The sequence below is a fragment of the Panthera onca genome, chromosome D1 (genome assembly GCF_046562875.1).
Source record: "Panthera onca isolate mPanOnc1 chromosome D1, mPanOnc1 haplotype 2, whole genome shotgun sequence".
Taxonomy (NCBI): domain Eukaryota; kingdom Metazoa; phylum Chordata; class Mammalia; order Carnivora; family Felidae; genus Panthera; species Panthera onca.
In genome coordinates, this window is record NC_138348.1 from 96,583,549 (window position 1) to 96,655,637 (window position 72,089).

Sequence of the window (72,089 nt, forward strand, 5' to 3'; positions counted from 1 at the left end):
TTTGACCTTGGGTTATTTAAGGCCCAGAATAAGATTGTCAAAATGTATTGCTCAATGACATGAGTCATACACACACACACACACACACACACACACACACACACACATATATATATATCTTTGCAACAGAAGCAAAAATATATTACTCAATGACATCATATAAAATATATATATCATCATGCATATATACATATATATTTGCAACAGAAGCAAAATGTATTACTCAATGACATCAGTCATATATATATATATATATATATATATATATGTATGTATATATTTGCAACAGAAGCAAAAATAAACAAATAGGACTGCATCAAACTAAAAACATTTTGCACAGTGAAGAAAACCATCAGTGAAAGGCAACCTACAGAATGGGTGAAGATACTTGCAAACAATATATCCAATGAGGGGTTGATACCTAAAACATAAAGAACTCATACAACTTAATAACAAAAAAAAATCCTAATTAAAATGACTTAACTAAAAAAATGGGCAGGGGATCTGAATAGACATTCTTCCTAAGAAGACATACAGATGGCCAACAGGCACATGAAAAAATGCTCACCATCGTTCATCATCAGGGAAATGCAAATCAAAACCCACAATGAGATACCACCCACATCTGTCAGAATGATTAATATCAAAAAGACAAGAAATAACAAGTGTTGGTGAAGATGTGGGAAAAAAAGGAGCCTTCATGTACTGTTGACGGGAATGCAAATTGGTGCATCCACTGTGGAAAACAGGATGGAGGTGCCTCAAAAAATTAAAAATAGAACTACCCATGATCCAGCAATTCCACTTCTGGGTATTTATCCAAAGAAAATGAAAACACTAATTTGAAAAGATATATGCACCCTTATGTTTATTGCAGCGCTGTTCATAATAGCCAAGATATGGAAGCAACCGAACTGTCCACTGATAGATGAATGGATAAAGAAGATGTGGTATCTTTGTGTATACACACACACACACACACACACACACACACACACAGGAATATTACTCAGCCATTAAAAAAGAAATCTCGCCATTTGTGCTAATATCGGTGGACCTAGAGTATATTATGCTAAGTGAATTAAGTCAGACCAGAGAAAGACACATACTGCATGATTTCATTTATATGTGTAATCTAAAAAAAAAAAATGAACAGAAACACACTCGTAGATACAGAGACAAACTGGTGGTTGTCAGAGGGGAAGCGAGTAGAGGGATGGCTAAAATAGGTGAAGGGGATTAAGAGGTAAAAAACTCCAGTTATAAAATAAGTCTCAGGGATGTAATGTACAGCGTAATTAATATAGGCACTAATATTGTAATAACTTTGTATGGTGACAGATCGTAACTAGACCAATCATGTTGGACATTATGTATAAAAATATCAAGCCACTCCTAATATAATATTGTATTCAAAGCAATTATAATTCACTAAAAAGGTCTTACTAAATACAGTTTGATTTAAGGCTCATCTCCATTTGAGTCATTGAGACAGTGTTTTCTTACCATTTAAAAGAAACGAGGATGCCCTCACTTTGGGCCCTTCATATATACAGAGCCAATATCTTACACAACATGGGCATAAAAACTTGTCCCTTTCCTTTCCTTATAAAACTGTGAAAGGCAAAGATCACATCTCAGACTCTTAATAGCAGTTGGATTGAGAATCCACTGTGTGTCAGGTACTGGAATAATGCTGCAGAGTCCTTGGCATACCAATTCTCATTTTACTCATGATGAAAATGAGGCCAATTAGAAATTCAGTAACCTTCCCCAGTCTCCAAACTTAGCAAGTGGCAAGGGGCAAGATCCGAAGCCAGATCTGTCCGATGCCAAAACTCATATGCTTAACCCTCTAACAAATAAACAGTCCAGCTTTGCCCAGGTATCTCAGTCTGCATCACACAGAAGCAGCAACAAGCATCCTAGGACACAAGCTGAAGAAAAAGAAAGCTGTCTACGTTACCTTTCCTTGGATTATATCATCACAACATATACAAAACATCCCCAAAATGCACCCGGCAAAGGCAAGCCTGACGTTTCTGAGTAAATAAATGTATGAAGGACAAGAAAATGAGATACGAGGGGTAGGTAGGCTGATTGGGAAGGCTTTCAAAAGGTGAATGTAGTTCACTAGATTTTAACGAGAGGAGAAAGAGGGACGGAGGAAGGAAGCAAGAGGAGGGTGGCTTCTGTGGTGGTCACTTTTGGCCCCTCCAACACCATTAGCTGTACGGCTTTTTGGTCATGGCCTGAAATAGAGCCAGGAAGGATGAGAAGGATGGTCAGGGTATTGCATGTCTTAGTATAGCCAACACTGGCTGCGAGATTCTTGGGGAAGCAGGGTAATGACCTTCAGGAAAAGAGTAAGTCTTCTTTCTTCTTTGCTGTCATGAATGAGTTGCTCCAATGTGACAAAGGGACACGGGGCCGATGTCAGTAGTGGCTGGCATTTTCATTAGAGTAGGACCCATGTGAGTATGGCTTCCAGGACTGCGCCACCAAAGCCAAAGTCATTAGAGTTTATATTTAGAATGAGGTGAAGGAGCTTCTGTGCCCTTGTGGGTTAACTGTGGCTTTCACGTTAATCTTCCAAGCTTGCTGTAGAGAACAATTAATATGAGGGACTTTGTGCAGAGCAGACTTCCAAAGAGCTAAGATCTGAAGGACTATCATAATGATTACTCGGAGAACGTTCCCGCCTACGGACCTGGCTTGAAAATAGGGAAAATTGTAGCTTGAGTTCTAACAAAGGGAACTTTGGTCCCTGTTGCTGAGTAGTCCTCCTGACGCTTTACGGGTCCTTTCTGGAAGACAGGTGCTTCCTCCTCTCAAAAAATGATACCGTGGAAAAGATCTCAGCTTCAGCTAGGAGGATTAACTCTTTATGGTTTGGAACATTGGATTCTGCATGATCTTAAGACAAGGAAACAACCAGTTTGTGCTACCTCCCTGTGCTCTCCTTCCCTCCCTCCCCCAGGGTGGGCTCCATGTGAATAAAAGTGTGATTCATTTATTCTGTCTAATTTCTTCAAACTTCATTGACTCTGTTTGTGTATATCCTTATTGGACCATGCTGTGATATTTAGTGTGCACTTGAGGTGGATATCAAAGAAAGCACTTGCTTATTGCCAGCATTTAACACAAGCATCTAATCAAGTTCAGGTTACCGGGTTAATTATCATCCCGTTCCATAAAGTTTAATATAATTCCACTGCAATTAGTGATTATGTATTCATCCAACTGTTCAGAGGAGAAAAAAAAAAAAAAACATTAAATCTGGATGTGTAAGGTAAATTGTTTTAATTCAGCTAACCATTAGATTTGTTCATAAAATGTTTGTTAGGGTAAGATGTACAACTTGAGTTTGAATTAATATCTTTAGTGAGCCCACCATCAACTGCTTAAGGACAGAATTTTCATGAGTCTCTTATCTTCATACTCTGTCTTGAGCGTGAATTACATTTATCTAAATCTGTTTTTTTTTAATTTTTAAAAATGTTTATTTATTTTTGAGAGAGAGAGAGAGACAGAGTGCAAGCGGGGGGGAAGGGCAGAGAGAGGGGGAGACACAGAATCCAAAGCAGGGTCCAGGTTCCAAGCTGTCAGCACAGGGCCTGATGCAGGGAAGCCACAAACCATGAGATCATGACCTGAGCCAAAGTCAGACGCTTAACCGACTGAGCCACCCAGGCGCCCCTATAGAAATCTGTTTTTAAAAATACAACATTTTAAGAATTTTCTCTTCACGTCAAGTTCACGAAAGCTTTTTAGACACTTCCTCTTAACGAGGATTTTATTTTATTTATTTGTTTATTTTTTAATGTACATCCAAGTTAGTTAGCATGTAGTTCAACAATGATTTCAGGAGTAGATTCCAATGATTCATCCTTTATGTATAACACCCAGTGCTCATCCCAACAAGTGTCCTCCTTAATGCTCCTCACCCATTTAGCCCATTCCCCCACCCAAAACCCCTCCAGCGACCCTCAGTTTGTTCTCTGTATTTAACAGTCTCTTATGTTTTCCCCCTCTTTGTTATTATATCATTTTTGCTCCCCTTCCCTTATGTTCCTCTGTTTTGTATCTTAAATTCCATATATGAATTAAGTCATATGATATTTGTCTTTCTCTGACTGACTAGTTTCGCTTAGCATAATACCCTCTAGTTCCATCCATGTAGTTGCAAATGGCAAGATTTCATTCTTTTTGTTTGCCGAGTAATACTCCGTTGTATATATATACTGCATCTTCTTTATCCACTCATTTGTCAATGGACATTTGGGCTCTTTCCATGCTTTGGCTATTGTTGATAGTGCTGCTATAAACATGGGGGCGCATGTGCCCCTTCGAAACAGCACACCTGTATCCCTTGGATAAATACCTAGTAGTGAAATTGCTGGACTGTAGGGTAGTTCTGTTTTTAACTTTTTGAGGAACCTCCATACTGTTTTCCAAAGTGACTGCACCAGCTTGCATTCCCACCAGCAGTGCAAAAGGGATCCTCTTTCTCCACATCCTCGCCAACAGCTATTGTTGCCTGAGTTGTTCATGTTAGCCATTCTGACTGGTGGTATCTCACTGTGGTTTTGATTTGTATTTCCCTGATGATGAGTGATGTGGAGCATTTTTTTCATGTGTCTGTTAGCCATCTGGATGTCTTCTTTGGAATAGAATCTATTCATGTCTCCACTGGATTATTTGTTTTTTGGGTGTTGGGTTTGATTAAGTTCTTCATAGATTTTGGATACTAACCCTTTATCTGATATGTCATTGGCAAATATCTGCTCCCATTCCGTCGGTCGCCTTTTAGTTTTGCTGATGGTTTCCTTTTCTGTGCAGAAGCTTTTTATCTTGATAAGGTCCCAATAGTTCATTTTTGCTTTTGTTTCCCTTGTCTCCAGAGACGTGTTGAATAGGAAGTTGCTGTGGCCAAGGTCAAAGAGGTTTTTGCCTGCTTTCTCCTCTAGGATGTTGAATGCTTCCTGTCTTATGTTTAGGTCTTCATCCACTTTGAGTTTCTTTTTGTGTATGGTGTAAGAAAGTGGTCTAGGTTCATTCTTCTGCATGTCGCTGTCCAGTTTTCCCAGCACCACTTGCTGAAAAGACTGTCTTTATTCCATTGGATATTCTTTCCTGCTTTGTCAAAGATTAGCTGGCCATACATTTGTGGGTCCATTTCTGGGTTCTCTCTTCTGTTCTCTAATGATCAACAAGAATTTTAAAACTTCTTAATGGCTATGTTGAAAAAGGTCCCCCTTAGACCCTTTCTCCCTCACAGAGAAAATGAGAGTCACCGGACAGGAACAATCTCAAATATTTGCCGCTAAACTCACAAATGTCTCAATCTCCACACCCAGTTTCTCCTCCTTCCCTCCCTGGACAGCAGAAGCACATTCCTCCTTCTTTCCAAAGTCGCTGCTCTTCCTGTATCCTGAATCTCAGCCTCTCCAGCCTCCAGTGACTTCCTCACAGACTTTCTTCAACTCCCTCCGCTCAATCTGTCACTTCCTTCAGTACTTAAATATCCTCCAATTTTCTCGTATTTATAAAACATCTCCCACCTTGACCTAATGCCCCACCATCCACCCCTGGCTCCATCTTTGCTCTGCATTTGCTGCTGGACTTCTTGAAGAGCCATCTATCTTCATGTCTTCACTAACCAGTCACTGCACACCCGCCCCAGGCTAGCTCTGCTCCTCTCACCCTACTGACATGGCTTGAGCCAAGCTCACCCTAGACCTCCCTGTGTTAAATACACTAGAAGCTCCTCAGTCCTGAGTTTGCTTGGCTACTTGGCCACATGTGTTACCGCTGACAGTTGCTTCCATTTTGAAGCAGTCTCTTATCTTGGTTCCTGCAAAGCAACATTCTCCTGGTTAACCTCATTGTGTGGGCTCCTTCCAAGTTTCTTTACTGGTTTCTCTTCTTCTGCTTGACCTTCCAATATTATTTGGGTTTCTGTCCTTGGCCCTTTTTTCACTCAACACATACTCCCTGGGCCACCTCTCTCAGGGCTCTTATTAACACCTAACTTAATGTTAGATGCTAACTTCCAAATCTATATCCCCTGCCACCCATCCATTCACACAGCAGGCAGTGTGGTATTCCTCAGACACAGGTCTCAACCTGTTACTTCCCTGAATACATTCTTCAGTATCTTCCCGTCGCTCTTGGGATAAAACCGAACATCCTCACCTTGCATACCAGTCTTTCTAGGATTCCATATTCCCACTGTGCTAGACCTCCTTCCTGGTCTTTGATGGCCCATGTTCTTCCAACTCTCGACTTCCTTCCGTCCAGTTCTTTCTACCTGGAACCTTCTTCTTCTACTGGCCCTTCCACGTGTCACCTTCAGATCTGTGATTAATGGTCCATCATTTTTGGAGACCTTTCCTTCCCCCCCACCTCCAACCCCAGGCTGAGTTAGGTCCTACTGCCTTGGGACCCTATAGCACTTCTGTATCTTTCCTATGAAAATATTCACTATTTTTTATTTATTGATATTTCCCATTTAACTGTTCACAGCTCTATCCCACCTCCTATCTAATGTCCAATATACACTAGATTCTCACAACTGCTAGTTGAATGAACAAATTTACCTAAATGATAATAACAACGTTATCTGAACATTCATATGCGAGGATTTTCCCATTCCTTCCAGAAGGTGGTCCCTGTGCATTTTCCCATTTGCTAATCAACTGCTAATTCCAAACCAACCTGCTCATTTGAAAATAACTAGGCTCTTTTATAAACTTGTGGAGGAAAAGGTTGCAACACAAAAAGACAGCCGTGTCCTCTCCTGTTGTAGAAAACTGGGCGCGAGTTTAACTGAAAAGGCGTCTAACATCTGATTTAAATAACTCACGGTTTTTATTCCCTTTAGGCTTGCTGGCTAATTTGCACACATACTCTGCAACCTGCTTTGAGTAGTATGATTAGTGGTTGACCATGAAAACATTGTCCTTTAAAGAGTTAAAAATTGCTATACCCCTAAATGTGGCTTTATTAACTCTTAGGCCTAGGTTTTTCCAAAGAAGGGGGAAACACTGTGATTTCTTTCTTTCTTTCTTCCTTCCTTCCTTCCTTCCTTCCTTCCGTTTATTTATTTATTTTGTGGGGGAGACCAGAGAGAGAGGCAGAGAGAATCCCAAGCAGGCTCTGTGTTGTCAGCACAGAGCCCGACGAGGGGCTGGAACCCACGAACCATGAGATCATGACCTGAGCCGAAATCGAGTCGGACTCTTAACCAACTGAGTCACCTTGGTGCCCTAACGCTGTGATTTCTAATGGAAAAACAGGATTAAATATGCAGACAGTAGAGCTTCACAGAAAAAATTTCAGGAGCATACTAGTTGCATAAAATTGAAAAAAAAAAAAAATCTTTTCATACACCTCCTTCTGGGCGAGACACACATTATTGACATAAGCATCTTCCCAGGGCCAGCGGGCATGTTCATCTGTCTAAATCTTGCCCTGCTGATTTTTAGTCCTGCCATTGTGTAGATATATTTGCTGGTGTTTTCTCTCTCTCTATCAGGACCCAAAATACCGGGAAGTAACCTAAGACAACCACGATGCTTTGTGAGAGCCCGCAGATGACATTTACTAAACCATCAGAATGTGGAAAATCACTCCGATAGCCTGCCGCACCAAGAGCGCTATGCTGCCCCACGGGGAGGGGATGTGGGCACAGGCACATACAGGATTTTATTTGGTTTGCGTATTTTGTTGTTGTTGCGCCTAAAATAAACGGCCAGGCCCGGAACGGTGGAGATTTAAACTCAGCCAAAAGGAACCTAGCAGGGAGAATGGATGCATCAGCGCCAGGCTGGTTGAGGGGCGAGATTTTCTAAAGACAAGGGAGGGAGCAGATGACCTTTCCAGAGCCCTCCGGTCTGCAGGTTTTATGATTCTGTGCACGTCCTCTGTCTAGACAAGAAGTGTGGATGCGCTGGCTTTTATTGCTAGCACGTGGGGAAAAGTGTAACTGCTCCACCTACAGTCTGATCCTGGAAACTACTCAGCCTCAGCAGGGAAAAACAGAACAAAACAAACAAAATTGGGGAGAGGAAAAAAAAAAAACCCCACTGGAAAGAATGTAATGTCAGTCTATAACAAAGAACACCCCCCCCCCCGCCCATTACATGTGCTTTTACTTTAGCCTTTCAAAGCGATTGTAATTTTAACGCCTGTGTGTTGTCCCGTTATCAGTCTTCATTCGTATATTTAAACGTCTAATATGTAAGACGGTGGCACGGGAGAAGGAAGAGATAGGAAATTTGGCTCTTTCTTTGACGAGGGGGGGGAACAGAAGCCTGGAGGGGTAAGTCAGCTGCCCCAAGTCAAGACCCAAGCGTCTGACTGCCAAAAAGTCAGGTCGTGCAGATTTATTTCCACACTTTTGAGACTGACGCAACATTGCAGCACTTTGATTAAACGTTATACCTCAAACCCTTTCTCCTTCGACTCACAGGTCCTGGTACTCACTCCTCTAGACTCCAGGCAACCTGGGCGCACCTTCTGGCCTTCCCACTCTCCTTACCTCTGTGTGTAACTTCTAGACTTCCTCATAGTTCCGTAACTTTCCAGATCTTACCAGGCCCAGGTCACAGCAGCCTCATTGTTCTTTCTCAAACACCCCAAAGACCTGCCCTGAATGCTTCTTTCACAGATGCCCACGCGGCTCGCTCTCTTTTCATGCGGGCGGGTCTCTGCTCTGCTTATGAAGCAGCACCGTGGGAGTTCATTTTTTAAAATTTTTTTCTAACGTTTATTTATTTTTGAGAGAGAGACAGAGAGTGAGCAGAGGAGGGGCAGAGAGAGAGAGAGAGAGAGAGAAAGGGAGACACAGAATCCCAAGCAGGCTCCAGGCTCTGAGCTGTCAGCACTGAGCCTGACATGGGGCTTGAACCCACGGACCGTGAGATCGGGACCTGAGTCGAAGTTGGACACTTGACCGACTGAACCACCCAGGCGCCCCCCCCCCCTTCATTTTTTAAAAAACATTAATTAAATGTACTTTAAAACTTTTATTTATTCTCAAGGGTAGTGCATATACCGAACGTCGCATGAAGCCCAAAGCCTCCCTCAGCCTGCGAGGGGTCCAGCTCCTGCGCCAGACTGTCACTGAGAGGGAGTCGTCCTTGTTTGACAGCCACCTAGTGGCTTCAGGTGTGAATTACTGAACAGACGGAGGAAGAGGAAGCGAGGAAACATTTCCCTATCACTTTGAGCCCTCGTTCTGGGTGCTAACTAAAGTCTAAGATTGAGTCTAACATAAGCCTTTCTCTGTCCATAGGCACCGAATTTCTAATGACTACTCAAGGAGCTGGAAGCTTGGCTTCTCAAAGGGAGTGGGAACGTCCCACGCCAGCTCTTAATCCAAAAGTCTGATAAACAGATTCCTCAATTTCCTACAGGGTGGTACTTCGAACAGTAGGATCTGCAAGGATTACCCACAACTACCCACTAAGTGATTTTACGCTCATCGAGAGAGACTACTTTTTCTGCAACGCCGGCCCCTCAAAAAAGTTTACAGTGGGAGCTGCCCTACGTGATATCATTAGCATAGTTGCTTTAGAGGGAATTTGAACACCTGCTTTAGTTTGTTTTTCTCTTAACCTTCTCCACAAGAGTTACCATCCGGCCTACAAACTCACAATGTGACGCTGACTAATTCCGCGTATCTCTTTGGACTTGTTCCTTCTATAAATAAAGGGTTGAACTCATGATCCTTAGTGTCCTCCACAGGTCTGACATTTTGCAATTGCATAAAAGGTTCTAGAAGAAGGGTTACGATGTTAATCATTCACCCCTGTGAATGAATTAATCACAGGGCTTTAACCTAGAGAAAGACGGTGATAGGAGCGAGAGTTGAAGGGAAGTAAAAGGGCTTTGGTTAGCTGGTGTAGAATGAATAATAACAATTACTGAGTGCTAACCATGAGGCCCTTTGATCTAGGTACTCTGTAAGGGTTAAGTCAGTTTATCTTTACATTACAGCAGTGTTATCCTAGTGCATAACCAAAGGTTGTGAATCGAAACAGAACTACGTTTGAAATTGTTTTTAACGTTTATTCATTTTTTTAGAGACAGAGAGAGACAGAGTATGAGCGGGGAAGGGGCAGAGAGAGAGGGAGACACAGAATCTGAAGCAGGCTCCAGGCTCTGAGCTGTCAGCACAGAGCCTGATGTGGGGCTTGAACTCACGAACTGCGAGATCATGACCTGAGCCGAAGTTGGACGCTCAACTGACTGAGTCACCCAGGTGCCCCTAAACAGACCTACGTTTAAATCCTGAGTTCAAATCCTGACTTCCCCATAAGTTTGCTCTGTGATTTTGCACAGATTCACCTTCCCAGTCTCAAATTTCTTCATATGTAAAGTATAGAATGTGCCTCATAGGTTTTTGGGAAAGATTAAATAAGATAATGCATGTAATGGGCTCTGCACAAGGTATTACACAAAATATTATTTGGGGCGCCTGGGTGGCTCTCCACTGGGAGATCTTGGAAGGCAAGAGATTTATTTTACACAGGTGGGTGCAGAGGAGATCATTCTCCAGAGGTCTGAGCCCAGAGCGTCAGCAGTGGGGACAATTTATAGTCTTTTGGAGTGTGGCAAGTCTTTTGGGTAGGAAGAAAAACCCGGAAGGGGGGTCTTCGGGCAGGAACCGGAATCCCCCATCAGTCCTGTCAGCCATCTTATAACAGATTTTTCCCTATCAATAGAAGAAACTATATAAGCTCAGAACCAGTATCTGAATGCATATTACCTTTATGCCATATATCTTTCTGCTAAATAGTGCTGTCACAATACTTTGCCTACTACACAATTTTCTCTTCTACTGCCTGAGGAGGCTCAGTAGAATTTATGGGCTCAAGGTCCCTAGTTGCATCAAATCTGCCTATCTACCTGTGATATTGTGATTTATAATAAAAATATATATATTTGGTCTTCATCCAGTTTCTGGCACACACAGCTCCTAAAACTCTTGGAATTTCTTAAGTGAGGAGAGTAATAAAAGTGTCATTTGTTATGTTAATGGGCTAACTTTTGGACCACACTGAAGGATGGGGACTGATTGCCAGGAGAGACAACCATGAGGGATAGAATTTTCAGTCCTCTTATTTCCTGGGAGGGGTGAGGGACTGGAGGTTGAATCAATCACGAATGGCCAATGACTTCATCAATCATGCCTCTGTAATGAAGCCTCCATAAAAAAAAAAGGGGGGGGGGGAGGGTTTCAGAGTGTATAGGTTTGGGAACTGGAACCTTTCTGCGCGTGGCACCAGGCCAAGCCCTGGACTCCACAAGGAGGGAAGCTCCTTTGTTCAGGACCCCACCCTATGTCAGTCTCCACCCGGCTGCTGATTCGTATCCTTTAATATCCTCTGTAATAAGCCAGTAATCTAGTGAGTAAACAGGTTCCCTGAGTTCTGTGAGCCACTCCAGCAAATTATTCAAACTCAAGGAGGCGGTTGTGAAAACCTCTGGGTTATAGCCTGTGGGTCAGAAGCAAGTACAGGTAACAACTGGCCTCTGAAGTGGCCAGTCTTGTGGGACTGAGCCCTCACCCTGTGAAATCTGATGGGATCTCTGAGTAGAGTCAGAGTGGAGTTGAAAGGCAGTTCACCCAGCTGGGGTCAGAGAATTGCTTGGTGGTATGAATCCCTCCCTCCCCAACACACACACACACACACACACTGGAGTTGGGGTGCAGAATTCCTTTAATACCTTTATCTCATTTTCAGAGTCCTATTCGTTCCCCATCAATGCCATACCTTTAACATATAAAAGTCAATAAGATCAGGAATTTAATTTGCTGCCAGCACAATGAAACTTTGACGTGGCTTTCAGAAATTTGGCTCTACAACTGCAGAGGTAAGAGTTTATTTTAGAGCAATCATATTCTCATTTAGGGCAATTCTCATTTAGGGCATTTGGGCTCCTTAGTTGGGTGCTGAACTGGGAATTTAAAGTCATAAACTCATCACCTTTGTCTAAGTTTCTCAGCACACTTAGAAGCTCTGCATAAGCTCCTTACACTCCGTTTCCACTAGAATGTTCTACGCCTCAAACACTTGTTCCTCCCACGCCTTGTCTTCCACACGCACTTGATTACGGGTGTCTCCAAGTGATTATTTAAGTAACTGTTTTGCTATTGCAAGATCACGGACTTCCAACGTCCCCTTTAATTTTGGAAACAGGGTCACTAATGACTTTAAAGCTTAACTGAATCAGAGAACCGCTTGCAGATAACACAAGACCAGTTCAGAGAACTGATTGTTTTTTAAATTTTTTAATTGAAATACACAATGTTATGCTAGTTTCAGGTATCCAAACATAGTGACTTGAAAAGTCTGCAGAGATCTGATTCTTTAAAAAAAAAATTGTGTTTAATGTTTATTTATTTATTTATTAAAAAAAAAAATTTTTTTTTTTAACGTTTATTTATTTTTTGGGACAGAGAGAGACAGAGCATGAATGGGGGAGGGGTAGAGAGAGAGGAAGACACAGAATCGGAAGCAGGCTCCAGGCTCTGAGCCATCAGCCCAGAGCCCGACGCGCGGCTCGAACTCACGGACCGCGAGATCATGACCTGAGCCGAAGTCGGACGCCCAACTGACTGAGCCACCCAGGTGCCCCAATGTTTATTTATTTTTGAGAGAGAGAGAGACACAGAGTGTTAGCGGGGGAGGGGCAGAGAGAGAGGGAGACACAGAATCTGAGACAGGCTCCAGGCTCCGAGCTGTCAGCACAGAGCCTGACTCAGGGCTCCAACCCATGAACTGTGAGATCATGACCTGAACTGAAGTCGGATGCTCAACCGACTGAGCCCCCCCAGGTGCCCCAACAGAGGTCTGATTCTTAAGATTCTGACCCCTGGGATCACTTTCAGTGGCAGGTTCTTTATCAGCGTTCCATCAGAGAAGCGAGGATTTGACCACAGCTAACTGTGAAGGCTGCTTACAGTTCATAGGAGGTGATCGTTTCTGGCTGGTGTTGGGATCTGAAGTCTGTGGAGGAGGAAGTCAGGAAGGAAAGGCAAATGTGAGGTGGGCACGAGGGGGCGACGAGGACGGACTAGCACTTGGGAGACTGTGCAACTCAGGACGGTGGACCGGTGCCTTTGTCAACCCCTCACCACCCCTTTGAGATGGAGGGCGGCAGAGGCTTAAACACACATCAGGCCCAGAACTGGGAGAAGCCGAAGGGGAGCAGAGCGGAGTCACGGCTGCCGCAGGCCCGGATGCTGCGTTGGGCCGACCAGGCGAGCCAACTGCGAAGTTACAACATGACTGAATCGGCAACAGTGATTCCCAGACCGCCTCATCTTTCCAAGCGTGAAAAGTAACGTGGTTGCCGCTCCATTTCCACCTTCTAAATCTGACACAAAACGACTTGGGCAGCCGTGCTAACCCACAAGCGTGTAGGAGAGTAATTTCGGGAAACACCATTCTGGCTCTGCTAAGCTGACCCAGTACAAGGCCATCGTACCACTGGTCACAGAAGAGATCGCTCTGAAAAATAGAAAATACTTGCAACTCAATAGCAATGAAGACACAGCATATCACAATGTGTGGCATGCAGTCACCGCAGACCTTACAGGAAATTCGGTGGCTTTAAATGCTTATATTTATAAAGGAAAAAAAAAAAAAATCACTGATCTGAGCTTCTGTCTTGAGAAGTTAAAGAGAAGACATAGAAAGGGAGAAAGGGAGAGAGACAGAGAGATCAATGTAACCCCAAAAAAATAAAAGGAAAAAGAGGCAGAAAGTAACAAAACCGAAGACAAGCAATGGAGAAAAATCAACAGGGCGAAAAGTAGATTTTTAAAAAAGATCAACTAAATGTATATTCGCTCAGCTCTACTGATCAAGGAAGAAAACAAATGATCAGTATCAGGAATTTTAAAAAGGAACATCAAAAAAAAGATCTTCTAAACTCAAAAAAAAAAAAAAAAAAAAGGAAACATCACTACAGATCCTGTAAGCGTTGAATGTGTAAGAGGGAGGGGCGCTTGGGTGGCTCAGGCCACGATCTCTTGGGTCATGAGTTCAAGCCCCGAATCGGGCTCTCTACTGTCCTTGTGTAGCCTGCTTCAGATCCTAAGTCTTCCACTCTCTGCCCCGCCCCCTGCTCAAAAATAAATAAACATTAAAAAAAATAAAAGTGTAATAGGGGAATGTTACAACTTTATGGCAAAAAATCTGAAAACTTAAAACGAAATAAACAAATTTCTTAAAAACCAGTGTATCAAAACTGACAAATGGAGAAATAAAAATATGAAAAGTCTTCTATCTATTACGAATCTGAATGCATTATCAAAAATCTTCCCACAAAAAGAAGTCCGAGCTTGCTTTGAGATAGGCAAAGACTTCTTAAATGGGACATAAGATGCAATAATTATCAAAGATGTAAATTGATAAATTGGTCTTAATCAAAATTAAATAACTTTCCTGTTTTTGACTTTAAAAATACAATTAAGGAAATGAAAAGGCAAGCTACAGATGGGAGTAAACATTTGTAACACATATATCTGACAAAGGATTTGTGCCAATACATAAAAATTATTATAAATCAATAATAGAAAAACAACTTGATCTAAAATGTGGCCAAACGACTTGAACAGATACTTCAGAAGTGTAAAACAGCCAAAAAGCATGAGAAAAAAACGTGTTTAACATAATTAGTCATAGGAAAATACAAATCAAGTACAATGAGACACTACTCCACACCACTAGCATGGCTAAAAATAAGGACTGACAATACTGTTTGTGAGGATGTGGAGGAAATGGAATTCTCATCATTTGTAGTCAGAATGTAAAATGGTACAATCACTTTGGAGAAGAGTTTGATCGTTTCTTGTAAAATTAAACACATATCTACCCTGGTACTGAGGCATTATATGAACAGGTATTTACCAGAAAGAAACGGAAACATAGATCCATACAAAGACTTGTACATTTGTTTGTAGCGGCTTTATTCATAATAACCTCACCTAGAAATAGACCAGAAATCCATCAGTAGACACACAGATAAACAAATTGTAATATACCGCAATGGAACAGAGATAAAAAGGAACAAACTACAGACTATGCAATGGCCTGAATTTCAAAACATGTAAGCTAAAAAAACTAGACACAAGAGTACATACTGATTCAATCTGTAAGAAATTCTAGAACAAGCAAAATTCATCTCCAGTAACAGAAAGTGGATTGGTGGTTACCTAAGGGATGTGGAGAGATTGTGAAGGAAGATCAATTTTTTTCTGGTAAAGAAAATGTTCTGTATCTTTTTTTTTTTTAATTTTAATATTTTTAAAGTTTATTTGAGAGAGAGAAAGAGAACAAGTGGGGGAGGGGCAGAGAGAAAGAGAGACAGGGTCCACGGCATCAGCGCACAGCCTGATGCAGGGCTTGAACTCACAAACCCGTGAGATCATGACTTGAGCTGAGATCAAGAGTGGGACGCTTAACTGACTACACCACCCAGGCACCCTGAAAATGTTCTAGATCTTAACTGGGTGCTGCTTGGATGGTGTACGTATTTGTAAAAGCTCATTGAACCATACAATGAGTACTTTTTACTGTATTTAAATGATACCTCCATTAAGTTAATTAAAAGAAAAAAATCTTGATGAAGCACCGGACAAAACTCACCACAGCAAGTGCTCTCAAATATCGGAATGTGTGCTAAGTGTCCAGGTTCCTATTTGTTTGTTTGGTAGAACATGTCAGGAGGCCACATTTTCATACAAGGAAATGGCTTAGTGTGTAAAATTATAATTTTAAAATAGATAAAATGATATAAGGAGTGGATGAAAGTCTATAGTACAAATATTTTATTTTTTTGAAGTTTATTTATTTATTTATTTATTTTAGTGGCGGGGGGAAGGGCAGAGAGACAGAGACATAGAATTCCAAGTAGGCTCTGTACTGTAAGCTCAGAGCCTGACCCCACGAACGGTGAGATCATGACCTGAGCTGAAACCAAGAGTCAGACGCTTAACTGACTGAGTCACCCAGGTGCCCCAGCAATGCATTTTGAAAATAAAATTATTTAGCAACAAATAATTTAGATATCTTACAATTGTTACAAAGAAAATTTACAGTATATGTGTTAACTTTGGCTTTTCTTACGATTTTCCTCTGTGCTCCCTATTTCTTGTTCACCCCATGTCTTTCACCCTCCCATGTTAAGGCCAAAGCACCCAGGGGCGTTTTTTTTCTCCCAGTAGTTGATTTCCATTGAGGGGCTATCCTAGGTGTAATGACAATAATCATTGAACCTAGAAAGCAGAGACTCACAATTTACATGAATTATAGCCTCTGTTGACATTTAATTGAGTGTTTCTAACCCGTTTAATCTTATTAGGTAGGCAGTATTTTCATCAGTTTGCAGATAGAGAAACCAAGGTCATGCAATTTGCAAGGGGCAGAGCCAGGACTCAAAACTATTTAACTCTAAAGCAATTAGTGTCTGTAATTCCTCTGAGGTGAATTATACTCCAGCTGAAGTTATAGATTGTCCTCCCAGGTTCGTCATTTCTTGGTGTAATCAACCAATAATTTTGAAGATCTTTTTTTTTTTTTTTTTGTATCCAGAACACTGTTATGTAGTAACTCCTCGCGGACGCATTCAACTCCCTGATCGGTTCTCTTACTACTGATTCCTATATGGTCAGAATCCAGGGTACTGGCAAGTTTTGTTCCTTCATTCCTAGGGAACTTTGAGTGGAAAGAAAAAAAAAAAAAAAAAAAAAAGGACAGTCCGTCCTTGATTAGGACCCATCTGAATCCTCTTTACTTTCCCTTTGGCTCCTCCCAGGCACTCAGCAAAGGTCAGCTAATGAATAAGACCTGAATTGTTGGCTAAAAAGACAGTGCTTAAGAATCTACAGCATTCGGGTGCCTGGGTGGCTCAGTGGGTTAAGCGGCCGACTTCGGCTCAGGTCATGATTTCGCGGTCTGTGAGTTCGAGCCCCGCGTTGGGCTCTGTGCTGACAGCTCAGAGCCTGGAGCCTGTTTCAGGTTCTGTGTCTCCCTCTCTCTGACCCTTCCCTGTTCATGCTCTGTCTCTCTCGGTCTCAAAAATAAACGCTAAAAAAAAAAAAAAAAAATCTACAGCATAAATATTTGCAGCATCTGGTGCAGTGTGTGACCCCTGGTAGGGGTTCCTTAAATGTTTATTGAAGGGAATTCCGGGCATTTCCACCACTTCATTAATTCATTCAGCAAAGTATTTATCAAACCTCAACCATATTTTGGAGGGGGAGACGGGGGCTGTTGGCACAAAGCCTGACACAGGGCTCAAATTCACAGACCGTGAGATCATGACCGGAGCCGAAGTCAGATGTTTGACTGAGCCACCCAGGTGCCCCTAACCTCAACCATGTCTTTCAAGGGCACATAGTTTAATACAGTAATGATTCACACCCGGTCTCTACTTTGAAGGATTCTGGGGTCTAGAATAAATTGGGTGCACTTAACAACGATACAGGACAGAAAGCAGTAACTGCTGATAGAAGACTGCCAGTCAAGGTTTTTGACACTGAAGAAGTTGGGAAGACAAGGAAAGGAAGTTCTTTATCCCTTAAGTTGGTTTGTTTCTTTGGGTAGCTTTTTTCATGCTCTCTTGGCAATCCCATGGCCTTAAACTTTTTCTTCTCTGAATTAATCTCAAATCTTTGTTCTGATTGGTCTTCCTACTTTCCTTCTTCCTCCCAGACATCATCCCTATTTAAATAATCTGCTAGCACTGCAGACCCCATGTATCAAAACCTGAACTCATAATTCTTTGCCAGATCTGTCCCTGACTTCTTTTAAGATGGGAAGAGAAAGAAACATGGGACAGAGAAATGAGAAGTAGGAAATTCACAGCACAGAGAGACAGAGAGACAAAGAAACAGAGACACCAAAGAACAGGGACAGCACCTAATAAAAGTCTCTGGGTTTTTGAAATGTGTTCTTGTACCACCTCCATCCATTTCCCAATTTCTATCATAAAAGTGGAAAATGTTGACTGTCCCTTTCGGCTCTTTAACTACAAAAGGTTTCAAAGTCAAGGGGGAAAACCTTTCACTTGATGGAGACTGGCCAATGCAGTAGTAGTGTAGAAAGTAATGGCAGACTACTAAACATCATTCTGCTTAATAAGATTAGAATTTTTTTAAAAAGGTGGAAAAAAAGAAAAAAAAAAAAGATGGGAGAGTACAGACCAGCTTGATTATTACTAACGTTTTTGGGAAGCTTTCCTCTCCCTACAAATTCTGTCCTTTCTTTTCTATTAGCGACACAGTAGTAAGAACCTAGAGGAAACTAACACACAGTTAATTAAGGGCATAAAGACATCCAGTGGATGGATAACTTAAAATACTCTGGGGGCTCATTCATCACTTCAATGCCTTTTACTGGGACCCCCGAAAAGAATAAATTATGTGCGCATGGCAAACGGCTAGCTGTTCCAGAAAGCAGTTGCCCCATCCTTCCAGGCACAATTGGACACATTTTCCAGAATCTCTTTCAGTGTGATTGGCCATACAACTAAGTTCTGTCCAAAGGAACATGGCAAGGGATATGCATGACTTTTAGGCCTGGCCCACAAACATTTTCCATGGGTACCTTTCCCACTTCCTCTGTGGGCTTCTTCAACAAGCAAGACTGTAAACTAGAGATAGGTAGCCCCAAGATGGAAGGAGCCTGGGTCTCAGAATGACTGGGGAGAGCTGCCCACTGACCAGAAACATCCACACTGGGCTTTACATGAGAGAAATAACCTTGGAAAAGTCATACAACTGCATTCCAATTTCCTCATGTCAAGGACTTGTAATAGTGCCTGATCAGGAGTGAAACTCAATAAACGCTAGCTGTCATCCACAAGAGTCCAAAACTTTTGGGATGCAGCAAAAGCGATCCTAAGAGGGAACTATACAGCGATACAGGCCTACCCTCAGAAGCAAAAAAAAAAATCTCAAATAAACCACCTACCCTTACACGTAAAGAAGCTAGAAAAAGAACAACAAAGTCTAACACCAGCAGAATGAAGAAAATAATAAAGATTAGAGCAGAAATAAATGATATAGAAACTAAAAAAAACGACAGAACAGATCAGTGAAACCAGGGGCACGTTCTGAGAAAAAAGTTAGTAAAATTGATAAACGTGTAGCCAGACTTACCCAAAAGAAAAGAGGGAGGACCCAAATCAATAAAATCACCAATGAGAGAAGAGAACTAACAACCAACACCACAGAAATACAAACTATTACAAGAAAATATTATGAAAAACGATATGCCAACAAATTGGACAACCTGGAAGAAACGGGTAAATTCCTAGAGACAGATAAACTACCAAAACTGAAACAGAAATAGAAAACTTGAATATTAGCCGTCATTATCAGAGGAAACAAAGTTTACTTAATTTCCTAATTCTGGGGGGTCCAAGTGGAGCACTGGAGCCAGGGGGGGTTAGTGAACATCACTTGTCTGCATTTGTCAGTTACAAAACACCGGCTGGAACGCTAGTGTGTTTAAGTAGTAGGACGCTGTCAACAGTAACTCAGAAAAAAATACTTTCTTCAGGACACCAAGCATGAAGTTTTACGACGGGTCTCTTGCTAAAACACTCACGTCTAGTAAGAATGTGAATATAAAAAGAATGTGCTACCCCCTTCTTTCTCTCTTGACGTGGAGCATTTGGGAACATTTAAAAGTTTCAACAATCCACATCATGTCTGTGGTTTCAAGTTGACACAAAATTTGTACAAAGAATACTTTGTGCGGTTACAATATTTAACTGATACAGTTTAATAATAGTGATAATCAACTTTTATTGATTTTACATAAATAGCTTATAGAATGCCTTTCCAAATCATGTTTTCCAACATATTTGTTACAACACATAACATTTCTTTACGAAAGTATTTGTTAAATCTTCTTGCACAGAATGTGGGGGAAAGTGAAGGGAGAGGAGAGGAAATAAGATTTCAAAGCTAATCTTCAGTGATAGGCCTACATTTTTGGCAATTACTTCCTTTCATAGGAAATTACAGGATTGTAACTTTGAAACATATCAAAAGTGCAGTGCATCCTTTTAATTAAAAAAGCAGTAATGTCAAATATATTACTTGGGCATCAAATTTCCCTTTCTAAATATACTCAGGTTCACATAATACTTATTAAACAACGGTTTAAAACAATAACCATCAAAATCTTAAAATAGTCCCAGGTTTGGATTAAATCATGGTAGCACGAATATTTTCTTAAAAATTCTAGTTTATGTTTTCATCAGTAAAATGCAATTATTTGACAATGTCTACAGAGAAGCTTCCTACATGTAGGAAGATGATAATCTTCTTATACCTGCTATTAATTAGGTCATTTACTTGGCTGCTAATGTTTTATCAGGGTTTTTTTTCACACTGATGTGTCCACTTGAACAAACACTATGGGTAGTCATTACCATACCAACACCGAAGACTTAACCATTCCTGAAATATAGAACCCTATTCCTATTAGTATTTCTTTGTTATGATGCTTAGTGTTGGTATTATCAAGCATAACATATTTTTCTTAATCAGTATGGGTGGATTAAGGCAGAAGGACATAACCTAGTCCCCTCGATAATTTATTCTCTATCCTTACAAAAACCATTGAGGCTATACAAATTATAGATATGCTGGCTAGAAAGACATAACTTGCCCTTTAGACCAACACTTAGTATTGTAAGCACGAGGTTGAAAATCTTGGTGTTCACAGACAGCATCTTTCCTTGACCTACCATCATGATGAGCAGAACCCACAACGCGGACTTTCAAATACCATTTACTTGCTATGTCTCTTGGTTGTATGTATGTAGATTATTTTTCCTTAACTAAAAATATTTTGTCGTATTCAGTAACAGGGCAAAAATCTACTACTCAGTCTTTGTAAGCTCTCCACTGAATAATTTTTCATTTTTACAACCGTTTTCTGCGTGGCTGTTCCACTTTTCTTCTGTCATCTTCTTCACGTAACTAAGTGGTCCCTTCCCTTCAAAGGAGGAAGGATTTTTGAATGAGCCTCCAATTCTATCCCACAAGGTGAAATACTGTCCATAGTTATAGTCAAAGAACATGTGGTGGTCTGTATGATGGGCTGAGCCATTAATAAATGGCCTTAAAATGTGGGGCACACGGAAATCACCATCATGAATGGAAATCGTCCAGATATTGACCAGGATGTACAAGCCTAAGTAAACCACCTTGTGTAGTGGAAAGATAAAAGGGTATATATGGTAAGGTAGACTCTGAAGGAAGCCATCCACAGGGTGAAAAGCATGACTTGCAAATGGAGTAGGAATCTTCCAGAGATGATGAGGTTTGTGTATGCGCTACAGAAGGAAAGAACACAGTTAATAACCACTGGCACTTTTCACCCGAGCTTTCCACGCCCATGTCATGAGCATGTCATTTCCAACGACCTAACTAAAAAATCTCTATAAATTCAGCAAAATCACTCATGTTATAAAATGCCCTCCTTTACCTGAAACAGTAACATTTTAACATAGCCCCTCCAGACCCATAAAGAACACAAGCAAAATGAACCTGGTATCTGTCATGCTGTGGCTACTTAGGTATTTAGTAAGTTACAGGAAATTCTGGGAAACAGAAAACAGAATTCGTAACCATACACTGCTGAAATGGATGTGGTTTTTCTCTTTCCCCTGAATATCACTCTACCTTATACACAAGTCTATGGTGAAGGCCTCTGTGAATCCAGTAGATCAGCATGTCAGTGAAAAAGAGGAAGGACAGTATACTAATGATGAGCCGAAACCAGCCTAGAAGAGATAACGCGATAGATCAGAACCAAGATCCGGCTTCCAGGATCAGAATTTACTTTGTACTTGTCCATCTCAGTGGACCAAATGTGATCCTAGACCTAACACTATCAACTGTTTTGGCTAATTCAATACATTATAAATTAATCTTCCTAATCTCTCTGGTATCTGCTCATTTCCTCATTTGCCTCGCATAAAACCTTAAAGTGCCCCCACCTCAAATATTAAACTATGAAGACATTTGTGAGACAGAAAAAAACATATGCTTAAGGCATCTTTCTTATTTAAATCTCTGGGCATAAATAACACTGTTTATTTTTCCTCCATCTTAATCCTCATAAAACATATCTTTACGTACTATTTTCCTGCTTAGAACTTCATTTCCCACTAAATACCTAAAACCTAGCATTTCCTCCACAACCCAACTTTTTCTGATCTTTCCTGCCTGATCCATTCCTGTACTGACCGGGCTGGTTTACTCAGTGTCCTCCAAACATCTTGAAAGTCTCACCTCTGTACCTTGACTCATTCTGTCCCATGTACCTAGAATGCACTTTCTCCTTTTATATTTACTCAGAGTCCTATCCACTTTTCAAGGCCTAGTCAATGCATCGCCCTACTGTATAATTCTTGTTCCTTCTTTTAAATATCTAACCTCTTACTTGGACAGCAGCTGTGCGGGTGCAAGCGAGCCTGAGGGCCAGTCCCAGATAGACCACTTATTTGCTGAATGACCACTTATTTGCTGAATGGGCAAGTTACTGACACTCTCTGTACATTAATTTACTCACCCATAAGAGGAACGTGATAACAGGACCTATGTCGTAGAACTGATACAGAATAAAATGGATTGATACGTGTGGAAAGCTTAGAAGTAGCTGGTACATATTAACACTCGATAAATGTTAACTGCTATTCTCGCTTTCTAATACTAGACACCAGAAATGTCTCTTCATTAAGTAATTTCAGAATTTCACAAAAATTTAGTCATTGCAGGACTGGCTACAAGAGAAAAAAAGGAATAATCTAAAGGCCTAAAAATTGGGGATCATTTAAATAAACTATGGATATGTACATAATGTGATACTGTAATTCATACACTATATAAGGTCAATATTTACTGAGTGAAAAGATGGCCATATATATATACACTACTAAGAAAAAAAAGCAAAGTCCAAACCAGTATGTGTAGTAGGCTTTCATTTTTGTAGCATAAATGATGAAGTATACATGCATAGAAAACTGGAGGATGTATGTCAAAAGAGGTAGTTTCTAGGTAGCAGGACAATGGATTTAAAATCTGTATTTTCTGATTTTCTACAATTATGTACTATTTGAGCTTTTGAGGGAGTCTGAATTCAATAATGAGAATAGTAAATGAATGCAAAGCTCTATCTCTGATCTATCCATCTTCCCCTAAGCATAATTCCATCCACAAAATTGATAGATTAGGAAATTGATTAATTGATTAATTGATAGATTAAAATTGATAGATTAGGAAATGTGCATTATGTGGCAAGACATGAATGCATAAAAACAAAGCATTAAAAACAATTAAATGGGGAGCCTGGGGGGCTCAGGTGGTTGAGCGTCCAGCTCTTGATTTTGGCTCAGATCATCATCCCGGGGTCATGGGATTGAGCCCACATCGGGCTCTGCGCTGACAGCTCAGAGCCTGGAGCCTGCTTTGGATTCTGTGTCTCCCCCTCTCTCTGCCCCTCCCCTGCTTGCACTCTGTCTCTTTTTCTCAAAATAAATAAACATTAAAAAAAATTTAACCAACATCAAAAATTTTTAACTGAAAAAAAAAAAAAACAAACCCCACAATCTGTAATTATTTTAAAAGAAGAAAAAGAGGCAGATTTGGTTCTTGAGAGAAACCACTCTGTGCCTCATGTTCATATTATTTACTTACCACTTGGAAACTCTCCTATGTCATCATATAATTTGCTGTAACCTCTCAACTCTAGCAGGAACAATGCAACAGTGGGAATACTAATCCACGGCAATGACTGCACAGTAAACGTAATCTCTCTATAGACTTGATTCTGAAAACGAAATTTCCAATACTTAAAAACCACAAAGTCTATGTTAAACAAAACCAGCATGAAATTGATGAAATTGTCTTGGAATGGATTTTTCAACCTCTTTTATGTGAAGGAGCTTACTGCTAAACTGTTTCCGTTAAAATGTTAATACGTGGGAATGCATGTGTAAGAAAGACACTTCTTTTTTAAAAAGCAAATACGCTAAGTACCTTGAATTCTTGATCTTACTCTTTTTCTCACAAAATCCGCATTCTACACGTCTATTTATAAAATGAGCCTTTCTTTCATAAATAACTTCCATCCCCAAACCTCTCTTGATTTTTTCTTTTTTTAGTCCTTGGAGGAACTGATAAATATAAATAACTGAAATAGAAAATGATTGTAAATAAATTTACAATCTCCTATCGTGTCAAAAGATATATATACATATATATATACACACACACACACATAGTGAAAACATACTTCAGTTTGCGAAAGTCAAACATTAAAGCAAATACACAAATGTGTGCATTTACTTATTCATCACTGTTAGCAAAGAAATTCTATATATCTAGCAAGACACCAGGCTTATAATTAAAAAAGAAAAAAAAAAGAAGTTGGGTTCATTTATTTGTTTCCATTAAGAGAGGGGATTAGCCCTACCAAAACTATCTAACCCATCTAATGCTGGTTGCAGAAATTCTTCTTAATGGTTATAACCAGTTTAACCTGAAAATCTCACACACAAATACGTATTATTTTTACGGTAAAAACAGTTAAAAAGTAGGTAAGAAAATCACTTACCTTTAAAAACTGTGGATGCTTCATTAATGAATGATCAAAGACAAAATAATAGCTCAGTGTTGCAAAGAAGAAATAAAGGATATAAGCGCCAAGATTTGTTACAATTAGGAGACTAATAGTTTGTCGGAAGATGTCGTCCTCGGGCCACGAGGCTGGGTAGATGTACGGCGTAAAAAAATAATAATCTGCAGCACTGAGTACAAGATCCATCTTAGTCCCTGAAGGATAAGCATGTGCAACAATTATTTACCCATGTTGATATTTTTTAATGCGAAACATTTTTAGAAAAACTATATATCAAGTTCCTGCTTAACGAATGTCCTGACGTTTGAGGACATTCTCTGCCGGTAAGGTTGTAGGGCAACAGGCACTACCCTACATTGCTATGGCCTTGCAAAGTGATACAGTTCCTGTGCAGAGCAATTTAACAATATGTTACCACAATATTCCACCACCACTGCAAATGTATTCAGCACTCACGTTTCCATCGGGTATTACCTTAGCCAATTCACCAGGGTTAGGTGTAGCTGTTTCCTGACCGGCAGAGTAATTTTCACCATACTTTCAGATATTTTTCAGTACCCTGCTCCCTAAACTTGATTCCTCTCTTCTTAATACTAACCTTCTTCTTCAGTAGTAGTATATTCCAGCTTGTTTCAAGATCCACGAAGCAATCGGTGGCATTTATTTATGTTCTTGTTGTCACATCCACTTAATCAGAACATGGTTAGGATCTTTGTTTTCTGTCCTGGGCGGTGGTTTCCTGGTTTTCGTTAGTTCTCTCTTGGTCCTCACCACCAGTGTAAAACTTTGGCAATCTGTTCTTCTAGTCTTTAAGTCCCATGGTGGTAGTGCCCACACCGTCTTCTTCAGCAGGAGGCCTCACAGACACACGACGCACAAGTTCCTGCCATATATAACTCCATGTTCTGTGCTATTACCAATGACAGGTGCTTCCATTCATTCTGTTATTCATATGGGCTTTCATTACCTCTTTTTTTTTTTTTTTTGATGTTGCCATATGCAATTAAACCCAAAGTAACAAAAACAGTCCCAGCAAATTGCAAGGGGTGGGGGCCCCTGACAGGTGCACCAACACAAAATGGGCACCTCAGTCAGTGGGAGTAAGCCCTTGCCACCAAATGAGTTTGAGTGCCCACCTTTAAAAAACAAAAAAAACTTCTGGTTTTTCAGGGCTTTTCGGACTTTGAAAGTGTGGCTAAGGGACTATGGACATATGTTTCCTTTGTGTGACTTCGCTGCTGTTTATCTAACTCACGTATAAGGATTTGGATAGATTCTAATCTTAGGCGATTTAAAACAATGCTACAACGATTAACCCTACTTTGTGTAAATTTCTACAAGCAGAAAAGCTAGGACAGAGATGAACTGCATTGGTCACTCTGGTAGACACTGCCCAATTGCTCTGCACAGGAACTGTACCACTTTGCAAGGCCACAGTGCCTATTTCCCTACAACCTTAACAGACAATATCATCAAACTTTAAGATGTTTGCTAATCTGATAGCAACAAAAATGATATCTCGGTGTATATTTACCTTTTTCTTATTATGAGTGAGGTTGAACATGACTCCACATATTTAGAATAATTTATATTTTTTTCTGTGAAGTTATGTCTTTATCCCTTGCCCATTTTCCCACTGATTGTCAGTTTCTTAAAATCAAATTCTAGAAGTCCTTATTTATTAAGAGTGTTTAGCTCCTTTTCTGTGATAGGCGTTGCAAACATTTTTTTCTCACTTTGGCATGGAAAGTTTTTTTTTTAAGTTTATTTTTATTTATTTTGAGAGAGATACAGAGAGCAAGCAGGGGAGGGTCAGAGAGAGAGGGAGAGAGAGAATCCCGAGCAGGTTCCGCATTGTTGGCACAGAGAGAGCCTGATGCGGGGCTCGAACTCACGAACTGTGAGATCGTGACCTGAGCTGAAATCAAGAGTCGGATGCTTAACTGACCAAGCCACCCCGGTGCTTAGTTTTAGTTAACTAATGCCAAATGCCAGATATTGACATACCTCCTTCATCATACACTGTTAATTCATTCAAATAACAATTAAGCATCAAGCTCTACACTAGATAATGAGCCTATAAAGATCGAAAAGATACAGTCAAAATCCATCTTTAAGATAAGGCAGTTTTAGAAATAATTACATCAATGCAAGTGCTATAACAAAGGTATACACACATCTGATTCAGGCGTTAAAGGACATTGTCAGAAAGAAAAGTTTAGAGAGAGGCATTTCAAATAAAAGTAACAACTTGCAAAGGCATGGAAAAAAGTCATGCTACATTCGTGACTCAATGGGTGTCACTGGTGGGTGCCAAACAGCGTGACGGGTGAAACAGAGGGGAAAAAAATGTTTGAGGATAAACCTTATAAAAGGAAAGTGGTGTCAGACTGTGAAGGGCTCTGCTGCCCTGCTAGGGAATCGAACTTTCCCTCATACACGACGGGGAGATACCAAAAGGTCTCTGAGCAGGGAAGAGATTATAATTAGACCCGTGCTTCATAGAAACCACTCCATTAGGAATATGAGTATTGATGAGAAAAATATAGAGCAAGAGCCAGAGCCAGAGATAGACTAATTTGGTTGCTCCTGTGATAGACTGGCCCAGCTCTAAGAACACACATATTCATCAGAGATTCAGCAAGTAAAAAACCCACAGGGCTTGGGATGCCTGGGTGGCTCAGCTGGTTAAGCATCTGACTCTTGATCTCAGCTCAGGTCTTGATCCCAGGGTCATGAGTTCAAGCCCCATGTTGGCCTCAGCACTGGGGGGTGGAGCCTGCTTAAACAAACAAAAAACAAAAAAACCCATAAGACCCACAGGGCGTGACAACCAATTAAATACTGGAATATGAAAGAGGGAGAAATGCAGGATGACTATGAGATTTAAGCTGGCTCATGTGGATGATGATGTCATCATAATCAAAAGAGGGAATTCTGGGAGAGCTGTTATATTTGGTGCCGCAGGGACAAATATATATATTTGGGACACGCAGGGCGTGTAAGGAATGATGGAGTCAGTTTGGGCCTTAAATCTAATTAGCATAGACTAATAAGCTTTAACTCTATGCTTACTCTTAGACATAAAGCAGTAGATTACATGCAAATATGAATCGGAAGTTCAACAGTGAGCTTGTACTGGTTGAAGCTGAAGCCATAAGGAGTAGAGACTGCTAAGGGAAATAATGTAGCAAAGGAAGTACACTAAGTCATACCAGGAAACATAAACATTTAAAAACAACCCAGCAACTAGATATTGTGACACCACTAAAGGTTGGTTAAGTTTCCAAACAAGAGTTTACATGTTACCTATAGAGTCCCGTAGCCCTAAGACAATACAGTAAGTACAGTGCAGCCAAAAACAATTCAAACGGTAACCCAAAATCTACTTTAATCAACCTTCAATATCAGACGTGAGTAATAACTTTCACAAGATCTCAGTCCCTAACTTCAGTTTTGCTTTTATCTGAGGACCATGCTAGTTGTGTTCATCTGTACATTCCCTGTGCATAATTGCTGCAACGACAAACCAGTGCCGGAAAGGGAGGCGGTTTAGATACTGTGAAATGAAACCTATTTTAAGTGTTTTTAGAATTTTGGCTTCAATTAATTTTATTTGTTGAATGTAGAAATTAAGTATTCCTAAATACGTTGCCATACTTTCTGACGTCTAACAAAGAAATCTTTCGAAATCAGTAACAATATAATCTCAAAATTGCAATTCAACTTGGAAGTTTACATTGAAACCCACATCTATAAAATGAGATAACGTATCTTCATTATAGAATTGTTCTTAAGGTTTAAGGACTAAGTTTCCAGTCTCTTGGCACTATCTGACACAGAGAAGTTATTCAAGAAACAGGAGCTATTATTACTGCTGTTACGGGAGCCAAAGCTGAGTCAAAATTACTTTAACCTAAGGGAGAAAGAGGTCATTTGGTTTGAAATGAAAAATAACTGATAATATCTAGTATCAATATTTACTGTACACTAGGCACTGTAAATACTAGCTCATTTAACCCTTTCAAGAAACCCCATGAGTTAGGTACTGGTATTATCTTATGGATCAAGAAGCTGGGCACAGGAAATACTAGTTAATCTGCTTGGGATCATCAAGTAACAAATGCTGGAGCTGGAACTCAAACACATGCAGTCTGGCTGCAAAGTCCAAGTTCTATTTTTTTTCTTTTTCTTTTTTTTTTTTTTTAACGTTTAGCTGTTTAGAGAGAAAGAGCAAGCGGGAGTAGGGGAGGAGCAGAGAGAATCCCAAGCAGGCTTCGCAATGGCAGTGCAGAACCTGATACAGGGCTCAAACCCACGAACTGTGAGATCATGATCTGAGCCCAAGTCAAGAGTTGGACGCTCAACTGACTGGGCCACCCAGGCACCCCACAAAGTCAAACTTCTTAAACTTGCACCAAGTTCCACTGCCTCTTCATCACTATCTCAACTCTTCAGCTCCTTAATGTTTACAATTCTCAGTGACTACAAATTCACATAATTTTGCATATGATTTTAAGGGGTTTATACCCCACTGAAGTCAGGGTCTTCACAGACCCTAAGTTAACTACCCATGACTGAAACAAAGCTGGTACTATTTTACATTTACAGAAACAAAGAAACTTTATAAAAATAAAACACAGTTTTTTAATAAAACACAATTAGGCTTAGAATATCTGAGTCTACTCTTACTTTTGCTTTATTTTAAAAGTATAGACAGTAACGGCTAACATTTGTTGAGAATCAGGTATTATTTAAAAACATTTTTTCTGTATCACTTGGCTTAATTATCACAATCCTAGGAGGTAGATAATTCTGTAACCTTCACTTTAGAGAAAGGGAAACTGAGGGCAGGAGTGTTTAAATAACTTAAGCAACAAGTAACAACTGGGATGTATAGTCTAGAGTCTGTTCTCCCAGCTTCTACATTATATTATCTCTCAAGTTATACGCATACGGATGCGGCATTCTGAGTATTCCATGCTAATTACATTACATAATGAATGGGAAAGCATTCTGTAAGTGATCAAGGATCATGTACTTATTATTTTTTAGATGCTTATCATTAGAAACCTAAATACACACGCACGCACCAACGGTGATATAAAGACAGGTAACCTGCTGGAAGGTTTTGGTTAAAAAATATCTGCCTACCGCAAGCTTTCCAGTTTGGAAACTTTACGTACTGACATTTGGAACTTTATCTATCTACACCACCTCCACATTTATTCTGCTATAACACTGGGATGCCAAGAGACAGGATTTCTTCCTTTTGCGACGCTAACTCGATACATTATTTCCCTTCCCTTTTAGTCTTTACAAACCGCGGACTGTTGTCCCTCCATCCTAATTACGCTGCAGTAACTGGGGTTTGCACTGCAATTGTCAGGAGGTCACAGCCTAATTTCTTTGCCCCTTTAAAAAACAAAAAAGGGAAAAATCCCTCCAAAACATAGGGAAGTCTGTCTCAAAGCAAAGCATTAGCGTTCACTGGACAGACTTCCCTGGGATGAGCGATCCGCAGTAGCCAACTTGTTTTCCTCACGTCCCTCGCCGTGTGTGTTGCTTTCATGTGCGGGCCTCCTCGGCGCCCCGAAACGTCCTCGGATCGGGCTACAGCCCCCAGACACCGCAGGTCTCCGGTCGCCCCTCTCCGCATCCCCGCCAGCGAGCGCCAGCGAGCGCCCCCTGCGCCCGCACTCGACGCATCACGGCCTGCGCACGCTGTCAGGATGCCCGGCTGCCTGCCAATCCCTGCCGTGGGTCACCGCTGGAGCCCCGGCGCCCGCCCGGAGCCTGACACCCCGCAGCCGGTCGTGAAAGAAAGCGTCTGGCGCGCTCCCAACTTCCCCACCTGGGACCCATCCTGCGGATTTCTCTCCCTCCACTTCCCTTCCTCTCCTCGCCCAACCCTCTCCGGAGGTATTCCGCCGCCGCCGCCGCCGCCTTCCCTGGGGACATCCCTACCTTCCGAGTTACACCGCCGCCGACGTCGCAGGTTGCCTTGGGCTAAAGTGAGCCCAGCGGCCTTCAGCCAGCGGGCCGGGCAGGGAGGGGCGTAGCCAGAACACGCTCCTAGCGGCTGGAGCCGCCAGCCAATCAGGGGCCGGCGGCATAAGCTGATATGACGGCAGATCGCGCGACTTGGCTGCGCGCGGCGCTTGGCGGTCACGTGGGCGCCGCGCACTCGGCCCTGCCCCCTTCGTCCTCCCAGTGGAAGAGAGGGCGGGACCCTGGTTCAGGTACCGCAGCGGCGGCGGGTGGAGTTTCAGGTTTTGTTTTTGTCTTTTTTTCACTGTCACTGACGTGTGTAGCTCAGATCCTGCCCGAATCAGGTTTCCTGTATTAATGGAAACATCCCTAAAACCGATGCTGTACGTTGAGGGAAATAGATATTTCCTTTGAGGTGAATGTCGGGTCGGGGAGGGGGGGGAGGCGGTGCATTTTTCGACCCAGGTGAAGGAGGCTCGATTATCCGTAAGAGGATTGCTGATATTTCTTAGCCGGGAGCCTGCCCTTTTATATAGCATTGAATGGCGGGAGTTTGGCTGAACCAGTTTAGGTAGGTGTTTTAACTGACACGAAGCTTTTCATAGAACCGATAAAGCAAATCTGTGCAGACTGAACGGGAATATGTGTGGCTTCCTAGAGCTTTGCTGTTGTCTGGGAGTGTGTCGGGGTTTTTGTTTGTTGGATTGACTTTTTTTAAAATTTTTTTTTTTTGCGAAGTTTGCTTTTCTAGACGTAAATTGCGGTGGTCACCCTTGTAAATTTCCTGCGGGCCTCAGTGTAGTGCTTCCCACAGTCCAACCAGCAGTGTCAGCATCATCAGGGAGTTTCTTGGAAATACAAATGTGGGGGAAATACAAATTTCAGACTTACTGGATCAGAATCTTCCCCGGGGCGGGGGGAGGGCGGGCAGGAATCTGTCTTAATAAACCGTAAGCGAGTCTAATGTTTGGTGGAGAACCACTGCTCTAATGAGTTTGACCAATCAAAAGAAAATCTGGCCTTCAGTTTTGCTCCCTCCAGGGGGATACATAGAAAAAAAAAAAAAATGCTGGAAAGTAGGAGATGACAAAGTTTGGGAAATCATTTCTGTTTCCTTATAGGACCGTCAGAAGTGCAACAATGTAAGGGGAGAAATTATTAAACATCGATCATAAACACCTGTTATGTGAATACTGCTTTCAATATCTGTGGCTTGTCTCCTATTTTCTTTTTTTAGCTGTAACAGTATATTAGTTGCAGGTGTGCAACATAATGCCTTGATAACAGTATGATAACATAATGGTTTGTGCAATTGCCTGCTACTTTTGTTTTGTTTTGTTTTTTTAGTTTATTTATTAAGAGAGAGTGGGGCAGGGGCAGAGAGGGGCACAGAGGATCCAAAGCAGGCTCTGCGCTGACAGCAGAGACCCGGATGTGGGGCTCCAACTCACACACCTGGGGATCATGACCTGAGCCCAAGGCAAATGCTTAACCAACCAATTGAGCCACCTGGGCGCCCCGCCTCCTACTTTCTAAATCGCATACCTTCCCCTTTGTTTCTTTTGTTATTGTTCTCATTTCATCTTTTAATTTTTGAAATTAAGATTTTTTTGGTTTTGTTTCTGGAGAACATAAACATGCAGCTTGTTAACCTTAAAAATATACAGCTAGTTATTTTGCCAGCAAACAAAAAAAAGGGGGGGTTTGTTTGAGAATAGCAGAGAATTACACTTGGGGACAAGCAAGCAATGGGAAAATCACAGGCAAATCCACAGAGCCAGTGAAAGGATTGCCAGTTTATAGAGGAAAAGGGGAACGTGGGACGGCTTTTATAAATTGGAAGTCCATCGGAATGCACTGGGAGTTGGAAGCATGGTGGTTTTCATTGGCTGAGCTGTTGCCCGGGCAGAGGAAAACCTTTCTCCTACTGGGGTAGTCAAGTAATAGCAAAAGTAAATGGACTTGCAAGGTAGGCTCTTCCTGTTGTGTCCGCAATGGACTAGGAGTGCTAGGGTGTGTAAGCACCGGCTGCTGACCTCTCAGCTTCATTTTAGTGAGATTTCCTTGTATTGATACAGATTTAAAAGGCATCGACCTAGCACAAAGTTTCCAAATTTGCAGCTGCTGTAGGCGCCTTGTGTGGTTTGTTTAGTCCAGTGTATTTTTCTCCTTCACTTAAGTAATTTCACATTAAAAAAAAAAAAAAAATGACAGACTATCGTGAAAGACTGGGAAATCTGATATTGAAATTATAAACAAATGTCAAAAATAATATCCTGAATAGTTTGAATTTTTTCATTGAATATGTACTGGATAGTAAAACAGACAGTCATAAGTGCTACGAAGAAAACAAAAGGGTGAAAGGATCAAAATTGATGAGGGCTATTCCTTTAGACAGCATGGTCAGAGTCTCTCTGTGTGGGGAACATTTGACCACAGCAGAGTTAGGGGGCCCCATTTAGTTGGAAGATTCTGAACTGAGATTCAGAGTCTGAAAGGCTTTTTTTTTTTTTTTTTTTAAGTTATTTTGAGAGAGAGAGAGAGAGCAAGAGCATGCAAGTGGGGTGGGGCAGAGAGAGAGGAGAGCTAGAGAATCCGAAGCAGGCTCCACATTGTCAGTGCAGAGCCTCGTGCAGGGCTTGAACTCATGAACTGTGAGATCATGACTTGATCCGAGATCAGAGGTAGAATGCTTAACCTACTGAGCCACCCAGGCTCCCCTAGGGTCTGAATGCTGTTGGTGAACAGTTAGGGTCACCGGCTCTCAAACATCTATTTGTATGCATTTAGTTTAAAAAAAGAAAATTTTTTTTTGAGAGAGACAGAGCGAGCAAGGGAGGAGCAGAGAGAGAAGGGAGAGAGAGAATCCCAAGCAGGCTCCACACTGTTAGCACGGAGCCCTCACGAACCATGAGATCATGACCTGAGCTGAAACCAAGAGTTGGATGCTTAACCAACTGAGCCACCCAGGTGCCCCTGTATGTATTTAGTTTTTAGAGGAAAAGGAGTATTCAAGAAAAAGGTAGATGCACAAGTGTCCAAAATCAGATATAGGAAGAGAAGATGTTTAGGCCTCAGCTTGGTGCCATGGATTAGGTTTTAACTTTTAGTATAGTACTTAATATTTTAGAGATCAGAGCTCTCTCTGAAAAGTAGATGAAATCTATGGTCTCTGTTCCCCTAAAAGTACACATTGTATATAGTAGAAGCTCTTCCTAAACACTGTCCACTTAACGTTTTTAATATTCTTTCTGAAATATGCAGCTGATCCCTGGGGAGTGTTATGCCCAGAATTCGTGATCCCCAAAGACCACTAGGGAGCCGAGTCCGATGCAAAAGCAAAAGAGCCTTTATTCGAGCTAGCTCGAGCTCAATCCCCTACCTGCACCGACGCAGCGGTGAGATACCAGGGTGAGAGCGCGAGTTTCAAAAGCACAAAGGTTTTATAGGGGTCTAGGGGCAGTTGGTAAGGTAATGGCTGTGGCCTCGGCCGATTGGCTGGGGAAGGGTCGGAGTCCTGTTACGCAGGTTGCTGGGCGTGTTTTGATCAGGAAGTTTGAACGGGTGAGCGGGAGGTTACTCAAGGGGAGGAGGCACGGTCGGAGGTTTCTGTGATTTTCCCGGAAAAGGGGTCATGTCGGGGACATAGTCACTCAAGGTGGAGGACACAGAACAAGATGGAGTCGGCCGGCGTAGGCCCGCCCTTTCAGGGAGTACTAAAGAAAGTACTACACAGCTAGTAGCCTTAACTTTGGTTCACTCCGGTGTATCTGCTTCCACCAGTTGAGAAGAATGCTTAGCAAGAGTTGGTTATGTTTGTTACCAATCTAGTTCCATCATACTCATAATTACGTAGCTAAATTACACAAATTGATAAAATTTGAGTCTGCAAAGAAAAAACTGTTTCTAAGAAAACCAAGAAGGTCGGGGTGCCTGGGTGGCTCAGTCGGTTAAGCGTCGGACTTCAGCTCAGGTCATGATCTCGCGGTTTGTGAGTTTGAGCCCCGTGTCGGAAGCCTGGAGCCTGCTTCGGATTCTGTGTCTCCGGCTCTCTCTGCCCCTCCCCCACTTGTGCTCTGTCTCTGTCTATCAAAAATAAATAAAATGTAAAAAAGAAAACCAAGAATGCTTTGGAAAGACGGGATAAAGATGAATGCTAATAAAAAATAGCTATTCATGTTATTTTCCACTTTTTGTGTTGTGTAAGGCTTTAGATTGTATTTTTTCAACATGGGTCATTTTAACTGCAAAGATAGTTCCATCAAAAGGCAAAGAAAAGATGTTCAAAATTTAATACTGTGCAATTAAGATGTAAAGACACTAATTGTATAAATGTCTGTTTTTATATCTTGTCCACAACGATCATTTCCTCTCCCTCTCATCATTAACAAATGTTTAAATAAATTGCTTAAAACTTAAAAAAAAAAAAAAAAAACTATTGAATTGGGTGTAGGCAAAGCGGTTATGAGCGACTAGAAAGACTTTTTTTTTTCCTAAGTTTTTTCACTTATTTTGAGAGAGAGTGAAACCATGGTGGGGAGGGGCAGAGAGGGAAGGAGAGAGAGAGAATCCCAAGTAGGCCCCGATGTGTGGCTCAAACTCACAAAGTGTGAGATCATGACCTGAGCCGAAACCAAGAGTCAGGTGCTCAACTGACTGAGCCACCAACAAGCCCCCTAGAAAGACTTTTTAAAGCCCCAGGTCTGGTAGGATTCTGCATTCGATTTGATTTGCAAGTCTTTGACTTGTCTCTACTTTGAACAAAATGAAACAAAGTCAAATGCAAAGCACTAGGCATATAGTTTGTGCAAGAACTCCAATCAGACGGACCATACTCAAGAGAAAGGCCTTGGAGAATGACAAGGGAATACGTATCTAGGTAAAAATAATATTCTTTTTTTTTCTAAGTTAGAATTCCAAGGTTTCGTTTTTTTTCTTTAATTTTATTTTTTAAATTTACATCCAAATTAGTTAGCATATAGTGCAGCAATGATTTCAGGAGTAGATTCCTTAGTGCCCCTTACCCATTTAGCCCATCTCCCCTTCCACAATCCCTCCCGTAACCCTCAGTTTGTTCTCCATATTTAAGAGTCTCTTCTGTTTCGTCCCCCTCCCTGTTTTTATATTTTTGTTTCCCTTCCCTTATGTTCATCTGTTTTGTCTCTTAAAGTCCTCATGAGTGAAGTCATATGATTTTTGTCTTTCTCTGACTGATACTTTCACTTAGCATAATACCCTCCAGTTCCATCCACGTAGTTGCAAATGGCAAGATTTCCTTCTTTTTGATTGCCGAGTAATACTCCATTTTGTGTGTGTGTGTGTGTGTGTGTGTGTGTGTGTGTGTGTATTTATATATACACCACATCTTCTTTATCCATTCATCCATGGATGGACATTTGGGTTCTTTCCATACTTTGGCTATTGTTGATAGTGTTTCTATAAATGTGGGAGTGCCTGTGTCCCTTCGAAACAGCACACCTGTGTCCCGTGGATAAATGCCTACTAGTGCAATTGCTGGGTCGTAGTTCTATTTTTAGTTTTTTGAGGAACCTCCATACTGTGTTCCAGAGTGGCTGCACCAGCTTGCATTCCCAAAAAATAATATTCTTAAGGCATATATATTGATAAGGATACAGGTTAGACTTCATGTGACAGACACCCAAAGTAATAGTGATTTACTCCAGAGAAAAGTTTTTCTTTTCTTTCACATAAAAGTGTTAATTAGCATGGCTGTCTGCGGCCACAAACCCCCAAATTATAATGACTCCGACACAATAGAAATTTATTTATCACTCACAGATAGTTCAAATGGATGATCCTGGCCACTGGGTAGCCCTCCTCTACAGGGTGATTCAGGGATCCAGGTTTTTCCATCTTGTAGTTCTGCTATTTTCAGAACTTTCTGTGTCTTATCTAGAGGAATGGGCAAGGCAATGGAACCTGCATAGCCACATTTTAAAAGCCTTGGTCTGAAAATTCCATACATCATCTCTCACATTCTGTTGGCTATAACTCTGTTACCTGGCCACATCTAACTGTTAGGGAGGCTGAGAAACAGCCTGGTAGAAATCGGCTGGAAGTCTGTTTGTTCAGCTAAAATCAGAGTTTCTGTAACTGTAGCAGTTAACTATTGCTTTGTAACAAATCGCCCCAAAATGTAACGGCTTAAAGTGAGAAACATTTACTTCACAGTTTCTGTGGAGCAGGAATCTGGATGCAGCTTAGTCTAGGTGTTGGCCAAGGCTCTATTTGGAGAGGAGTGCTTCTGGGCTCACTCTGTTGGCTGTCAGCAGCCTCAGAAGATCCACTTCCAAGCTTACTCACAAGGCCATTGGCAGCCATCAAGTCCTTGTTGGCTGTTGCCAGAGGAATTGATTGCTTGTCCTGTGGGCTTCTTCAGAGGGCAGCTCATCACATGCAAGCTGGAACAGAGGAGGAAGGGGAGAAAGCAAGAGAATGAGCAAGATGGAAGCCAGAATCTTTTTGTAACTTAATCTCAGAAGTGATATTCGATCACTTTTGCCATATTCTTTTGTTAGAAGCAAGTCATAGGCCCAGTCCACATTCAAGGGAGTGGATTTCACAACACGAATACCGGGAGGCAGGGACTCATAGGTTGTATTTCAGATGCTGTCATTAATTACTCTGAGAGAAGGGAAAGCAGATAACTGAGAAACAAGCAACCTATTCCAGTGTATTTATCTTTCTTTTTTATGATTCCACACTTCAGTAAGCTTTTTCAATTAACCAACCAATTCCAAATATGTTGGATAATAATAAAAACTAACACTTTAACAAGTGTCAAGCACCAATTTTAGTCCTTTATTTGTATTATCTTGTTAAAATGCTGACACCGACCCTTTGAGGTAAATGCATTTTTTTTTTGAACAATTTATAGACCAAGAAATTGAAAGCACAGAGAATTAAAAAAAAAATTTTTTTTTAACTTTCATTTATTTTTGAGAGAGAGAGAGAGAGAGAGAGAGAGAGACAGAGCATGACCAGGGGAGGGGCAGAGAGAGAGACAGACAGAATCTGAAGCAGGCTCCAGGCTCTGAGCTATCAGCATAGAGCCCGACCTGGGGCTCGAACCCATGAACTGTGAGATGACCTGATTCAAGCCGACGGCTTAACCGGCTGAGCCACCCAGGTGCCCTGAAAGCACAGAGAATTTAAATAACTTGGCCAAGGGCACACAACCTCTCCACACTCCTCACTCTGTCTCTTCAGCTCAGGCAGTCCACTGGACCCCACCATGGTTCTGTCCCTGTCCCACAGCCTAGAAACTCTCTTAGGTCAGAAAACTGGGTCGGTCACTGGGCTCATTCATTTGTTTCCTGTTTCTCAGGCAGTACTATCCTCCATTGCTTGACTTCCTCACAGATGACCTCAGTGATGCTGACCAGGAAGTCCCAGGCTGATTGGTTTAAAATTTCACTCCTGGGGGAGGCCGAGACTGCAGTTCAGTTGGGTATGAAGTCTTGGTGGGGCTTCACAAAAGTGACACTCCACTTTGGGCCTGTGGTTTCTTTTTAGCACTCCCTTAGATGGACTCCATAGCAGAGAAGAACATAGGATCATTCACAGGCACCCATGACGCACACCCATAAGTTTCCAGAAATAACAAAGGAAGAGACAGTGGGTAAAGGAGCAGCCCTGTGACATTTGAACTGTTAACGTTGAGGTGTTGTCATTCCTAACCGTGGGCTCGTGGTGCCTGAGGAAACTTGAGTTATAAATAAAAAGTATGTTCTGGAATAGAAGAGTGCACAGAGATGGTTTTGACTTTCTCTAAGGAACTCCATGCAGCTTCACAGGTCAAGCTAAGACTTGAAGGAGAAATGGGAGTTCACCAGTGTCAGGTGAGAGGTAGGACGAGAAGGGGAAGGGAATTGTTTGTGCTGTGGGTGACAGCATAAAAGACCACAGCATGTTCTGGGATGTGAACATGGCACTATAAAGCTCAAGTTGAGGGGTGCCTGGGTGGCTCAGTCATTTGAGCCTCTGGCCCTTGATTTTGGCTCAGGTCATGATTTCACGGTTCTTGGGATTGAGCCCGCTGTGCTGTCAGCACAGAGCCTGCTTGGGATTCCCTCTCTCCCGCTCTGTCTCTCTCTCAAAATAAATAAATAAACATTTAAAAAACACTCAAGTCGAGAATTGTCTTATGAACTGTGTTGTCTAAACGGAGTGTCTCTCAATCGGATGGGGCCCCAAATGTGGGGCAATGGTCAGGTGGAAGCAGGTGGTGCAAGAGGTGAAAGGATTCGCCTGGGGCAGAACAAAGGCAATAAAAGTTTATTGAAAAGTTTATTGAATATGTCCTGGGGGGCAGGACAGCAGAGAGGCTATCTGAAACAAGGTAGTGGGAGGAGGTTGTTTTTAAGGAAGGAAGGTGAGGAGGTACGGTGAAGTATGGAATTCTCCCTTTTTGGTAACTATGCCTGGTTGTAAGTATCCCATGGGTCAGTTAGGGCCTATGGATATTTTGAGGTGAGTCGCCTGATGGGCCTGTCTGTACCCAGCCTGGTGGTTGCTGCGGGCCCTTTCTACATTCTTTCGCTCAAGCCTTCTTGCCTAAAAGTGGCCTCTACATAAATGAGACCTAGAAGGATGGACCGATGATTGGGTTCTATTTGTTGGCATCCTTTGAAGCTTGGGATGAATTTCTCCATGGGCGAGTTTAGTTTGCATCTGCTGGGTTTCCTGGGAGTCCACTAATCCAAGATCACTCTAAAATTCTCACTTTGAGGTTTTTAATACTACCAAGACAATAAGAATTTGGCCTGTGGGCTGGCTTTCAGTTCTAAAGTTTTGTTGTTTTGTTAAGATTTTATTTTTAAGTAATGTGTACCTCCAACGTGGGGCTCAAACCTACAACCTTGAGATCAAGAGTCCCATGCTCCACCAACTGAACCAGCCAGACGCCCCTCAGTTCTAAGTTCTTGTCTGTGATTTCCTCCCTTTGCTCAGCACCAACATTTGAATTTATTTATTTGCTTCTGTAGTCCTCTGGAGCCAGGGGTGGAAATTTTTTAGTGAAGAAGTTTATCCAGATACCTAGGTCACCAAATAATCAGAAACAGAATGAAAACCGTCTTTTGAACTGTCACCTTATATGCTGAGAAAACTATTTCCAGATTTCTTTGCTTTATAAAATTTGGGTAAAGGAAAGAACGTGGAAATGGCTAATCCAATGACAGAGAGCTGGACTTTTTCAAATATTTTTAATCTACTTACTGCTTTACTTATCCCCAATGGACCTTGAATGCCAGAGCAAATTTAGTCTGGTCTCTAGGTTAGTGACAAGAACAATAAATTTGAAGGCTTGCGTCCAATGCCAGCATTGTTACACACAAAGTTGGTGACTTTGGGGATTCATTCCTCCCCTGTAACACACAGGACACGAATGCGTACTGTACCTATTACATTCTGGGGCTTCCGTAACAAAATGCCACAATCTGGGTGGCTTAAAACAACAGAAATTTATTGTCTGACGGCTCTGGAGGCTGAAAGTCCAAAGTCAAGGTGCCAGCAGGGACATGCTGTCTCTGAAAAATTTACGAAAGAATCCTTCCTTGCCTCTTCCTGATTTGAGGTTCTTTCCTCAGTTCCTTGGCTTGCAGTGACCTCACCTCAACCTCTGCCTCTGTCAGTTACATGGTGTTCTCCCTGTATGTATATCCAAATTTCCGTATTTCTTAGTAAGGACATCAGTTATTAAGGGTTCGCACTACTCCAGTAGGACCTCATTTTCATTAACTGATTCTTTCTGTAACGATTCTATTTCCAAATAAGATCACCTCCGGAAACACTGGGAGCTAGGACTCCAACGTTACTTTTTGTGGAATTCAACCCAACTCATAACAACTATCTTCCAGGTCACTCCCTCCTCTGTTCCTCACAACACATCATAGGTATTGTATATACCTTAAACACTTCTCGGTTTTTTTTTTGTTTTTTTTTTTTAAGGCTGCTGACCTTTTTAAAAAAAATACCGGTGTAATTAACATACAATGTTATGCTGGTTTCAGGTGTATGTAGGGGCACCTGGGTGACTCATTTGGTTAAGTGTCCAACTTCTGCTCAGGTCATGATCTCCCGGTTTGTGGGTTCAGGCCCCACCTGTGTCAGCACAGAGCCCGACAGCACTGGAGCCTGCTGCAGATTCTGTGTCTGCCTCTCTCTGCCCCTCCCCCGCTCACACTCTGTCTCTCTCAAAAATAAATAAACATTTAAAAAATTTAAAAGAAAACAAAAAAACAACAATTCTAAACATTACTCCGTGCTCATCAATGTGAGTGTACTCCTAATCCACTTTTCCTATTTCACCCATGCCCCCATGCACCTTCCTTCTGGTAACCATCTGTTTGTTCTCTATAGTTAAGACACTGTTTTTTGGTTTGTCTCTTTTTTAGTTTGTTTGTTGTTTTGTTAAATTTCACATATGAGTGAAATTATGTGGCATTTGTCTCTCTCTGACTTACTGCACTTAGCATTATGCCCTCTACATCCATCCATGTTGTTGCAAGTGACAAGATTTCATTCTTTGTTTTATGGCTGAATAATAGTCGTGTGTGTGTGTGTGTGTGTCTGTGTGTGTGTCTGGGTGTCTATGTGTACCACATCTTCTGTATCCACTCCTCTATCAGTGGATACCTGGGCTGCTTCTATAGTTTGCCTGTAGTAAATAATGCAGTAAACATAGGTACGCCTATGTCTTTTTGATTTGGTGTATTCATATTCTTTGGGTAAATACCCAGTAGTGGAATTACTGGATCGTATGGTAATTCTATTTTTCATTTTTTTGAGGAACCTCCTCCGTACGGTCTCCCAACAGTGGCTGTACCATTTTGCATTCCCACCAATAATACACGGGGGTTCCCTTTTTTCTACATCCTTGCCAATCCTTGTTGTTTCTTATGTTTTTGATTTTAACCATTCTGACAGGTGTGAGGCGACACCTCGTTGTATTTCTGATTTGTATTTCCCTGATGATGAGGGATGTCGAGCATCTTCTCATGTGTCTGTTGGCCATCTGGAGGTCTTCTTTGGAGAAGTGTCTGTTCATATCTTCTTGTTTTTTAACTAGATCATTTTTTAGTGTTGGGTTGTATCAGTTCTTTGTATATTTTGAATACTGACCCTTTATCAGCTAGCTATGTCGTTGGCAAATATCTTCTGCCATTAGTAGGTTGTCTTTTTGGTTTTTTGATTGTTTCCTTTGCTGCTCAGAAGCTTTTTATTTTGATGTAGCCCCAGTACTTTATTTCTGCTTTTATTTCCCTTGCCTCAAGAGATATATCTAGAAAGAAGTTGCTGCGGCCACTGTCAGAGAAATTACTGCCTGTGTTCTCTCCCAGGCTTTTTATGGTTTCAGACCTTATGTTTAGGTCTTTAATCCATCTTTATTTTTTTAAATTTTATAACGTTTATTTATTATTGAAAGATAGAGACAGAGCGCGAGCAGGGGAGGGGCAGGAGAGAGACACACACACACAGAATCTGAAGCAGGCTCCAGGTTCTGAGCTGTCAGCACAGAGCCCAACGTGGGGCTCGAACTCACAAACCGTGAGATCATGACCTGAGCCAAAGTCAGACGCTTAACTGACTGAGCCACCCAGGCGCCCCATCTTGAGTTTATTTTTGTGTTTGGTGTGAGAAAGTGGTCCGATTTGATTCTTTGCATGTAGCTGTCCAGTTTTGCCAACAATGTTGAGATCATGTTTTTCCCATTGTGCATTCTTGCCTCCTTTGTCAAAGATTAATTGACTATATAGTTATGGGTTCTCTATTCTTTTAATATATATGTCTGTTTTTGTGTCAGTACCATACTGTTTTGGTTACTACAGTTTTGGATTATATCTTGAAATCTGGGATTGTGATAACTTCAGTTTTGTTCTTTTTCAAGATTGCTTTGGCTATTTCGGGGTCTTTTGTGCTTCTGTATGAATTTTAGGATTATTTATTGTAATTCTGTAAAAAAATGATGTTAAGTATTTTGATAAGGATTTCATTAAGCTTATAGATTGCTTTGGGTAGTATGGACATTTTAACAATATTCTCTCAATCCATGACCATGTAATATCTTACCGTTTATTTGTGTCATGTTCAATTTCTTTGATCAGTGTTTTATAGTTTTCATAGTACAGGTCTTTCACCTTCTTGTTTAAGTTTAATTCTAGCTATTTTACTATTTTTGGTGCAGTTGTGAATGGGGTTGTTTTCTTCTTCTACGTCATCATTAATGTATAGAAATGCAACATATTGGGGCGCCTGGGTGGCGCAGTCGGTTAAGCGTCCGACTTCAGCCAGGTCACGATCTCGCGGTCCGTGAGTTCGAGCCCCGCGTCAGGCTCTGGGCTGATGGCTCGGAGCCTGGAGCCTGTTTCTCATTCTGTGTCTCCCTCTCTCTCTGCCCCTCCCCCGTTCATGCTCTGTCTCTCTCTGTCCCAAAAATAAATAAAAAACGTTGAAAAAAAAAATTAAAAAAAAAAAAAAAAAAAAAAAGAAATGCAACATATTTCTGTATATTGATTTGTATCCTGCAAACATACTGAATTCATTGATCAGTGTTAGTAGTTTTTTTGGTGGAGTCTTCAGAATTTTCTACATATGGTATCATGTCATCTGCAAAGAGTGAAATGTTTACTTTTTCCTTACAAATTTGGATGACTTTTCTTTCTTTATGTTGTCTAATTGCTGTGACTTGGACTTCCAGTACTATGTCGACTAGAAGTAGTAAGAAGTGGACATCCTTGTCTTGTTCCTGACCTTGAGGGGAAAGCTCTCAGTTTTCCCCAATTGAGTATGATGTTAGCTGTGAGTTTTTCATATATGGCCTTTATGATGTTGAGGTATGTTCCCTCTAAACCTACTTTGTTAAGTTTTGTTTTTTTTTTTTTTTTTTTTTAACCAGGAATGGATGCTGTACTTCTGATGCATTTCTGCACCTACTGAAATGATCATATGGTTTTTATCCTTTTTCTTGTTAATGTGATGTATCATGTTGATTGATATGTAAATATTGATCTATCCTTGCATCCCTGGAATAAGTCCCACTTGATTATGGTGAGTGATTTTTTTTAATGTGTTGTTGGATTTGGTTTGTTAGTATTTGGCTGTGGATTTTGCATCTATGTTCATCAGAGATATTGGCCTGTAGTTCTCTTTTTTTTTTTTGTAGTGTCTTTATCTGGCTTTGGTATCAGGGTAATAACTGGCCTCATAAGATGAATTTGGAAGGTTTCCTTCCTTTTCTATTTTTTGGAGTAATTAGAGGAGAATAGGTATTAACTCTTCTTTAAATGTTTGCTAGAATTCACCTATGAAGCCATCTGGTCCTGGACTTTTGTTTGTTAGGAGTTTTTTGATTACTGAATCAATTTCATTGCTAGTAATTGATCTGTTCAAATTTTCTCTTTCTTACTGATTCAGTTTGGGAGGTTGTGTGTGTCGGGAAATCCATTTCTTTTAGGTTGTTCAATTTGTTGGCATGTAATTGTTCATAATACAGTACTCTCTTATGTTTCTTTGTATTTCTGTGATGTTGTGATTTTCTTCTTTCACTTCTGATTTTGTTTATGTAGGTCCTCTTTCTTTTTCTTTTTTTGATGAGACTGACTAGAGGTTTATCAATTTTGTTGACCTTTTCAAGAACCATCTATGGCTTCATTGATTTATTCTATATTTTTTTAGTTTATATTTTGTTTATTTCTGCTCTAATCTCAATATTTCCTTCTACTGGTTTGGGACTTGTTTATTCTTCTTTTTCTAACTCCTTTAGGTATAAGTTTGGGTTGTTTGAGGTTTTGGTTTTTTTTGCTTCTTTTTAAAATTTTTTTTTTAACATTTATTTATTTTTGAGACAGAGAGAGACAGAGCATGAACAGGGGAGGGGCAGAGAGAGAGGGAGACACAGAATCGGAAGCAGGCTCCGGGCTCTGAGCCATCAGCCCAGAGCCCGACGCGGGGCTCGAACTCACGGACCGTGACATCGTGACCTGAGCTGAAGTCGGACCCTTAACCAACTGAGCCACCCAGGCGCCCCTTTTTTTGCTTCTTGAAGTAGGCCTGTATTGCTAAAACTTCCCTCTTAGAATAGCTTTTGCTGCATACCAAAGATTTGGGGCCATTATGTTTTCATTTTCATTTATCTCCGTGTATTATTATTGTTTTAAATATAATTTGTTGTCCAGTTAGCTAACATACAGTGTGTACAGTGTGCTCTTGGCTTCGGGAGTAGATTCCCATGATTCATCGCTTACATACAGCACTCAGTGCTCATCCCAACAAATGCCCTCCTCAATGCCCATCACCCATTTTCCCCTCTCCTCCTGCCCCCTCCATCAACCCTCAGTTTGTTCTCTGTGTTTAAGAGTCTCTTGTGGTTTGCCTCCCTCTATGTTTGAAACTATTTTTCCCCCTTCCGTTCCCCCATGGTCTTCTGTTAAGTTTCTCAAATTCCACTCATGAGTGAAAACATATGACACCTTTCTTTCTCTGACTGACTTATTTCACTTAGCATAATGCCCTCCAGTTGTTGGAAGTGACAAGATTTCATTCCTTCTCATTGTCAAGTAGTATTCCATTGTATATATAAACCACATCTTCTTTATTCATTCATCAGTTGATGGACATTTGGACTCTTTCCGTAATTTGGCTATTGTTGAAAGAGCTGCTATAAACTTTGGGGTACATGTGCCCCTATGAATCAGCACTCCTGTATCCTTTGGATAAATTCGTAATAGTGTTATTGCTGGGTCATAGGGTAATTCTATTTTTAATTTTTTAAGGAGCCTCCACACTGTTTTCTAGAATGGCTGTACCAGTTTGCATTCCCATCCAACAGTGCAAGAGGGTTCTGTTTTTCCACATCCTCACCAACATCTGTTGTTTCCTTAGTTGTTAATTTTAGCCACTCTGATTGGTGTGAGGTGGTATCTCAATATGGTTTTGATTTGTGTTTCCCTGATGATGAGTGACATTGAGTATCTTTTCAGGTATCTGTTGGCCATCTGGACGTCTTCTTTGGAGAAGTGTCTATTCATGTCTTCTGCCCATTTCGTCACTGGATTATTTGTTTTTGGGGTGAGTTTGGTAAGTTCTTTATAGATTTTGGATACTAGCCCTTTACCTGGTATGTCATTTGCAAATATCTTCTCCCATCCCATTGGTTGCCTTTTAGTTTTGCTGATTGTTTCCTTCGCTGTGCAGAAGCTTTTTATCTTGTTGAGGTCTCAATAGTTCATTTTTGCTTTTGTTTCCCTTGCCTTCGGAGACGTGTCAAGTAAGAAGTTGCTGTGGCCAAGGTTAGAGAGGTTTTTGCCTGCTTTCTCCTCTAGGATTTTTGATGGCTTCCTGTCTTATGTTTGGGTCTTTCATCCATTTTGAGTTTATTTTTTGTGTATGGTGTAAGAAAGTGGTCCAGGTTCATTCTTCTGCATGTTGCTGTCCAGTTTTCCTAGCACCGTTTGCTGAAGAGACTGTTTTTATTCCATTGGATATTCTTTCCTGCTTTGTCAAAGATTAGTTGACCATATGTTTGTTGGTTCATTTCTGGGTTCTCTATTCTGTTCCATTGATCTGAGTGTCTGTTTTTGTGCCAATACCATACGGTCCTGATGGTTACAGCTTTGTCATACATCTTGAAGTCTGGGATTGTGATGCCTCCTGCTTTGGTTTTCTTTTTCAGGATTGCTTTGGCTATTTGGGGTCTTTTCTGGTTCCATACAAATTTTAGGAATGTTTGTTCTAGTTCTGTGAAGAATGCTGGTGTTATTTGACATGGATTGCATTGAATATGTAGATTGCTTTGGGTAGTATTGACATTTTAACAATATTTGTTCTTCCAATCCATTAGCATGGAATATTTTTCTATTTTTGTGTGTGTCGTCTTCAATTTCTTTCATAAACTCTCTATAGTTTTCATTGTATACATTTTTCATCTCTCTCGTTAGGTTTATTCCTAGGTATTTTATGGATTTTGGTGCAATTGTAAATGGAATTGATTCCTTGATTTCTCTTTCTGTTGCTTTATTATTGGTGTATTCTCTTTTCTTCACATTCTTGCTGACACTTGTTATTTCTTGTCTTTTTTATACTAGCTATCCTACCAGGTGTGAAGTGGTATCTCAATGTGGTTTTGATTTGTATTCCCCTGATGATAAGTGATGTTGAGCATCTTTTGATGTGTCTTTTGGCCATCTGGATGTCTTCTTAGGAAAAGTGTCTATTCACGTTTTCTGCCCATTTCTTCACTGGATTATTTGTTTTTGGGGTGTTGAGTTTGGTAAGTTCTTTATAGATTTTGGATACTAACCCTTTATCTGGTATGTCATTTGCAAATATCTTCTCCCATCCCGTCGGTTGTCTTTTAGTTTTGTTGATGTTATCCTTTACAGTGCAGAAGCTTTTTATCTTGATGAGGTCCCAGTAGTTCATTTTTGCTTTTATTTCCCTTGCCTTCGGAGATGTGTCAAGTAAGAAGTTGCTGTGGCCCAAGTCAAAGAGGTTGTTGCTTGTTTTCTCCTCTAGAGTTTTGATGGTTTCCTGTCTCACATTGGGTCTTTCATCCATTTTGAGTTTATTCTTGTATTCGATGTAAGAAAGTGGTCCAGTTTCATTCTTCTGCATTTTGCTGTCCGGTTTTCCCAGCCCCATTTGCTAAAGAGGCTGTCTTTTTTCCATTGGATACTCTTTCCTGATTTGTCAAAGATTAGTTGGCCATACATTTGTGGGTCCGATTCTGGGTTCTCTATTCCTTTGATCTGAGTGTCTGTTTTTGTGCCAATACCACACTGTCTTGATGGTTACACCTTTGTAGTGGAGGCTAAAGTCTGGGATTGTGGTGCCTCCCGGTTTGGTTCTCTTTTTCAACATTACATTGGCTATTCGGAGTTTTTTGTGGTTCCATACAAATTTTAGGATTGTTTGTTCTAGCTCTGAGAAGAATGCCAGTGCAATTTTGATTGAGATTGCATTGAATGTGTAGATTGCTTTGGGTAGTATTAACATTTTAGCAATATTTATTCTTCCAGTCCATGAGCATGGAATGTTTTAACATTTCTTTGTGTCTTCTTCAATTTCTTTCATAAGTTTTCTATAGTTTTCAGCATACAGATATTTTACATCTTTGGTTAGGTTTATTCCTATGTATTTTATGGTTCTTGGTGCGATTGTAAATGGGATCCATTTCTTGATTTCTCTTTTCTGTTGTTTCATTATTGGTGTATAGAAATGCAACCAATTTCTGTACATTGATTGTGTATCCTGCAACTTTGCTGAATTCATGTATCAGTTCTCGTAGCTTTTTGGTGGAGTCTTTATGGTTTTCCATATAGAGTACCATGTCATCTGTGAGAAGTGAAGGTTTGACTTCTTTGCCAATTTTGATGCCTTTGATTTCCTTTTGTTGTCTGATTGCTGAGACTAGGACTTCCAATATTATGTTAAACAACAGTGGTGAGAGTGGACATCCCTGTCGTGTTCCTGATCTCAGGGGGAAAGCTCTCAGTTTTTCCCCATTGAAGATGATATTAGCTGTGGGCTTTTCATATGTGGTTTTTATGATGGTAAGGTGTGTTCCTTCCATCCCAACTTTCTTGAGGGTTTTTATTAAGAATGGGTGCTGTAGTTTGTCAAATGCTTTTTCTGCATCTATGTCCCAGACTAGGAGTCTCTTGTCCAGCAAGAGAGCAGACCCAGAATTGAATACAAGAGAGGTTAATGTCTGGAAGGAGACAAGAGCCCCGAGCAGGGCTTTTGTCTCCATATTTATTGAGCACTCAAGCTCTTATACATGTGTGAACATGAAGAAAACAAGATCTTATACACGGGTTGAACATGAAGAAAGCAATTAGATAGTAATCATTAACTTATGTGTGTATGAAGCAAAGGGTCTGGGGGGCAAGTGGAGTTTGTGATCAAAGTACGATAGTATATTGGTGTTAGATGGAAAGTAATTTCCTGCAGGTGATATAACAAGTTACTAATGATCCCCTTACAACATCTCACTGGCTAATATCGGATGCTTTCTCCCCGTGGTGGTGGCTTTCTGCCCTAAGCTTTTTTCTAACCCATTTATGTAAGCAGTACCTATTTCCCCACACATCTATTGACAGGATTATATTGTTCTTACCCTTTCTCCTATTAATGTGGTGTATCACACTGACTTATTTGCAAATGTTGAACCAGCCCTGCAGTCCAGGAATGAATCTCACTTGATCATGATGAATAATTCTTTTAATACACTGTTGAGTTCTATTTGCAAGTATCTTTTGAGAATTTTTGTATCTGTGTTCATCAGGGATATTGGCCTATAACGCTTTTTTAGTGAGGTCTCTGTATGGTTTGGGAATCAAGGTAATGCTAGCTTCATAGAATGAGTCTGGAAGCTTTCCTTCTGTTTCTATTTTTTGGAACATCTTGAGAAGCATAGGTATTGACTGTGCTTAAAATGTTTGGTAGAATTCCCCTGGGAAGCCATGTGGCCCGGGACTCTTGCTTGTTGGGAGATTTTTGATAACTGATTCAGTTTCTTTGCTGGTTATGGGTCTGCTCAAATTTTCTATTCTCATTTGAGTTTTGGTAGTGTGTGAATGTGTAGAAATTTGTCCATTTCTTCCAGATTGTCCAGTTTGTTGACATACAACTTTCATAGTATTCTCTAATAATTATATTTCTGTGGTGTTAGTTGTGATCTCTCCTCTTTTGTTTGTGATTTTATCTTTGGGTCCTCCCTCATTTCTTTTTGAGAAGTCTGGCTAGGGGTTTATCAATTTTGTCTATTTTTTCAAAATACCTGCTCTTAGATTCATTGATCTTTTCTACTTTTTTAAAAATTCTATATTGTTTATTTCTGATCTAATCTTTATTATTTTTCTTCTGCTGGACTTGAGGTTTCTTTGCTGTTCTGCGTCTAGTTCTTCCTTTAGGTGTGTGGCTAGGTTTTGTATCCGGGATTTTTCTTGTTTCTTGATCTAGGCCTGGATTGCAATGTATTTTCCTCTTATGACTGCTTTGTTGCATCCCAAAGGGTTTGGACTGTCGTGTTTTCATTTGTTTCCATATATTTTTAATTTCTTTCTTTTTTTTTTTTCAACGTTTTTTATTTATTTTTGGGACAGAGAGAGACAGAGCATGAACGGGGGAGGGGCAGAGAGAGAGGGAAACACAGAATCGGAAACAGGCTCCAGGCTCCGAGCCATCAGCCCAGAGCCTGACGCGGGGCTCGAACTCACGGACCGCGAGATCATGACCTGGCTGAAGTCGGACGCTTAACCGACTGCGCCACCCAGGCGCCCCTTTAATTTCTTTCTTAATTGTCTGGTTAACTTATTCTTTTTTTTTTTTTTTTAATTTTTTAACATTTATTTATTTTTGAGACAGAGAGAGACAGAGCATGAATGGGGGAGGGTCAGAGAGAGAGGGAGACACAGAATCGGAAGCAGGCTCCAGGCTCTGAGCTGTCAGCACAGAGCCTGACGCGGGGCTCGAACTCACGGACCGTGAGATCATGACCTGAGCCGAAGTCGGACGCTTAACCGACCAAGCCACCCAGGCGCCCCTGGTTAACTTATTCTTTAGTAGGATGTTCTTTAACCTCCATGCATCTGGAGGCTTTCCAAATTTTTCCTTATGGTTGATTTCAAGTTTCATAGCATTGTGATCTGAAAATATGCATGTTATGATGTCAATTCTCTTATATTTATTGGGGGCTGTTTGGTGACTCAGTATGTTATCTATCTTGGAGAATGTTCCATGTACACTCGAGAAGAATGTGTATTCTGCTTTTGGATGAAAAGTTCTGAATATATCTGTCAAATCCATCTGGTCCAGTGTATATCATTCAAGGCCATTGTTTCTTTATTGATTTTCTGTCTAGATGATCTGTCCATTGTTGTTAGTGGAGTTAAAGTCCCCTGCAAGATTGCTTATGTTTGTGATTTATTGATTTATTTATTTGGGTGCTTCAAGTTGGGGGCATATACATTTATAATTGTTAGCTCTTCTTGATGGATAGACCCCGTAATTATGATATAATGCCCTTCTTCATCTTGTTACAGCCTTTAGTTTAACATCTTTTTTAATGTTTATTTTTGAGAGAGACAGAGCGTGAGTGGGGGAGGGACAGAGAGAGAGTCAGACAGACAGACAGAATCTGAAGCAGACCTCAGGCCCTGAGCTGTCAGCACAGAGCCTGATGCGGGGCTTGAACCCATGAGCTGTGAGATCATGACCTGAGCCGAAGTTGGAAGCTTAACCAACTGAGCCACTGAGGCGCCCCTACAGCCTTTAGTTTAAAATCTAGTTTGTCTGATATAAGTATGGCTACCCCAGCTTTCTTTTGACTTCCAGTAGCATGATAGATGGCTCTCCATGTCTTTTGATTGGGGCACTTAGTCCATTTACATTCAGAGTTATTATTGAAAGATAAGGATTTAGTGTCATTGTGTTATCTGTAAGTTTCATGCTTGTGGTGATGTTTCTGGTCCTTTGTAGTCTTTGCAGCATTCCACTCACAGAGTCCCCCTTAGGATCTCTTGCAGGCCTGGTTTGGTGGTCATGAACTCCTTCAGTTTTTGTTTGTCTGGGAAAGCCTTTATGTCTCCTTCTATTCTGAATGACAGCCTTGCTGGATTCTTGGCTGCATATTTTTCCTATTTGGCACATTGAATGCTTATATCAGATAAACTAGATTTTAAACTAAAGGCCCTTCTGGCCTGCCAAGTTTCAGTGGACAGGTCTGCTACTGCCCTTATGTGTCTCCCCTTGTAGGCTTAGGACCATTTGTCCCTAGCTGCTTTCAGAATTCTCTCTTTATCTTTGTATTTTGCCAGTTTCACTATGATATGCTGTGTAGAAGGCCTATTCTTGTTGAATCTGAAGGGATTTCTGTGTGCCTCTTGGATTTGGATGTCGGCTTCCTTCCCCAGATTAGGGAAGTCCTCAGCTATAAATTGTTCAAGTAAACCTTCTGCCCCCTTCTGTCTCTCTTCTTCTTGAATGCCCATGATATGGATATTATTATGTTTCATTGAATCACCTAGTTCTCTAATTCTCCCCTCATGTCTAGTATTTTCTTTTCTCTCTTTTTCTCAGCTTCATCATTTTCCATAATTTTATCTTCTATTTCATTTAATCTCCTGCCTGCTTCCTCCATCCTTGCTGTCACTATATCTGCTTTATTTTGCACCCCATTTACAGCATTTCTTAATTCGTCATGGCTATTAGTTCCTTGATCTCTGCAGCAATAGATTCTCTGCTGTCTTCTAAGCTTTTTTCAATCCCAGCCATTAATCTTATGATTATTATTCTAAATTCTTGATCAGATACATTGTTTATATCTGTTATGAGCAGTTCTCTAGCTCTCATTTCTTCCTGTAATTTCTTTTGAGGAAGATGCTTCCGTTTTGTCATTTTGTCTACTTTTCTGTCCTTTATGTGTTTTAATAGCTTGTTATGTGTCCTGCACCTGTGAGCACTACTATATTAAAAAGGGGTCATACACTGTCCAGGGCCTCGCCCTTCAGGAGGTGTTTTTGGAGTGTGTTGCTTGCTGTCTGTTGTTGTGACTCTGGTTGCTTTTATCTCCCTACTCGTAGTGGTAGTTTGGACCTTCTACCAGACGTGCTTTGATTTGTTCATTGAAGTAACCCTGAAAAAAATGTAAAAAGGGGTGGTGGTGGAAGAAGCCTTAGCTCTCATACAAAGAGAGAAATGACAGGGGTGGAGAAAAAAGAAAAGAAAAAAAAAATTGACCAGGCAGAGAATCAGAGAAACTATATGGCTTAATCCAGAGAGAGAGAGAGAGAGAGAGAGAGAGAGAGGCAAATAAAGGAGATATAGAAGAGGTGTGAAAAGAATAGATTAAAAATGTCTGCCTAAACAAATCAACAACCAGAATAGAGAAGGGAAGAAATAAGAGGAGGAAAAGAAAGAAATATATATATATAAGAATTGACCAAGAATATATATATATAATTGACCAAGATATAATTGGCCAATATATAATTGACCAAGAATATATATATATAACAAGAGTTGACCAAGAATCAGATCCAAAAATGCAAAGCCACTGGACCGATATCTGACAGTGCCTTGGAACTGGTGGCTGTGCTGGTCTGGAGGAGGGACTGTCTGGTTTGATCAGTGTCAATCTTGCTCCAGTAGATCCGCAGTTACCAAGCACAGAGGGGTGGGGTTTGGTGTGAGCAGGTCCCCCCTCCGCTGTGGGCCTGATGTCTTGTTCCCCGAAGCCCCATCTCGTTGGTGATGGGGAGACCAATGGTGACACCCCAGTCTTTCCTCCCCGGACCGGGTGTCCCAGACCACTCTGTTCAGGCTGTCCTCACAGAGCTGCACGGGCATGAGTGAGCTGGTTTCTCCTGCTGCACGGTCTCCAGGGCCTCCCACGTGTTCGCCTGGGGTTCAAACCCCAGCGTCTTAAAGGATCCCACTCCACGCGCCCTGATTCCGGAGTAGTGCCACTCCACCCAGCTGACGAAGAGCCTCTGGCTGGCGGGTGCCTGCAAGGTCTTTTGTCCTTGGAACAGGTATGTATACCTTCTTAGCACTCAAGGGAGGGGACTGCTGTCTCCAACTGCGCCTCTGAGCTCACTTCCGAACCCTGGGATGGCTCCTTTCCCCTCTAGGTTTGTGCACAGGGCAGCTGGCCCCAGTCCGGAGGAAGACCCACAGTCCTGGATCCTCACTTAAGGGTATTTACAAGTTAGAAATTGGTTCTTTATCCATTTTTTTCCATTCCCTGGTCCAGTCCGTGGTCTGGGGAGGTTTTCCTCTTGTCCAGATACAACCCTACACTTCCACAGCCTGTCTTTCTCTTCCTTTTATCTCTCCACAGAAAGGGATCCTTCCCCTCCGTGCCTACACCACCTGTTTTATCTCTCCAAGTTTGCAAGCATGCACCTGTGGCCCTCCAGGTCGTCCCCTTGGGCCCCTGGAGATGTTTCTGTCACTCTGTAGCCTTGATTCCTGGAATTCCAAAACTTCTGACCTTAATACTGCTATGTTTGAGGGACGAAGGAACTTTGGGTCCCCCTATTTTTCTACCTTATTGACTCCCCTCCATGTATTTTTTAAAGTTCCTCTTTGATTTCTTGGTTGGACCATCTGTTGTTTAGTAACATGTTATTTAACCTCCATGTATTTGTGTTATTCCAGATTTTTTCTTGTGGTTGATTTCTAGTTTCATAGCCTTGTGGTCAGAGAAGATGCATAGTATGAGTTCAGTTTTTTTGAATTTGTCGAGACTTGTTTTGTGATCTGTTCTGGAGAATATTCCATGGATGCTTGAAAAACAATGTGAATTTTACTCTTTTAGGTTGGGATATTCTGAATACTCATTCAGAATACATTCAAAGTAATTATCGATAGGTATGTACTTATTGCCATGTTGCTACTTATTTTATGGTTGTTTTTGTAGTTCTCTTTTCCTTTCTGTCTCACAGTTAGTTGGCTTTCTTGGAATACTTGAATTCCTTTCTCTTTATTTTTTTGCGTATCTGTTAGCAGTTTTTGATATGTGCTTACCGTTAGGTTTATATTTAACACCTCTGCATATAGCGGTCTGTATTAAGTTGATGGTCACTTAAGTTTGAACCTATTCTAAAAGCACTACATTTTTACTCCTCCTCCCCCCTCCTGCCCACATTTTAGGTATGTGGTGTCATACTTTACATCCTTTTATTTTGTTAATCCCTTGACTGATTTTTTATAGATATACTTAATCGTACTGCTTTTGTGTTTTCCTTACTTACCCTTACTTACAGTCTTTCCTTTCAGCTCCAGGAGTTCCCTTTAACATATCCTGAAGTCTGGTTTAGTGGTGATGAAGTCCTTCAACCTTTTTGTCTGGGAAACTTTCTCTCTCCTTCCATTCTGAATGGTAGCCTTGCCAGATAGAGTACTCTTGGTTGGAGTTTTTTTTTTTTTCTTTTCATTCATCACTTTGAATATATCTTGCAACTCCCTTCCGGCTTGCATAGTTTCTGATGAAAAATCAGCTGATAGCCCTAAGGGGTTTCTCTTGTATGTAACTGTTTTCTCTTTGCTGCTTAAAAATTCTCTTTTTACTACTACTTTTTGCTGTGTGTATTGGTGTATACCTCTTTGGTTTGATTTTGTTGGGAGTTCTTTGTGCCTCTTGGGTCTGGATTTCTGTTTCCTTTCCCAGGTTTGGGTAGTTTTCAGCTATTTTTTGTTCAAATAAATTTTCTACCCCCCATTTTCTCTCTCTCTCTCTCCTCTTTCTAGGATTTGCAATATATTGCAAATGTTACTATGCTCGATTGTGTCACTGAGTTCCCTAAGTCTATTTGTTGTTGTTGTTGTTCTTGTTTCTCTCTCACATTCAGCTTGATTGCTTTCCATTACTGTGTCCTTGAGGTTGCTGACCCATTTTCCTGCTTCTTCTAGTCTATTATTTATTCCATCTAGTGTATTTTTTTTAATGTGTGTCTATTTTTGAGAGAGGGAGACAGAGACAGAATGTGAGCGCGAAAGGGGCAGAGAGAGAGAGAGCAACACAGAATCCGAAGCAGGCTCCAGGCTCTGAACTGTCAGCACAGAGCCTGACACGGGGCTCAAACTCACGGACTGTGAGATCATGACCTGAGCTGAAGTCAGACGCTTAACAGATTCAGCCACCCAGGCACCTCTCCATCTAGTGTATTTTTAATTTCAGTTATTGAGTTCTTCATCTGTGATTGTTTTTTTTTTTTTCTTTACTTTCTGTATCTTTGTTGAGGGTCTCACTGAGGTCCTCCACTCTTTCGTCAAGCACGATGAGTATCTTTATGACCATTACTTAATTTTTTTTAATGTTTATTTAGAGAGAGAGAGGGAGAGTGTGAGCAGGGGGAGGAGCAGAGAGAGAGAGAAGAGAATCCCAAGTAGACTCTGTGCTAATAGCATGGGGCTTGATTCCGTGAACTGTGAGATCATGACCTGGGCTGAAATCAAGAGTTGGACCTTATCCGACTGAGCCACCCAGGCTCCCGTGACCATTACTTTAAATTCTCTATTAGGCATATTGCTTATCTCCATTTGTTTATCTCTTGCTGTGATTTTGACCTGTTCTTTCATTTGGGATATATTCTTTTGTCCCCTCATTTTGTCTAACTCTCTGTGTCTGTTTCAACGTTTTGTTTTTTTTTTTTTTTATTTTTGGGACAGAGAGAGACAGAGCATGAACGGGGGAGGGGCAGAGAGAGAGGGAGACACAGAATCGGAAACAGGCTCCAGGCTCCGAGCCATCAGCCCAGAGCCTGACGCGGGGCTCGAACTCACGGACCGCGAGATCGTGACCTGGCTGAAGTCGGACGCTTAACCGACTGCGCCACCCAGGCGCCCCTCTGTGTCTGTTTCTATGGGTTATGAAATTCATGAACATCTTCTGCTCTTGAAAGTGGTGGTCTTATGGGGCGCCTGGGTGGCTCAGTCGGTTGAGCGTCTGACTTCGGCTCAGGTCATGATCTCATGGTCCGTGAGTTCGAGCCCCGCGTTGGGCTCTGTGCTGAATCTCAGAGCCTGGAGCCTGCTTCGGATTCTGTGTCTCCCTCTCTCTCTGCCCCTCCCCTCCTCATGCTGTGTCTCTGTCTGTCTCAAAAATAAATAAAACATTGAAAGTGGTAGTCATATGAAGAAGAGGTCCTCTAGTGCCCTGTAGTGCAGTACCCTCTTTCCCCAAATCTGGCACTTCAGGGGCATTTCCTGTGTGTGTTGCATGGGCACTGCTCTTGTGGCTGAGCTGCTTTTACCTATAGTCTAGTCACCTGCAGTGGCTCTCTTTGTTGTGGGGAGGGTCTGGTCCCTGTGTTGTTAGTGGGCCAGCGTGGGACCACCTTGGGCTTGGGTTGAGTCACACCAGGCATTTGCCAGAGCTATGGTAGCACTGAACCACAGGGCACTTTCCCTGTGTTGTCTCCTGAGAAGCTTTTGTTGGCGGGAGGCGGGGAGGGCTGCAGTCGGACCAGATATTTGCCCCTAGCCCATTGCTAGCACCATAGTCAGACTGATGTGTGTGGTTATCTTGCCCTCTCTGGAGCAGGAGTCACTTTGGGATGGTGCTGGTCGCTGGCGGGGCTGTTGGCAAGCTGGCAGGCTTGTTGCAGCACTTTGGGTGGACTCCTGCCAAGGATGTGTTGGAGCTGGTGTGTCTGTAAAAGAATGCTGGGGCGTGGTGTGCCAGTCTACTGTGGGAAACTGCAGCCACCTTGGGAAATTCCTGCCCAGGCCAGGATGGAGAGGGGTGGGTCTGCAGGAAAGCATGGGTGCAGGTGCACTGTTAGCAAGTTGGGTGGAGAATGTTCACTCTGAGCTGGTTCCCACAGGTATCCATGTATCTAGGCTGGAGGGCAGAGGAGGGAAATGGTGCCCACCAGCTCTTTTGTTCTTGGGGAAGTCTCCCAAAGATCCTGCCTCTCTTGCATAGGCTCTGAGATTAACAAATAAATTCCCCTCCTATGAACCCTAGGCGTGTTTCAAATTACTCTTTCTATGCTGTATCTCAGTGGGGCTGTTTGTTGTGCTGTCTCTTTAGGGTCAGGGACTCCATTTCCTGTCACCCTCTCAGCTCTCCCAGACCCAAGCTTGATGATTTTTAATGTTCTAGGTGTTAAGCCCCACTAGTTGTAAGAAGTCACGAAGGTAGGGCCCTCTGGTTTGGAAAGCCAAATGCTACGGGGATTTGTCTTTCCAGTGTAGGTCCCCCATGCCTGGGGTACCTGGTGGGGGCCTGTTCCTCTCCCCTTTCCATACTCTTGGCTTCCCTCCCTCCTGCAGACAGTTCGATGGGTTAGTTTGGCTCTGGAGCAAGTGTCCGCCCTTCCTACCTTCTTTGATGTGGTCTCTTCTCTACATTTGGCTGCAGAGAGGCTGTTCTGCCAGTCTTTGGGTTGTTTTCTGGGTCATTTACACCGATGTGGGTGTTATCTGGGTGTACTCATGGGACAAGGTGAGCCTTGGGTCTTCCTACTCTGCCATCTTCCTTGAAAGTCCAGCATACTTATCACTGTTTTAAGTAAACTGTTATTAACATATAGCATATGCACAGGTAAAAACCTACAAATAAGTAGAAGTTCTCTCTTCCCAGGTCCATCCTTGTACATATCCCTGTAGGACGGGGAATTAGGAAATTCTGCTTTGTGAATTACTTGTTACTGTAAATAAAGTTTTATCAGAGTACAACCATGCCCATTTTTTTTAACATATTGTTTATATCTGCTTTTGCCCTACAACAGCAATGTTGAATAGTGGTGACACAGACTATGTGGCCTGCAAGCCTAAAACATTTACAATGTGATTTTCTAAGGGGTGCGTGGGTGGCTCAGTTGTTTGAGCATCAGATTTCAGCTCAGGTCATGATCTCACTGCTTGTGGGTTTGAGCCCCACGACAGGCTCTGTGCTGACAGCTCGGAACCTGGAGCCTGCTTCAGATTCTGTGTCTCCCTCTTTCTCTCCCCCTCCCCCACTCATGCTCTGTCTCTCTCAAAAATAAATAAACATTAAAAAAATTAAAAAAATACAATGTGGCTTTTTAAGAAAAAAAAAAAAAAAGCCAACCTCTGTCCTAGATTGTGATGGGCTATGACTCTAATTATATGTCTAAATGCAATGAGAGATGGCAGGGGTGCATTTGAGGAGAGCCCGAATCTGCTTTAAGTGAGAAAATTATGGGATCTTCAAGCCTGAGAGGCTAACCTTTGACGGGAAAACGGGCTAATTCTACTGGACGGGAAGTATACAGATATTCAAGTGTCTCAGTCATTGAAGTGCATACAGATGTCATCATTTCATTCAAGATCCCATTTTTTTCAATTAACACCCAAAATTTGATGTAAGAGACTTGACAAGGCTGTGACCACAGTCTGTATTGTAATTTTGCAATAAGTATCAATTTAAATCTGGTTATGTTTTGTTTTGGGTTTTTTTGGGGTTTTTTTGGAAATATCAACCCCCAAGACTACAAGGGATAGGAGACTTTTCCAAGGGGCTCTTGGATGTTCTTTGGTGCTCTAAGAGTGCTTTGACCCAAGATTTTAAAGAAGTGAGCTTGTCCTTTTGCTTCTGTGGGATGTTTAGTCCGAAGCATCTAGCCCACCCTTGTAGTTATTACAGTCCTCATTTCCACCTGAAGGTCCTGTTGTTTCAACTATAAGTGATGATTTTTTTAATGTTTATTTACTTTTGAGAGAGAAGGGGAGAGGGGGAGAGAGAGAGAGAGAGAGAGAGAGAGAGAGAGAGAGAGAGAGAGGAAACACGAGTAGTGGAGGGGCAGAGAGAGAGAGGGAGAATCTGAGGCAGGCTCCAGGCTCTGAGCTGTTAGTACAGAGCCCAATGCAGGGCCCAAACCCATGAACCGTGAGATCATGACCTGAGCTGAAGTTGGATACTTAACCGACTGAGCCACCCAGGTGCCCCAGTAATGATTTTTAATAGTTACTTCTCACTGAATTCCATGGATTACTAGTGTCATTTCTACTAGGAAGGTCATCCCTGATTACATGTATAATCAGGAAAGAAAACTAATTCTATATGATCAATTCTTAAGGATCTGTTTCTTGGAACCAATACCGACATCAAACTAGTTATTAGTTAGGATTCAGACAGGAAATCAGAAAACAGATATTTGACAAGAAGGGATTTAATACATGTATTTAGATACCTGAAAAATTACAGGAAGATCTGGGTGGAGTAAAGGTCAGGGTTCCAGAAAGGTAAAGACCATAGAATCACGGGAAGCTGCCATAGATAATGTTAGCTACCTATAGTCCTGACACAGGAAATTCACAAAAGGGCTCCTGGAAGCTACTACAAACCTCCTATCTGCCCTCTGCCCACAAGTCCACGTGCCAGTTTCTGGTGTAAATAATGGCTTCCTCACCTGTTCTTCAGGTGTCCTACGAGTGCCTTGTATTGGCCAAATCTACCCCCGCCCCGCCCCCAGAAAGAGATCTTCAGGAATGTAACGAATATGCTTCCAAATTTGGCAGGGAGAGTGGTGATTCCTCCATCAATAAGGCACATCCAACTGCTAGGGGATATTAGAATCAACGATAAGAAGGAAGCTTCTAAAACATGCTGAAAGAGACCTTTCGGCTGACAACATAAAAAGTTGAAGGAAGGGCGCCTGAGTGGCTCAGTCGGTTAAGCGGCCGACTTTGGCTCAGGTCGTGATCTCACGGTCCGTGAGTTGGAGCCCCACGTCGGGCTCTGGGCTGATGGCTCAGAGCCTGGAGCCTGTTTCAGATTCTGTGTCTCCCTCTCTCTCTCTGACCCTCCCCCGTTCATGCTCTGTCTCTCTCTGTCTCAAAAATAAATAAACGTTAAAAAAAAAAAAAAAGTTGAAGGAAAAGGTCCTCAGTTGACAGCAGACAATCCACCACATTGCATAAGTATTTCCCCAAATGTTCTGTGGGATGTTGGTGCTATGATGCAGTTGGTCAGTAAAGGATTTTACAGCCAGAAACATTTGAGAAAATCTTAAAACTCTAACTTGTTCTTTTTAAAAAAAATATTTATTTTTGAGAGAGAACACAAGCAGAAGAGGGGCAGAGAGAGCGGGGTGGCAGGGGGGCGGGGGTGTGTGGACAGAGGATCCAAAAGTAGGTTCTGTGCTGACAGCAGAGCCTGATGCAGGCAGGGCTCAAACTCATGAACCCTGAGATCATGACCTGATCACGATCAGGTCATGTCGGACGCTCAACTGACTGAGTCACCAAGTCTCCCCAAAACTCTGACTCATTCTTAGAGAATTACAGTACGCATACTTATATTAAGGAGTCTGAGAAAACCTGCAATAAAGACACCATCCTTTAACTTAGGCCAGCATTATCAACAGTGGTACTCTGGTTTTCCCCTTAGTGTCTGAAGAACATTCTGAAAAACACACTTAGGGAAAGGCTAACAATGAACCATTTCTTTGGTTAGTTTTGTGGGCTTGCGTTAGGTCACCATTGACAAGGAATGTTAGAAAGGGTGAAATAGGAAATTGCAAATCTAGAAATCCCAAGCCACCACATTTGAAATAGACCGAAGCAATATTGAGAACATCTTGTGGAAAGACATCATTCACATTGCAACAGTTTGTACACACCAAGTAATACAGGGTGTGTGCCTGTCTGCAAGCAAAAGTTGAAGGAGCTCTTCACGTTCTCTGAGGCGTAAGAAACACTATGGCACGTTGCATCAGCATTTTGTAGACAAAGCGTGTTGTACAAAATAATGGGAATATCTGAAGAGTGTTCCTCCCGGAACTCTGAGTCCACCATAATGAGACTTTGTTCTGCTGATCTAGGGATAGGTTCAAATGTGTTTCATTACTTGCTTCCAAAAAGTAATAGCTAATGCAAAATCAATACTTGAGATGGTCTGTTGAAAATGACCATAAAATATGGAACTGAATCTAAGTGAGAGAAGCCAGACACAAGAGATCACACAGATTTAATTTATATACAATATATAAGTAAAGTTTATATAAAATAAAAGGGTAGGTAAGTCCACAGAGAGAAAGCAGATGAGCAGTTGCAAGGGGCTGGAAGAAGGAGAAAACGAAGAGTGGCTGCTTAATGGATATGAGGCTCCTTTTGGGGTGATGGAAATGTTTTTGAACTAGATAAAAGTGATGGTTGCACAACACTGTGAATGTACGATATGTCACCGAATTGTACGCTTTAAAATGATTAATCTTACATGAATTTTACGCTGATTTTTTAAAAAGAAAATATAGGGGTATCTGGATGGCTCAGTCAGGCATCCAGCTTCAGCTCAGGTCATGATCTCTCATGGTTCGTGAGTTCAAGGCCTGCATCGGGCTCTATGCTGACAGCTCAGAGCCTGGAGCCTGCTTGGGATTCTGTGTCTCCCTGTCTCTCTGCCCCTCCCCTGCTCACGCTCTGTTTCTCTCTCTCTGTCTCTCAAGAATAAACACGTTAAAAAATATATATAAAACTGATTAAGTCAAAGTGGATGAGAGGACTTCAAGGAAGAACCCTCCATCCAAGGTGGGAAAGCTAGCAGAGCTTGTTCTGTGCCCAGAAAAGAAGTTGGTTAAGACATTGTCATCTTTTCTTGGTTGTTCTAGAAAGTATCCACCAAGCTGGAGCAATTGGTGATGTGACAGTAAAATAACATGGTGCCGGAATGCTAGCTCTTTCTTTCAGACTGTAGGAAAATCCAAGAGCGAGCCAGAGAGAGAGGAGTAATTGATAACGTTGAGAAAGTTGCAGACTAAGCATGCAGGCAGCAGCAACACAAGTATGTAACTTCGAGGAGGAAAGGCATTTCTGTTCACAGCGATTGATCTGAGGTTGCTAGCTGCGAGTCAGGAAAACGAGTATCTTGTTGAATTTCAGCAGCCAAATTGTGACACCCTAAAATTAGCATGGTGATTATTAGCGAACTCTGGGATATTAGTGAACTGGAAAGGGGATCTCCATGTGTATTAGTGATCTGTTGCTGCTGTGTACCCACAGCCCCTGAACCCCCCTGCCCACTGCACCCAGCCCCCACCCATCATTCCCTGATGCCTTCATTGCTATGCGGCTGGTAGCGGACTTGAACTGAGTATTTTTTATATCTGTTTGGGGACATTTTTAGTGGTGTTTTAAAGATTAAAATATACATCTTTAACTTACTATAGTTTATTTCCAAGTAGTCTGGCACTATTTTTAAGTAACATAAGAACCTTACAATATTATTTATCGCTTCTTAGACAACATTGCACTTTTTGTGTGGTTTACTTCTACGTGTGCTGTAAACGGTACAAAATGCTATTGTTTTGCTTTAAGCAGTCCAGGGTCTTTTAGTTTTTAATTTTGAAAATTTTATTTCTAGTGTAGTTGACATACAATGTTGTATTAGTTTCGGGTGTACAATGTAGTGATTCAACAATTCCATACATTACTCAGTGCTCATCAAGATAAGTGTAGGGGCGCCTGGGTGGCTCAGACAGTTAAGTGTCTGACTCTTGGTGTCGGCTCAGGTCATGATTTCACTGTTAGTGAGATGGAGCCCTGCTTTGGGCTCTCTGCTGTCGATGTGGAGCCTACTTGGGATTCTGTCTCCCTCTCTCTCTGCCCCTCCCCTGCTCATGTGGGTGTGTGTGTACTCGTTCACGCTCGTTCTCTCAAACAAGTAAACATTTCATTAAAAAAAAGATAAAGTGTATTCTTAATCTCTTTCACCTATTTCACGCATCCCCCCTCACTCACCTTCCCTCCAGTAATCATCTGTTTGTTCTCTGTAGTTAAGAGTCAGCGTTTTTTTTTTTTTTTTAATTTTTTTTTAATGTTTATTTATTTTTGAGACAGAGAGAGAGACAGAGCGTGAATGGGGGAGGGGCAGAGAGAGAGGGAGACACAGAATCGGAAGCAGGCTCCAGGCTCTGAGCCATCAGCCCAGAGCCCGATGTGGGGCTCGAACTCATGGACCACGAGATCGTGACCTGAGCTGAAGTCGGACGCCCAACCGACTGAGCCACCCAGGCGCCCCAAGAGTCAGCGTTTTGATCTGTCTCCTTTTTCCCCCTTTGCTCATTTGTTTCTTAAATTCCACATATGAGTGAAATTATAATGGCATCTGTCTTTCTTTGAATTATCTTGCTTAGCATTATATTCTCTAACTCCATCCATGTTGTTGAAAAGGCAAGATTTCATTATTTTTATGGCTGAATAATATTCCATTTTTGTATATAGATACCTCACATCTTCTTTATCTTGGTCTACTTCCCTAGTTTGGCTATTGTAAGCAATACTGCAATAAACATAGGGGTGTTTATATCCTTTTGAATTAGTGTTTTAGTATTCTTTGGGCAGATTCCCAGTAGTGTAATTACTGGATCATATGGTAATTTTATCTTTAATTTTTTGAGGAGCCTCCATACTATTTTCTACAATGGCTGCACCAGTTTACATTCCCACCAACAGTTCAAGAGGGTTCTTTCTTCTCTAGATCCTCATCAACACTTGTTGTTTCTTGTGCTTTTTATTTTAGCCATTCAACAGGTGTAATAAGATATCTCATTGTACTTTTGATTTGCATTCCCCTGATGATTAATGGTGCTGAGCATCTTTTCATGTGTCTGTGGGCCATTTTGTATGTCTTCTTTGGAGAAATGTTTGTTCGTGTCTTCTGCCCATCTTTTAATTGAATCATTTGATTTTTGGTGTTGAATTTTATCAGTTCTGTATATATTTTAGATACTCACCCTTTATCAGATATGTCCTTGGCAAATATCTCTCCCATTCAGTAGATTGTCTTTAGTTTTGTTGGTTGTTTGCTTTGCTGTGCAGAAGCTTTTTCATTGTGATGTAGTCCCAATAGCTTATTGTTGCTTTTGCTTTCCTTGCCTCAGGAGACATATCCTGAAAAATGTTGCTATGGCCGATGTCAGAGAAATCACTACCTGTACTACTCTCCTCTAGGATTTTTATGGTTTCAGGATTCACATTTAGGTCTTTAATACATTTAAAATTTACTTTTGTGTATGGTTAGGAAAGTGGGCCAGTTTCATTCTTTTGCATGTAGCTGTCCAGTGTTCCCAGCACCATTTGTGGAAGAGACTATTTTTTTCCATTGCATATTATTGCCTCCTTGGTCGAAGATTAATTAACCATATAATCATGGGTTTATTTCTGGGCTTTCTATTGTGTTCCATTGATCTATGTGTCTGTTTTGTGCCAGTACCATACTGTTTCGATTATTACAGCTTTGTAGTATGTCTTGAAATCTGGAGTTGTGATACCTTCAGCTTTGTTTTTCTTTTTCATGATTACTTTGGTTATTTCCATACAAATTTTAGGATTATTTATTTTAGTATTTATTGCCATGCAGCTCTTCTGGCGATGAAATCTCTCCACTTTTGTCTGTCTGAAAACATACTTTTCAGTTGCTTTTGGAGGATGTATTTTGCTATATATAGAATTCTTTGTTAACTTTTTTTTCCTTTCAAGTATTTAAAAGTTGCCTTTCTATTGTCTTCTGGCCCACCTGGTTTCCAATGAGAAGTCAGCAGTATTTCTCACTGTTGTTTCCCTATGTGTAATGCATGTGGCTGGTTTGAAATTTTATCTTGGTTTTCAGCAGCTTGAGTCTGATGTGCCTAGATGTGCTGGGTACTGTGTGTGTGTGTGTGTGTGTGTGTGTGTGTGTGTGCGTGTGTGTGTGTGCGCGCGCGTGCATACACGCTTAGAGTTTGCTAATTGACATCTTTCAACAGTTCTGTTAAACTCTAAGCCATTGTGTCTTTAACAATTTCTTCTGCCCCATTCTCTCTTCTTTTTCTCTGGTACTCCAGTTCATGTATGTTTCAGAGATTGCAGGTATTCATTGCATTTTCTGTCAATTTCTGTATTTTGGTTTATATAATTTCTACTATCTTTAAGTCATAGGTCATTTTCTTCCATGTGTCCAGCTGCTTCTGATCCCTTCGAATGGATTCTTCACTAGGATATGACGTTTTCCATTTCTAGCACTTCCATTTGGTCATTTTTACTGTTTCATTCTCTCTGCTGAGATTCCCCATATGTTTATGAATGTTGTCCAGCTTTCCTATTAGATCCTTTAACATGTTTTCATGGTTATTTTAGAGTCCTTGTCTCATAATTCCAATATCTGATTCATCTCTTGGTCTGCTTCTTTCCTCTCATGATTGTAAGTTTCATTTGCTTGTTTCTTTGTAGGTGTCATAGTTGTTTTTTTTTTTAACGTTTTATTTATTTTTGAAACAGGGAGAGACAGAGCATGAACAGGGGAGGGTCAGAGAGAGGGAGACACAGAATCTGAAACAGGCTCCAGGCTCTGAGCTGTCAGCACAGAGCCCGACGCGGGGTTCGAACTCACGGGCCACGAGATCATGACCTGAGCTGAAGTTGGCCGCTTAACCGACTGAGCCACCCAGGCGCCCCTGTAGATGTCATAGTTTTAATTGTACATTGCACAGTGTATAAAAGAATAGCAGAGGCTAAAGGAAATGGTCTCTTCCCCAGAAAATTGCTCAGCCCTTCTGTCAGAATGCCTAGAATCCCTAGCCCTGCAGAGACACCAAGTAAGTACCTGTAAGACCTCAGAAGTTTCATTGTTAATTTACAGCCTAGATACCAGCTTTGTGAACCATGAGAGATTTCTCTCTGCTTCACAGCCTGTGTTCTAGCTTTTTGAGTCACTAGAAATTTCTATTTGCTATTTAGTTCCATCCCTATCTTTATATACTCAAGGAGAGCTCTCTCTGCTCTACTCTTCTTTCAGTCTTTGGCAGTTGCTGCTCTGCGCTCAAAAGTGACTGAGAAAGAGTTCTCTCCTCTTTCTGCCTTGCTCGTATACTTCATTGAGCATTCTATTTACTTAGGAAAGATCTGAGCACCTTATACGGGATCTCTCTAAGCCCTTCTGCACTGTCTCAGCCTTTAGCATATGATCCATGTGCCCTTGGTGAGGACCTATGGTAAATAGCAGGTAGGTGCATACTCTGTGGCTGGGGCTCCTTGGGATTCTAGTTCATCATGCTCGTTCACTTGCAGTCATTAAAAATTCATTAAAATGTGGCTGGCTTCACCCTATCACCTGCTATGATGCATTCCTTTCATCTTTCAGCTTCTCTGCTAGGATGAAATATCTATAGGTCTTGACTGTTAAGGGAAAGACTCTTTACCCTCTAGATTTTCGTGTGGTTAGGTTTATTTTCTGTCCTCAGGTCTCTGGTAGGTTTAAAAACTGATTTTGTAGCTTATCTGATTTTTTGTTGGTATTGTTAGGATAGCAGTAACAATCTTTTGTGAGTCAAAGTTGGAAGGCCTGGAACTTGGATTTTAATGACCTCTAGTAGACAGGAGGCAAAGTCAGGATCTAAGGAAGGGCAGGAGGTAGAATCCAAGATTCTAACATAAGTTGGAACTCTAAAAAGGGTTGATGTAGAAACTGACCACTCAAGGTGGAACTTACTTGTTTAGGTTGGCTGTATGATGAGTAGGAAAAGAGAAAAAGAATCTACTTGAGAAATTTGAACCACAAGCATAAACTCTTGCTTTTGGGGACAGAATTCACTCTACCTGTGTGGTCTGAATACCACCAAGCCAGATTTCACTTTAAAGTAACCATAGGTTGGTATTGTCCCTATATGCCTGGCAGGAGCAAAGCAAATCTTCCCTGTATAATTGATATAAAACATGGATTTCAGCTCTTTCTGTACCCAGAACAGTCATGACTCATGGTCCTGAAGCATGTAGCAGCTCCAAAGCCTTGGATGCTAGACATACTAACTGAGGTTTATGTCCTTTGTGCATCCACTGGGCCCTCTCGTTATTTTACTGAAGAACAGACTCAAGTGTGCTCTGAAAGGAGAAAAAGGAGATGTATCTGCAGTGTTCCTTAAGATTGATGGCAGGCTGTATACTGATATAGGATACCCTACTAGTTTTATGGATGTCTTCAATATTGACAATAGTGGTGAGACTTTCCATCGAATCTATGACCCAAGGGTCACGTTGCTGTTCATCAAACTATGCCGGAGGAGGCCAAGTATAAGTTCTATGAAATGAGAAAAATCTTTGTAGGTACCACCCAGATTGACATCTTCTTGATTGATTTGGAGCTTGGCCAAATCAATTAGGCATTTCATCAAGTTCCGCCAGCCTGTGTATGTTGACTGAACGTGCTAACCTGGGACACCAATAGAGAGAGACAAGCTGCTCTTGATGTGACTCATGTGAAAGATGGCAGTAGCTTTGCCACCAGGCTTTCTTAAATATTCATCTTCGGAGAAGACGATAATCATGGATTTCCTTACCCAAAAGAAAGAATACTTGCCTCATCATTGCTAAAGACAGAGACTATTATCCAAACAGAGCAATGGGTGAAATAATTTCCAATAAGAAAACTGGAGAGCTCCTTGCAGTTAATTAAGGATATATTAGCGCGGGGGAGAAAACAAAAACAAAACACTATTTTAAGAGAATTTCCAGGGCGCCTGGGTGGCTTAGTTGGTTAAGTGTCCGACTTTGGCTCATGCCACAATCTTGGGGTTTGTGAGTTTGGGCCCCGCTTGGGGCTGTGCTGACAGCTGAGAGCCTGGAGCCTGCTTCGGATTCTGTGTCTCCCTCTCTCTCTGCCCCTCCCCCACTCGTACTATGTTTCTCTTTCTCTCAAAAATAAATACACATTAAAAAAAATTTTTAAAAAGGAATTTCCACCAAGGAACATGTACTCACAGTTTTTTCTTAATTACTAAAGCCCATGAAGAAAGAAGCCCAAGTAAATGAAAGTCAACAGGAAAAAAAATAATAATAAATTGAAGGATCAGACTCCCAACATTGATATTGGAATTACTATATGCAGATTACATATCAACAGTGTTTAGTGTGTCTAAATTTTGTCTGCATAATGAAAATGAGAATCTTAAAATCATAGTGTTGAATGAAAAAAAGCAAGTCTAAAATCCTTAACACGGATAAACAAATTTTAGTCCTACTTGTACAGCAGCATATCATAGAGCAGTTTGAAAAAGCTCTAGACCTTTTCGTACCAACATGGATGAATCACAGAAATAGAATGAAGAGTGAGAAAAGCATTTGAAATACATATAATGGAAGTTCTTTTATATAAGTTTCAAGACCTGGAAAAATCAAACATTATGCTGTTAAGTGATACATCATGTATTGTAAAACTAATTAAAAATTTTTTTAACATTTATTTTTGAGAGAGAATTTTTAAAAGTAGCTGATAGTTGGGGCGCCTGGGAGGCTCTGTCAGTTAAGCGTCCAACTTCAGTTTAGGTCATGATCTTGCAGTTGGGAAGTTCGAGCCCCACGTCAGGCTCTCTGCTGTCAGTGCAGAGCCTGCCTCGGAGCCTCTGTCCCCCTCTCTCTCTCTGCCTCTCTCTCTCTCTCTCAAAACTAAATAAACATTAAAAAATTAGCTAATAGTTTATAATTCAGAATGTTGGTTTCATATCAATGGTAAGAAATTGAAGAAGATCAGAGAGGGAGTATAGTTGGCTTAACAGATGTATTGGGTTGTGTTTTATTACTTAAACCAGGAGGCTTAACACACAGGTATTTGTTTTCATTACCATTATTTAAGTATAGGAATATGTGTCATTCAGTATTTCATATGAATGAATTGTTTATTTTTTTTAAACTCAAATCTTGTTTTAAGATCAGTGATCTAAATCCTTGTTAGGAAGACCTCCCTGAATCTGCAGCGGTTTTTTCTCCAAAGACAGAATATCAAACAGGCCCATCTAGTGGTGGATTAGAGAATCTCAAACAAGGAATAAACGAATAATACATGAGGATGTAAGGCTTTTTGTTCAAAAATAGCCCATTCAACCAATAATCCAGTTAAACAATAGGCAGAAGACATGAGTAGATATTTCTCCAAAGAGACACATGAAAAAGATGCTTAACGTCACTTATCATCAGGGAAATACAAATCAAAACCACAATGAGATACCACCTCACACCTGTCAGAATGGCTAAAATTCACAACACAGGAAGCAATGGGTGTTTGGGAGGATGTGGAGAAAGAGAAACCTTCTTGTGCTACTGGTGGGAATGCAGACTAGCACACCCACCCTGGAAAACAGTATGGAGCTTCCTCAAAAAGTTAAAAATAGAACTACTCTACAATCCAGCGATTGCACTACTAGGTAGTTACCCAAAGGATACAAAAATACTGATTTGAAGGGATACATGCACCTCGATGTTTAATGATAGCATTATCAACAGTAGCCAAAGTATGGAAAGGGCCCAAATGTCCGTTGACTGATGAATGGATGAAGAAGATGTGGTGTATACATAAAATGGAATGTTAGCCGTAAAAACGCATGAAACCTTGCCATTTGCAATGACCTGGATGGAGCTAGAGAGTATTATGCTAAGTGAAATAAGTCAGAGAAAGACAAAAAATACGATTTCACTCAGATGTGGAATTTCAGAAACAAAACAGCATACCTGTCGCAGGCAGAGGCAGATTTTTCCCCTTACTTCCAGTGCTGTGGCATTTTCCTCCAGACCTCCTGTTTATTGCATCGTCCCTGCCTGAGTATTGGAGAACTCCTTCCTACTTTTTTTTTTTTTTTTTTTTTTTTTGCCTAAGCTCAAATGCTGCCCTCACTTCACCTCTAAGGTCATAAGATGAATTCATGCCACTGTTCAAGATTTAGGTCACTCTAGATGTGTGAATAAATTGTTGAATGAAAATGTGCAGAGTACAGAACTGTTGGTGGCATATGTTCCCATTTGTATCTTTTTAAAGTTTATTTTGAGAGAAAGAGAGTGTGCACATGCACACGAGCAGGGGAGGGGCAGAGAGAGGGGGAGAGAGGAGAGGGGAATCCCAAGCAGGCTCCACGCTGTTCACGAGCAGGTTAGTGAGTCCTGATGGGGGGTTCGATTCCATGAAGCGTGAGATCATGATCTGAGCTGAAATCAGGAGCCGAGTGCTTAACCAACGTAGCCACCCAGGTGCCCCCATTTGTATTTTTAAAAAGGATATATGTGTGTTTTCATATATCTAGACTATCTGGGGAAGGACAAAGAAGAAAGCGATAACCTAGGCCTTTGGAGGGGGGAGGGCTCTTGGGGAAATTGAGAAGGAGACTTTGTTTTTCTTTCACTGTCTACTTATTGATGCTCATTGAGTTTTGTTGCAATGTGCATATATTACTCCCTCATACAAATTTTACAGAGAGAAAATGCTATGTATTCTATACATGTAGATGCCATCACACTGATAAACTTCCTACAGATAAAGCACATTGATGCTTTCTAACAGATTTTATATCTTATATCTAACAGATTTTATATCCAGTTATAAAACCGGATATATGTGTATAAACATGTATATGTTTATGCGCTGTGGCATAGGACGAACTTAGATTGTCAGGAGAAGGGTCTTGCTTGGATCGAAAGGCTCTCTCCTGTGTGTCTTTGGACATGCTCATTGCCCTTAATATTTAGCTATAACTTTTAGCTTAAAATGATTTATCTTAACAACTGACTTCCCCCCCCCCCCCCCCCGATTAAGTTGAAAAAAATCAGTTTACCCTTTTTGTTTATGTTTGAGTCTTGTTTCTTTATAAACCCAGTGAAATGTAACAGCAGTCTCAAACTGACACATAACCTTTGCCGAGATCTACTTCAGACACTAACTGGAAGAAACACTGTAATTCCTTTTGTCTTAGCAAACTCCAAAATGAATGTGCAATCAAGTATCACCAGTGAAAACGTGAGTGTTTTCTGAGCAAATCTTTTGTAGTGGATGGAGAGTGCTTGACTCCTCAACATTTGCTCCCCCTTCCCATTGTAAGGCAGCAGTGAACTTCCAGGAACTGACTTGAGCTCCATTGATGTGCCCTGGTTAGGAAGCCAGTGATTGATTGATTGATTGATTGATTGTTTCTTTATAATTAAAAAAATTTTTTTATATATGAAATTTATTGTCAAATTGATTTCCATACAACACCCAGTGCTCATCCCAACAGGTGCCCTCCTCAATACCCATCACCCACCCCCCCTCCCTCCCACCCCCCATCAACCCTCAGTTTGTTCTCAGTTTTTAGGAGTCTCTTATGCTTTGGCTCTTTCCCTCTCTAACCTCTTTTTTTTTTTTTCCTTCCCCTCCCCCCATGGTCTTCTGTTAAGTTTCTTAGGATCCACATAGGAGTGAAAATATAGGGAATCTGCCCTTCTCCGTATGACTTATTTCACTTAGCATCACACTCTCCAGTTCCATCCACATTGCTACAAAAGGCCATATTTCATTCTTTCTCATTGCCACGTAATATTCCATAGTGTAAATAAACCACAATTTCTTTATCCATTCATCAGTTGATGGACATTTAGGCTCTTTCCATCATTTGGCTATTGTTGAAAGTGCTGCTATAAACATTGGGGTACAAGTGCCCTTATGCATCAGCACTCCTGTATCCCTTGGGTAAATTCCTAGCAGTGCTATTGCTGGGTCATAGGGTAAATCTAGTTTTAATTTTTTGAGGAACCTCCACACTGTTTTCCAGAGCGGCTGCACCAGTTTGCATTCCCACCAACAGTGCAAGAGGGTTCCCGTTTCTCCACATCCTCTCCAGCATCTATAGTCTCCTGATTTGTTCATTTTAGCCACTCTGACTGGCATGAGGTGATACCTGAGTGTGGTTTTGATTTGTATTTCCCTGATGAGGAGCGACGTTAAGCATCTTTTCATGTGCCTGTTGGCCATCTGGGTGTCTTCTTTAGAGAAGTGTCCATTCATGTCTTCTACCCATTTCACTGGATTATTTGTTTTTCGGGTGTGGAGTTTGATGAACTCTTTATAGATTTTGGATACTAGCCCTTTGTCCGATATGTCATTTGCAAATATCTTTTCCCATTCCATCGGTTGCCTTTTAGTTTTGTTGA

At 41.2% G+C, this 72,089-nt stretch overlaps 1 protein-coding gene and 1 long non-coding RNA gene across 3 annotated transcripts; one reads left to right on the plus strand and one right to left on the minus strand.

Annotated features, from left to right (window-relative positions):
* Positions 1-19,809: 19,809 nt before the first annotated feature.
* Positions 19,810-30,723, minus strand: SC5D (sterol-C5-desaturase). Its single transcript, XM_060605055.3, has 5 exons — positions 30,651-30,723; positions 24,660-24,877; positions 23,741-23,873; positions 21,725-21,825; positions 19,810-21,375 (listed from the first exon to the last, which is right to left on the minus strand). Exons 2-5 carry the CDS (start codon positions 24,867-24,869, stop codon positions 20,920-20,922), a joined length of 900 nt encoding a protein of 299 aa, XP_060461038.2. The 5' UTR covers positions 24,870-24,877; positions 30,651-30,723; the 3' UTR covers positions 19,810-20,919.
* Positions 30,724-30,839: 116 nt separating this feature from the next.
* LOC132660999 (uncharacterized) lies at positions 30,840-45,980 on the plus strand. 2 transcript variants are annotated; one of them, XR_013550043.2, is made up of 3 exons: positions 30,840-30,925; positions 43,594-43,745; positions 45,677-45,980. It is a non-coding gene; the product is annotated as an uncharacterized LOC132660999 (long non-coding RNA). The 2 variants fall into 2 exon arrangements; XR_013550044.2 differs by lacking the exon at positions 30,840-30,925 and adding an exon at positions 30,932-31,245.
* The last annotated feature ends 26,109 nt before the right edge of the window (positions 45,981-72,089 follow it).

What these genes read in the sequence shown, in the direction of transcription:
- SC5D (XM_060605055.3), bottom strand. Translation starts at nt 24,869, where the DNA reads ATGGATCTTGTACTCAGTGCTGCAGATTATTATTTTTTTACGCCGTAC. An exon ending in AGCATCCACAGTTTTTAAAG is followed by an intron (nt 23,874 to 24,659) that starts GTAAGTGATTTT and finishes TTTCGTTTTCAG; the next exon opens with AATCAAGTCTATAGAGAGAT. An exon ending in CATAGGAGAGTTTCCAAGTG is followed by an intron (nt 21,826 to 23,740) that starts GTAAGTAAATAA and finishes TATCTCTTCTAG; the next exon opens with GCTGGTTTCGGCTCATCATT.